This window comes from Humulus lupulus, chromosome 1, assembly GCF_963169125.1.
Source record: "Humulus lupulus chromosome 1, drHumLupu1.1, whole genome shotgun sequence".
NCBI classification, from domain to species: Eukaryota; Viridiplantae; Streptophyta; class Magnoliopsida; order Rosales; family Cannabaceae; genus Humulus; species Humulus lupulus.
In genome coordinates this window covers 186,723,008-186,795,096 of record NC_084793.1, presented here as the reverse complement: position 1 = coordinate 186,795,096, position 72,089 = coordinate 186,723,008, and the positions used below count along the sequence as shown (strand labels likewise).

At 41.4% G+C, this 72,089-nt stretch overlaps 2 protein-coding genes and 1 pseudogene across 3 annotated transcripts; 1 reads left to right on the top strand and 2 right to left on the bottom strand.

Annotated features, from left to right (window-relative positions):
• Window positions 1–16,438: 16,438 nt before the first annotated feature.
• LOC133801352 (uncharacterized) lies at window positions 16,439–19,218 on the bottom strand. 2 transcript variants are annotated; one of them, XR_009876847.1, is made up of 2 exons: window positions 17,250–19,218; window positions 16,439–16,969 (listed from the first exon to the last, which is right to left on the bottom strand). XR_009876847.1 is itself a non-coding variant. In XM_062239539.1 (2 exons), the coding sequence occupies exons 1-2, from the start codon at window positions 18,978–18,980 to the stop codon at window positions 16,745–16,747; spliced, it is 378 nt and encodes a 125-aa protein (XP_062095523.1). In that variant the 5' UTR covers window positions 18,981–19,218; the 3' UTR covers window positions 16,439–16,744. The 2 variants fall into 2 exon arrangements, 1 of the variants encoding a protein (XP_062095523.1); XM_062239539.1 differs by having other exon boundaries at window positions 18,828–19,218.
• Window positions 19,219–28,266: 9,048 nt separating this feature from the next.
• LOC133801345 (leucine-rich repeat receptor protein kinase HPCA1-like) lies at window positions 28,267–35,337 on the top strand. Its single transcript, XM_062239530.1, has 20 exons — window positions 28,267–28,400; window positions 28,491–28,622; window positions 29,038–29,158; window positions 29,233–29,304; window positions 29,602–29,676; window positions 29,776–29,847; window positions 30,012–30,173; window positions 30,282–30,356; window positions 30,726–30,797; window positions 30,909–30,980; window positions 31,088–31,156; window positions 31,299–31,373; window positions 31,484–31,555; window positions 31,717–31,851; window positions 32,014–32,492; window positions 32,599–32,751; window positions 32,839–32,975; window positions 33,227–33,446; window positions 34,101–34,336; window positions 34,559–35,337. Exons 2-20 carry the CDS (start codon window positions 28,541–28,543, stop codon window positions 35,015–35,017), a joined length of 2,838 nt encoding a protein of 945 aa, XP_062095514.1. The 5' UTR covers window positions 28,267–28,400; window positions 28,491–28,540; the 3' UTR covers window positions 35,018–35,337.
• A 188-nt stretch (window positions 35,338–35,525) lies between these two features.
• On the bottom strand, window positions 35,526–43,894 carry LOC133825491 (uncharacterized; annotated as a pseudogene).
• Window positions 43,895–72,089: the final 28,195 nt, after the last annotated feature.

Here is a 72,089-nt window from a genome sequence, read left to right as displayed (position 1 = left end):
GAGGCTTCCTTGGTCAACTTCAAGGAAGCCACTAAGCTTCAAGATGACCTGGTCATTAGCAGAAAGGAAACTGAGGTGCTGGAGGGGCGCATCAAGGAGCTCGAGGAGACTAATGCCAACAACTTGGAGAGGTATAAGGGAGCCACCTCTAACTGCTTCTACGCGTTTTGGAAGCACAACCACAAGGCAGACTTCAGCTATCTCTCTGAGTGCATGAGGCGAACTGAGATAAACCGATTCCTTGCTTGCTTGGAGGAAGAGGAGAGAGCGAAAATCCCAGCCTCCCCCGAAATTTCCTTGGCCATGGGCATTGATGGCATGGAAGAGGAAGTTGGGGCCTCTGTCGACCAGCAAACTCCTCAAGACCCTCCTGCTGCTTCATAATTTTACTTGTTTTTCTTTAATTTTAACTTATAGTTTAAGACACACGAACTACGGTTTGTGATGTCGAAACAATTTATATTTTTATTGCTGCACGGGCAGCTTTCCTTTTAATAGACAATTACATCCGAGCAGTAACTGATTGCGGTGTAAAGGATTTTTCTTTTGACATTATAATATTTTTATTATAACACCTGTTCGCATGATCGAACTTAGCATAACACTTTGGTTTGATTTAACAAAATTTAAACAAAACTTTGAAAAATACCCTAAGTACCGTAACATGCTTTCACTTATTTTGCTCATGTGTTTACATACCTATTGATATGCTTTGCTTACTAGATACCTTATATGCCCCCCAAGTGATTGAGGAGCTTTAGGTCCTTGGTCACTTGCCTTGACCAAGACCTGTTCGAACATTTCTGCTCGTAATAGAGATATATAAAAAATGATTATTATAGCAAAACAACACATGTAATGAGCAAATACTTGTAATAAATACAATAGTTAGCAAGATTGACTGGCTGCGCACATTCCCTTTTATTTCTCGTAATAAATGGACAATCGTGTCTGTACGAGTGATAAAAAATATGATCTTACACTTATAAGCGATTGGTCACAAGAATGACTAACCCTTGTTAATAAACTTGTAAAAAGTAAAATTAATACAAGCCAATTCTTTAAGAAGAATTTTTTATTGGTAGTACTTGCGCAGGTGTTCTCCATTCCAATAGCGAGGAATGAAATCTCCATTTAAGCGAGCAAGTTTATAAGTGCCTGGATGGAGGACTTCCTCGATTTGGTATGGTCCTTCCCAATTAGGCCTGAGTACTCCAGCAGCTTGATCGCGGGTGTTAAGGAAAACCCATCTAAGTACCAGATCTACCACATTAAATTTTCTTTCACGTACTTTAGAGTTGAAATACTGGGCGACCTTTTGCTGGTAAGCTGCTACTCGAAGTTGGGCTTGCTCGTGCCTTTCCTCGACCAAATCCAAAGATTCCATTAATAACTGGTTATTAGCGCCTTGATCGTATGTTATCCTTCGATGCGATGGCAGATCTAGTTCAACAGGTAACATAGCTTCATATCCATAGGCCAAGGAAAATGGAGTATGGTCCGTTGCTGTTCGATGGGATGTTCTATACAACCAGAGTACTTCAGGCAACTGCTCTGGCCATGCCCCTTTTGCTTCTTCAAGCCTCTTCTTCAGAGTATATTTTAGTGTTTTATTGACAGCCTCGACGTGTCCGTTTGCCTACGGATGAGCTACTGAAGAAAAGCTTTTGATAATTCCATGTCGTTCGCAAAAATCCGTGAACATATCACTATCAAACTGAGTGTTGTTGTCTGAGACAATTTTTCTTGGCAATCCATAGCAACACACTATGTTCTTGATCACAAAATCCAGCACTTTCTTGGTTGTTATGGTTGCAAGTGGCTCAGCTTCGGCCCACTTCATGAAGTAATCAACAGCCACCACAACATATTTGACGCTGCCCTTTCAAGTGGGCAAGGACCCGATTAAGTCTATTCCACAGACTGCAAATGGCCACGAACTTTGCATCTGCTTTAGCTCATTAAGGGCTGCTCACAGAATCTTGGAGAATCTCTGACACTTGTCGCATTATCGAAAAATTCCACCGAGTCTTCATTCATTGTTGGCCAAAAGTACCCTTGCCTTAGGATCTTTTTCGATAAACTCTGCCCCCTAGCGTGATCGCCGCAGAAACCTTCATGGACCTCTCGCATCAATTCTGTGGCCTTTTCCTTTGAGACAGACCTTAGGAGTGGCATTGAGTACCCTCTTCGGTATAGAATTCCATTGACCAAGATAAAACGAGCAGCCTGCCTCTGGAGGGTCCTTGCTTTGTTTCTGTCCGTCGGCAACACTCCATGCACCAAGTACTCAGTGAAAGGTGCCATCCATGTATCTGCTGCCTGAATTGCTAGAGAAGTTTCTTCTGTTTTGATGCTTGGTGTGAACAGCCGTTCAACAGGCACTATATTCAGTGTGCCTTGCTGGAGAGTATATCTTTCAAACTGTGCCAACAAATCCTTTGTTTTGTTCAAGTAAGCAACCATCTTCAGACCCCGGACTTGATATTCTCCAGTAATATGATTATCCACCAACTGGGAGTCACTATAGATTTCAAGTGACTTTATGTTCATGTCCTTGGCTAATCGTAAACCAGCGAGCAGTGCTTCATACTCGACTTCGTTGTTGGACGCTGTGAAGTCAAATCTGATTGCGTAGTGGAATCGATGTCCTTCAAGTGTTACCAAAATCCCTCTAGCTCCAGCGTGATGTTCATTAGAAGAACCGTCTGAAAACAACTTCCAAGAGGGAGTTTGGCTTTGAGGTTCAGGCTCTTCTGTCTGTTCACTGTCTGGAAGCCCAATGAGCTCTGCGACGAAGTCGGATAGAGCTTGCCCTTTTAATGCTACTCGTGGTAAGTAGAAAAGTTCAAACTGCCCAAGCTCAACTGGCCATTTCAATAATCGGCCAGCGGCTTCTGCAGAACTTGTCGTAGGGGCTGGTCGGTTAGTACTGTGATGGGGTGAGCTTGAAAGTACGGTCGTAGCTTTCTAGAGGCTAAAATCAAGCAGTAGGCCAATTTTTCAATGGGCGGATACCGCAATTCTGCCCCTATTAGCTTTTTGCTTACATAGTATACAATTTTTTGCACATTTTCCTCCTCTCTTACCAGAACCTCACTAGCAGCATATTCTGTGATCGCCAAGTAGATGAGCAAAGTTTCCTTTTCCACCAGCTTAGATAGAATCAGTGGCGGAGACATATGGGACTTTAAAGCCCAGAAATCCTGTTCGCACTCCTCTGTCCACTCAAATTTCATATTGCCTCTAAGTAGATTAAAAAATGGGATGCACTTGTCTGTAGATTTGGAGATAAATCTACTTAGAGCAGCGATTCTCCCGGTTAAAGTTGGACATCTTTTATCTTTGTTGGCGATTTCATATCGACCAGTGCCTTGATCTTTTCGGGATTAGCTTCAATATCTCGTGAGTTCACTATAAATCCCAAAAATCCCCCTGATCCAACTCCGAAGGAACACTTGAGAGGATTCAGCTTCATCTGATACTTGTTCAAGACGTTGAAGCACTCTTGCAGGTCCCCTATGTGTTCTTCTACCTTCTTCGAATTAACCAGCATGTCATCAACATATACTTCCATGTTTGTACCGATCAACTCTTTAAACATATGATTGACTAGTCGTTGGTAAGTCGCACCAGCGTTTTTCAAAACGAAGGGCATTACTTTGTAATAGTAAAGCCCTGTATTGGTCCAAAAGCTAGTGTGATCCTCATCAGGTGGGTGCATACTGATCTGATTGTACCCAGAGTATGCATCCATAAATGACGAGATCTCGTGCCCTGAAGTGGCATCGACCAGCTGATCGATCCTTGGGAATGGGAAACAATCTTTCGGGCAGGATTTAGTAAGGTCTGTGAAATCCACGCATGTTCTCCACTTTCCATTCGTCTTGGGTACTAGTACGGGATTAGAGACCCATGATGGATAAAACGCTACCCTGATGAATCTGTTCTCCTTCAGCTTCTCGAATTCTTCCTTTAAAGCTTTTGATCTATCTTAGTCGAGCAGCCTTCTTTTCTGTTGCACTGGTGGAAAGATTTTATCAATGTTCATGACATGGCTGATAACTGTTGGGTCAATTCCAACCATGTCTTTATGCGACCAGGCAAAGACTTCCTGGTTCTTCTTCAAAAATTCCACCAACTTTTGTTTTGTCGTTGTCTCTAAGTTTTTATCGACTTTCACAACCCTGGTCGGATCTGCTTCATCGAGTTGGACCTCTTCGAGGTCCTCGATTGGTCCTACTTCTTCATCAAAATCTCCAAAGCGAGGATCTGAATCCCTATCCTCACTTTGGGCAACACCCTATTTTGTGACGCATTCACCTGATTGGGCTTGTATTTCATTGGCCAATTGCAACTCTTTTCCAGTGTCTTCCCTCAATCCACCTCTCTTTGCCTTAGAAATTGAAGAATTATAGCATTCCCTCGCTTCTCGCTGGTTTCCCAGCACACATCCTACCCCTGCGTCAGTTGGGAATTTCATGGTGAGGTGCCAGACCGAGGTTACAGCTCGCAGGTCAACCAAAATATGCCTTCCAATTACAACATTGTATGTTGAAGGACAATCAACTACTATAAAAGTAGTGAGTAATGTCTTGTTCGCAGGCGCAGTTCCTGCTGTAACCAAAAGTCTAATCGACCCTGTAGGTGCATGCCCTTCACCAGAAAAACCATAAATGGTATGGTTGCATGGCTCCAGGTCCTTCACGGATAACTTCATCCTCTCTAGTGAAAATTTGTACAAGATATTTACTAAGCTCCCTGTATCAACTAACACCCTTTTGACCATCATGTTGGCTATCTGGACATCCACGACCAGAGGGTCCGAGTGAGGAAATCGGACGTGCTGAGCGTCAAGCTCAGAGAAAGTTATTAGATCCTCCTTTGTTCGAGCTTTTTTAGGTGCTCACTCCTCCACACTCAGCATCTCGATGTCTTGGTCGTGGCGTAAGGTTCGAGCATATCACTCCCTTGCCTCCCACTATCTCCTGCAAGGTGTGGGCCGCCATAGATGGTGAGCAACGTACCTACCACATGAGCTGGCTGTAAAGGTGGTGAGCGTTGGCGTACGGGCGCCTGCTCGTTGCCTCCTTGAGCCTCTCGCTGAGAATCTCCCATGGCTCGTACGTATCTCCTCAGGTGTCCTTGTTTGATAAGGAACTCAATCTCGTCTTTCAGCTGGTTACACTCATTAGTGTCATGACCATAGTCGTTGTGAAAACGACAAAATTTTGTTATATCTCTCTTTGAGATATCCTTCCTTATAGGCGCTGGTCGCTTATAAGGGACATTGGAGCTAGTTTCCTGGTAAACCTCTGCTCTGCTCTCGACAAGGGCCGTGTAGTTGGTGAACCTTGGCTCATACCTATTGCTTTTAGGGCGCTTATTTTCGAATGTTGATGGCTCATTGCTCGCCCGTTTTCCACCGTTTTTACCGTTCCTGTTGCCTTTGTCGTTGCCATTGGGTTTATCCGCCTCGTTGGCGGCTTTAGCGGGATCTTCTTTTGGTCCCTTTTCTTTCGCAGGCGACTTCCCCTTGTTGGCAATCGCATCCTCGAGCTTAATGTATCGATCTGCTCGATCAAGAAACTCCTGGGTACTTTTCACCCCATTCTTTCTTAAGCTGTTCCAGAGGGGAGAATGACATCTTACTCCAACAATAAGGGCCATCATTTTCCCTTCATCGCCAACAGTTTTAGCCCCAGCAGCTGCTCGCATGAAACGCTAGACATACTCCTTCAAGGATTTTCCCTCCTTCTGACGTATCTCAACTAGCTGGTTTGCTTCAGTCGGGTGAACACGACCAGCATAGAATTGCCCGTAGAATTCTTTCGCGAACATTTCCCATGATACTATACTAGCAGGAGGGAACATAAAGAACCACTCCTGAGCAGTGTCAGATAGGGTGGCCGGAAAGATCCTGCAGCGGGCATCATCCGACACCTTCTGGATGTCCATCTGTATCTCAAACTTGTTCACGTGAGATACTGGGTCCCCATACCCATAGAAGTTTGGCAGTACTGACATCTTGAATTTGTTGGGGGTTTCTACCACAGCTATTCTTTGTATGAATGGAGTGCCCCTTCTCTGATCATATTTGATGTGGGATGTCCGGCTTCCTACTAGCTGCTGGACAACCTGGTTTAATGCATTGATCTAGGCCTGTACGGCGTCTGGGATCGCTGGGGCGACTAGTGCCGGAGGAGCGTACTCATTGTTCCTTTCGCGCCTGTCGTTGAGCATGTCTCTTAGGTCATCATCTCTGCGCCTTTGCTCGCTAGCGCCCAAACGATCAAAGATGTTAGGTTGCCTAGGCTGCCCCCCAGCGTTTTGGCTCGCTAGCCTATTTTCTCTTGGTGGGGGATTCCTTTCTCTACCTCTTCCTTCATGACCTCGACCAGCATTCCTCCTACCAGAGTCAGCTTCATTATAGTCATTATATACAACTTCTATTTCTAGAAGTGTTTCCAGAAAGTGAATAAATCATGGTCAAAATGCGGCTTGAAGTCTCAGACTTGCGTTATAGAGCATGAACGACATGTGTTGAGCATCTTCAATGTAATATTTTCCACACATAATGTCTTGAAACTCCACAATCAACACGAAATCCATCTTATTTATCGTATTTAACATGTTTCTTCTCATTTCACTCCATATTATGTACTTGACAATTAAAACCCGAAACAAGAAGAAAACAAGCATAAGTCTGTGCTAAAAAATCCTAAATAACTAAAAACATAACATAAAACAATCTCTAAAACAAACCTAAAATGAACCTAACAAATTCTCCCAAACTTAACATTTACTCGCCCTCGAGTAAAGACTCACACTAAACTCACAAAACTCAAACACAGACTACACAAACTTATGAATCAATTCAACAACACTGAATTAGCCTCAATTTCAGAAAATCTCACACAAAAGTCCAAATTCCCGATTTGTAGAAACAATCCAGAATTTCAGTTAAACCACACCGACAACCTGATTCAATCCAAAAATGCCTATTCAACCATAACCACAAAAATTACTCAACAATTGAATCTATGTATGCATGCCAAAAACTCACCATCAATCCATCAAACCATTTATCCATATGCCTGCATTGTTCACTACTCTCCACTAATGTAGACAAAATATGCTCAAGAATCACTAGGACTTTAGGCTCATAACAATAGGCTTAGGCAATGGGTAGATATATGTCATTTAGGCTCCAAATTACCATAAGCATATGAACTTACAAACCAACAATTCACCTAAACAAAACCCCATATGAACCCAAGTAAAGGTTGAGAAACACTTATTTCACTTAATCATTTTTTTTCAAACTCAACTCCCCCAAACTTGTTTTTGTGAAAGCATAACAAGAGTGTAGCTTGGATTTTCAAACTTCTATTAGTTTGCTTTTTTTTTTTTCAATTCTCAACATTTTTACTCTTAATTACAATACACCAAATTACAAAACTAATCACATCCCATTACAATTCATTACTCAGTATTTATCCATATGCTCATAGTAATTTGGTAAAGGAATGAAAACTAACAAAATATCTATTTGGCTCACAATTGGTGTCAAACAACAAAGAGGATAATTTTAGGCTCAACAAGGGTAACAATGGAAAATTACTTTTGGGTTGGCTTGAAAGGCTCAAACGTTCCAAGAAATTGCCTAACTCACTTTCCTAAGCATATTTCATCTAGGATTTCGTCTCAAATGGTAAACAAGAAAGTTCTAGATTCATTCATTCATCAAACCACAAGCCAATTTTAACAATGCATATATTCAAATTCAAATTGCAAAGAATTTTTCAATCATGGCTTAACATTCGAATTTTTTTATGGATCGACAAAAAACTACCAATGCAGTCTAACCAAGCACACAGATTCAATTAATCAAAATTTCAAAAATTTGCACAACATTTTTTTACATATCATAGGCTAGCATTGGCAACTTGATTCACACAAACACAACACAACATTTAACTAAGATAAAACTCAAACAACAACAAACACAAACGAACAACACGACACAAACACACAAAATATCAAGACTCCTCCCCCAAACTTGATTGACGCATTGTCCCCAATGTGACATAAAAAAGAAAATGAGAGAAAACTTACCAACGGTCCAGCTAAACATCATCAAAATGGAGGTGACGAAGGCGGTGATTGGAAAGTTTAGTTTGTCCCAGGCACTGCAGCTCAAAATAAAGATTTTTTTTTCTTTTTTTGTCATATTTTTCATGTATTTCACGATTCAAAAATTACAAACTAAACTAAAAATTATTGAAAATAAAATCTAAGCCTAAGAACAAAAATTAAAAAAGAGTTTAAAAGAAAATAAAAATTACAAACTCATAAAAACTTGAATTAAAAATAACATTGGGTTGCCTCCCAAAAGCGCTTTATTTAACGTCTCCAGCTGGACGCTCACTTCCTTCATTAAACTTCAAGTCGGGTCAAGACCACCCCGCTCATCCTTTAGAGCCACAGTAGCATGAGTTTGCCCTTGCTTCTTGTGATTAGAAATTGGTTGTACTTTCCCCCGCTCATATAACATTCAAATTCTTTCACTAAAGTACTTTTTTAATCGGTTTCGCCCCTTCCTCGTTCTGGTTTTCACTATGGAGCTTGTCTTAGAGCCTTCCAACTTGCTCTCTCCTTGGTTCACCACTTCAACTCTACAACACATTGGAATTTCTATTGCTGCAAAAACTTTAAATATAACTTCCTCTTTTTGCACTCCCAGCTTTAATTCACATTTTTGTACATCAATTAATGCCCTACCAGCGCTAAGACTGGCCTTCCAAGTATTATTGGAATATTTTCATCTTCCTCAATATCTAAAATAATAAAGTCCGCAGGAAAGATGAATTTACCCACTTTTACCAATACATCCTCAATAACTCCATGAGGATGATTAACTGTCCTATCTGCCATCTGCAAAGACACTGTAGTTGGCCGAGCTTCTCCCAAATTCAGCTTCTAAAAGATTGATGGAGGCATCAAATTCACACTAGCCCCTAAATCACATAATGTCTTTGTTTCCACTAAACTCCCTATAGAACATGGGATATTGAAACTACCAGGATCTTTAAGCTTTGGAGGTAGTTTCTTCTGTAGTATTGTGCTGCACTCTTCAGTTAATGCAACTGTCTCATAATCCTCTAGCTTCTTTTTCTTTGACAAAATTTCCTTCATGAACTTCACATAGCTGGGCATCTGCTCTAATGCTTCTACAAACGGTATATTAATATGTAGCTTCTTGAACACCTCTAAAAACTTTGCAAACTACTTATCCAAATTATGCTTGCGAAGCCTTTGTGGATATGGAATTATAACATGGTGCTCAATACTTACAGGTGGCACCTCCTCTTCCTTCCTAAGGTCTTCAGTAACCTTTTCTTCATTAGACTTCTCTTTCTTTAGAAAATCTACAGTAACCTCCACTTGTGCTGGACTAGTGACATATTGATCCTCTATCTTCTTGCCCTTGTTTTCTACTGTAGGCCCCTCATACATAGTCTCACTCCTTAAGGATATTGCATTACACTGCTCTTTAGCATTAACTTCTGTAGTGCTAGGAAAATTTCCTTGAGCTCTATTCGACATTAAAGTAGCCAACTGCCCTATTTGAGTCTCCAAACTCCTTATGGACGCTCTGGTTTCAATAATGAATTGGTTAAGTACATCAGGTTGAGGTTTAGCTGGTTTCATTGGCATTTGTTGCGGTCTATTTTGTGGTTGATAATATCCAGGTGGAGGGTATTGTTGTGAATGTTGCTGTGGATATGGTGGTCTATTTTGGGCAGGTTGATATTGTGGCTGAGGTGGAGGATAAGGTTGTAAAGTATTTTGATTATTAGACAAGGAAAAATTAGGATGATTCTTCCAAGCTGGGGTGTAGGTCATGGAATTTGGATTATTGAGTTGTTTCGGGTAATTCCCTATAGCTTGTACTTCTTCCATGGGCATATTATTCATATCTAGAGCAGGGCATTGGTTGGGTAAATGGATCGTTCCACACAATTCACATAAGTTTTGAACTTGCATAGCTTGAGGTGAGATTGTAGTCTTTTGTAATTGCTTTGTCAAGGCTGCTACTTGAGCAAAAAGCATTGATATAGCGTCCAATTCCATCATTCCAGCCACCTTCTTTGGTTGTCCCCTGTCAGTTGTCCATTGGCAATTATTCATCACCATCTCCTCTAATAGCTCATACACCTCATTAGCACTCTTACTCATAAAGACACCTCCCGCCGCAGCATCTATAATTGTCCTAGTTGTTCCATTTAACCCATTGTAAAAATTATGCACCAACATCCACTTTTCTATTCCATGGTGTGGACACTTCCTTAACAACTCCTTAAAGCGCTCCCAAGAATCATACAGTGACTCTCCTTCCATATGATAAAAGTTATTAATCTCTCCCCTTAACTTGGCAGCCTTCGCTGGAGGAAAGAACTTGGCAAGGAAATTTTGAGCTAACTCCTCCCATGTAGTGATAGAATTCGCCTGTAAGGATATCAACCAACTCTTCGCCCTATCCCTTAGTGAAAATGGGAATAGCCTTAATCTTATAGCATCATCACTCACCCCATTCATCTTGAACGTGTCAAATAACTCCAGAAAATTAGCTATGTGAAAATTGGGGTCCTCCGTTGGCATACCTCCAAACTAGAAAGTTGATTGGACCATTTGAAGGATTGTTGGCTTAATCTCAAAATTGTTTTCTGCAATGGTTGGAGGTCTAATGCATGAATGCACTCCTGTAACAGTAGGAAGTACATAATCTCTCAAAGTTCTTGGTCCTTGCTCCCTTGGAACCTCTGCAGCCCCTTGAGCATTATTAGCACCATTTCCCAAATTGTCAGTCATGGTAAACTCCAATCTCCTCTTTGTTTTCCTGTTCTGTCTACACATTCTTTCAATTTCCAGATTGATTGGTATAGTCCCCTTGTGTCTATTGCTTCGCATATACCAACAAGTCCTGAAACACAATGGAACCTTGATCCAAATAAATATTAACAGAAATTAAATAAAATAAAATAACCAAATTAGAACAAATAACAATAACTGTGATATTGGCAATTAAGTCCCCGACAACGACGCTAAAAACTTGATCGTGAAAATCTATACACGCAAGTATACGTGGTCGAATAAAGTAATATATAATAAATAGAGTGTCGATCCCACGAGGACTGATTTCCAAATACCACTAATTGATTTTCAAATTCTATTTGGTGAATTAAAATTTAATTGAATAATTAAAAGTAAAAGGAATACTATAAACTATGAGCAAAAATTAAAGAACTGGAAACAAAACAATGAATCAACTAATTATAAAACAATAATAAAAAGCCTAGGAATTAATTTCATCAACTGTTCATTCTATTAATTTTAATAATCAATTCTAAATCTCTTCTTTCTATTCTAATAGTAGGTTAATATAATCGATTCCTATTCTTTTTCAAGATATAAGATCTCAATCTATATGCAGGTTTTCTACATTTCTGTGATAAACTTGAACATATAAAAGGCATTAAACATGGAAACATAATTACTACACAAGTCATACAGGTACTTTCGTCCAATATGCAACCTATGTCTATACAATGATAGCATATTCAATTCTCATCTTTCGAATTTTGAATCAAAACCATTAAATCAAGTAAATAGTGATCAAGTATTTACTAGCATTAAACAAACATCATATAGATTAGAATAGAAAAGAAGTATCAATAGAAAATTATAATAAAATTAAATAGAAATCCCAGTGACTATATTAATTCCTAGATAAAAGAAATTAGTTCATAAATAACATGATGGAAATAAACTGCAAATAATTGTTCATAAAATCAACCTAAAGAATTCAGATGAAAACAGGAAACTAATTACAACAGCCTCTTCTAATCTAGGGTTTTTAAAAACTGAGACTACTCTCCAAAATCGCAGAATAATGTTCCTTAAATAGTCTTCCAAGATTCCCAAGTGAATAGACCATTTTGCCCTACAAAAAGTGGTTTAAAATCTGCAAAACGCGTATACAGCACTGTAGCGCTGTGTTTTGAGCGCTGTAACGCTCAGAGCCAAAATGCCTAAAATTTTGTTCACTAGCGCTGTAGCGCCCTTTAAATAGCGCTGGGGCGCTGCCTTTCAGTTCTTGATAGCGCTGGGGCGCTATCTTTGTAGCACTGGGGCGCTACTTCCAGAATAGAACGGAAACTCGTTTCGAATAGCCAGCAGCGTCAGCTCATCGTATTTTGATCATAACTCTGAATTGAATGATTCAAAAAGCTATGGAAAGTTAAGAGAAATATATACAACTTCTATTTCTTGAAGTGTATCCAAAAAGTGAATAAATCATGGTCAAAATGCGGCTTGAAGTCTCAAACTTGCGTTATAGAGCATAAACGACGTGTGTTGAGCATCTTCAATGTAATATTTTCCACACATAATGTCTTGAAACTCCACAATCAACACGAAATCCATCTTATTTATCATATTTAACATGTTTCTTCTTATTTCACTCCATATTATGTACTTGACCATTAAAACCTGAAACAAGAAGAAAACAAGCATAAATCTGCGCTAAACAATCCTAAATAACTAAAAACATAACATAAAACAATCTCTAAAACAAACCTAAAATGAACCTAACAATCTCTACCTATGCTAAGGTGGTAGGGAGGGCCCTTGTTGTTGAGGCCACATGAAATGAGATATGCAGAGCTTAGGCAGTGATACATGGACCAGGCAGGGGCAAAGGCCCCAGTGATCAGAAAGGAAAATATATCAACATATTCGGTACCTCTGGACTAGAAAAGGGGTTCCAAAGTGCTCAAATGGGCCATCAGGGTGAGGGCGAGGAATGGAAACTCTACCCGGAATGCACTCGGTGCAGGAGGTGCTATCTGGGAGAATGCCGAGGAAAGGCATGTTTCTTATGTGGGATGGTTGGGCACCTCAAAAGGGACTGCCCAGGGCTAATGAAGGATGAACCAAAGGGAGCGAATAGCTCGACTCCAGCTCGAGTGTTTACTTTGACACAGTCAGAGTTAGAGGCTGAGGCTGGTCCCTCAGTAGTGACAGGTTAGCTTCCTAGTTATGATTCTTATATTACGCTGATTGGTTCTAGTGTCATGTCTTCTTTGTTTTGTTGCATTTAGTGAAAGTATTGAATTATTATGTGGATTATGTGGTTATGTTGTGATGAGAATTTGGAGCCCTACTGGTAACTCTTAAGAGATGGGTTATGTTATTGTGGGAAAATACTCATCAATTGACTTGATAGAGTTGGTTATGACCAACTTTGATATGACCTTGGATATGGATTTGGTTAGTCAAGTATGGGGCAATGAGAGATTGCAAGGAAAGATGGTAACCCTTGAGCCTGAGGGTGAGGATCCCTTTGTATTTGTTGGCACTGTTCATGGAGCCCATATACTTATGATATTTGTACTTAGAGCTAGAGACCTATTGCAGGATGGGTGCATAGGATTCTTAGCTAGGGTAGTGGATACCACTTAGGTCGTGCCAGTGGGACTAGGACAGACTAGATTAGTCTGTGAGTTTCTGGATGTGTTTCCAGAGGATCTATCAGGCTTACCTCTACACCGAGAGATAGAATGGTGATTATGTTGGTGCCAGGGACGGAACTAGCGTCTAGGGCACTGTATTGAACGGCTCTAACAAAGTTGTAGGGACTAAAGGTTCAGTTACAAGGTAAAGACAATATTCTCCAAGGTAGATCTTCGATCTGGTTATCACCAGCTGAGGATTAGGGATAAGGATTATGCAGAATACTACTTTTTGTATCAGATTTGAGCATTACGAGTTTTTAGTCATGTTATTTGGATTGACTAATGCTCCGACATCACTTATGGATTTGATGAACAGGGTGTTCAAAGATTATCTAAATCTGTTTGTGATCGTTTTTATCGACGATATTTTGGTATACTCTCAGTCAGAGATTGGTCAAGGCCAAGGAATGCCTCAGAGGTCAGGAGTTTCCTTAGATTGGTAGGGTATTACATGCATTTTGTGGAAGAGTTCTCAAGGATTTCTATCTTATTGACAGAGTTGACACGCAAATCAAAAGTTTGCATGGTCAGATAAATGTGAGACAACTTCCAAGAACAGAAGCGGTGATTAATGATAACTCTAGTTTTGAATCTTCCTGCAGATCAGAACGAGTTTATGGTTTATTGTGACGCCTTGAGAAAGGAGTTGGGTTGTGTTCTTATGTAGACAGAAAAAGGAAATTGCCTATGCATCATGTTGGTTGAAGGATATGAACAGAGCTAAAGTAGAGTTACTGGTGGGCCAGGTGGCCAACATTACTTATAAGTTTACTGTTTTAGAGAGGATCAAAGGGAAACAGTTGAGTGGCCCACAAATGAGAAAGATTAGAGAGGATGTTCTAGCTGGAATAACTAAGGACTATACAGTGTCAAGCATGATTTGATTTAGGTATGAGGATCAGATTTGGGTTCCGATAGACACTGAGATTAATTGGGAGATTCTGGATGAATCTCATATTACCCCTTATTCTCTACATTCAGGCACCATGAAGATGTACTAGGATCTGAAAGCTTTATATTGGTAGCCTGGGATACTATTGATTGACAGTGCAGCGAAAACATGGGATAATATTTCAATGCAATAATAACAATTATTAAAGCATGAGATCGAATCACTCTAAGAACCATATAAAGAATGAGATCTTTCTCATGTGACATGAATCTGAAAAAATGAAAATTACAAATACATTTTCTAGATGTAGAACACATAGATCAAATAGCATCTTAGCCTCCTAACCCATCATCCATACTATGACTCGCACAAAGAGAATGAGACAGGTGGATGTCTATGCTATTTGGTAGGATACACAATAACACACTTTTGAATCTCAACACATGAGAGAGTGTTCTTCTCACAAAGAGAACAAAGTTATCTATTTTTTCTCTCTTGGCAAATATATCGTGAAATTGAATCTGATGTCTCTCCTTAGTTTTTCTTGATTTATATTTTATTAATATAAAAATAGAAATAAGACCTAGCCCTAATCACATTGGGCCTATGCGTGGGCCACAATCTATTTGGACTGTGGTTGGCGCCAACTACAGGGGCTTTGGGCCCTGTGATATTTTATCTCTATAAAATGCTATTTGTTGGGCTTTTATCATATTATTTTATGTAGTATACAATTACACCACAAAATTAAATATGATTAAATTAATTTTCACTAAAAATTAATTTTACAAAATTATCAATATGATTTTATTTGTCATTAAATATTATTTCATAAATAATATCTTGAATATTATTTCACAAATAATATTATTTTGTGAGATTAAAAGTAATACTTTATTATTTTTAAGTAATTCCTTTTAATACCAAAATCTTACCACTGTGTTATCGAGTTAGTATGGAGACAGTATGAACCCATAGTTCTAAGCTCCAATAATTTAATTAATTTCACTAACTCTTAGTTCCATTAATTAATTTATTAACTATGAATTGTTCCACTATAAATTTATAGTTGAACTCTCAAAACTATAGTCTTATATTATTAGAAGCTATAACTATAATACCGTCCATTGATTTAGTCATTGCATGAGTTATGACCCTTTGCTAGTTGTTCATAATTAAAGCTAGGTCTTAATGTTTGTTAACTTCTTTAATTATGTCTTTATCAATTAGCTCTATTGATCCTCTAATAAACATTATTTTATAAATTTAATTATAGAATGAAATTTATGTTCTCTAATAGAAATTGAACATTCTATGTTCAAACTTCGAATCAACACTAAAAAGTACAACTAATCTACTTTCATTTAAGTAAGGAGCAGATTCCATATTTGTGAAGTATGTTCCCAGCCACTTGTAGTTCTATGACTCCAAGATATCAGTAATTCAGTAGTAGTAATATTGAACCTTACCAGATAAATCAAAAGTCATAAAAGCACAAATAGCATTTCATCGCTCACTTCAAGATTGATGTCAACTCTCAAACGATCATCGATTGATTAATGTTGAACTTCTATATTTTGACTGAGATTATCAGAAGTTCTTTTTTTTATTGTGTCTATATACGGTACCTCTATCTTTTTGTATCACTACACTTACCAGTCTATATAAATTGTTTTGTCTTAAACCTAAGATATGTACTCATAATCTTTATTAAATGTAGCTCCCACTTTATTTAGCGATTACGAACAATTTTTATATTATTATCTTGAATTAAATCATCTTGCATATATATCATTATATATATACTTAATTCAAAACCACATCAATAATATTAGATCTTCATGATAAATGACATGTATAATTAAATACAAATATGAGTGCAAAATATTAACTTTATTTAGTTAACAATAATCATTCAAACAGAAATATGCATTAAGAGCACAAATCCCAACATCATCAACATTCATAGAGCCTTTCTTGAGCATTTGAAGAAACAGAGTTGGAAAGCACGATCATTTGATCGAACAACAATCATTCTCTCAAAGACAGAGCAAATCTCACGAGAAAATTCACAGCGAAGAATGTGTCTGGTCATAGGTTCAAAAAGTGAGTTCATAAGCCAATTTATAAGGAATTGATCACAACGCATCCAATGTTCAAAAGCGGGATTAGGATTAGTCATATCTTCAAGAAGTTCTGGTGGACATGGAATGGTTCCAACGAGGATTCCATGCAGATTGTGTGCACGAGTGACTGGAAGAGCTAGAGATCTCTAGTAGGAGTAATTGGTTCGATCTAATCTCAGATTCAGAGGAGCGAGAGTGGCATTGAACGGCAGATTGTTTGCCGGAGCTGCAATCGGAGCTGCGATCGGAGGTTTCTGTGGTGGAGCAGATGTGGATCTAGGCACATTGGTTGGTGGATTGATGTGTGGATTCTCAGATGATTCAGCAGTGGAAGCATGCGATGCACTGGCTTCTGATGCCATGTTTGGATTCTAAGAAAGTTGAATGTAACAGAGAGAATAATGTTGAGCAAGAAAAACGGAGGAATGCAAGACTTGACAAAATGAGAAAAATGAGCTCAGCGACAGCTTGAGCTTAGCCTCTAATCATATATATATATATATATACACGACCCTTGAAACAAGAATTAATTACAATAAAATAACAGACTAATGCACTTTTATCCTAACTGTAGCTAACAGACTCTGAGCAGGGTCATTAACATATGTAATAAAATTACCACTAAAGAAAGACAAAAGAAGCAACACCGACCACTTGTAATGGGAAGTTTTTTCCTCAATGTATGAGATCATATAACTAGGATAATACTTATTGCTGCCGAGCTTAGTTGGTTCCCTCGTATCTTCTATGCAAAGTTCTGGATAATAGAAGTAATCATTTGAAGCATGAGTTGCAAACATTGCAAAAAATGCTAATTAGTTATCTTCATTTGTATCAAATAGCACCCATTGCCATATCACTAAACAGTTGAAATGTCAATAATAAACCAATGAGCCTCTCCCATAGCCTGAATAAGATATATCCCAACGTTTTAGACAACTTTTGATATGCCACTCTCAACTTTATTCAACAGTATGAGCATATACACTACACACCAAAGTGATCAATCATGAGTCATTATATGCATATAACCAATTAGCTGATGTGGCCTCATACTCTTGCAAGACAAGTAAAACAAGATCCCGTATTTAGATAAGTGAATGTGGTGAAGAAAGATAAACATCTTTCAATATGTTTTGATAAGAATCTTTGCTACACAAAGCAGTAAATACCAAACCAAAACAACAACGAAAATAGTGATAAAAAGTTAATTGAAAATATTTTACTCGAAAATTGAAGACCCACCTTTCCAAAAATATACTTAATATAACCTTCAATGCCAATCCTACAACCTTATCAAAGGAGTCATACATAGTATGTATATATAACTACATAAACGAAAGGCAGACTAAAGTTTAAGTCATAAACATTAGAAAGGCATTCCAAACACTTATAGCATGTATGCATCGAAATAAGGGTGCACCTTCCAAATATTATTTAAATGTATCAAAATTATATAATGCACATCAGTGAAGACATATCATATCTATACATATTTGTCAATAATGCTTCTCTGCTATTTATCAAAACGTCCCTCCTAAAATCAGTGATTGAAACTTTTCTGATACACTCAGAATTAGAAACCGGTCAATCACAATCATCAACTTGAGAAAACATTGAGAAGCAATTATATCCACACAAAACATTGATACCTGCTATCATTCCCACTATCCAATCTTACTTAAACACCAACCAATGATACTTCATACTTGTGTGCGTTCATCATACTGATTGTAATTATTATATATAAAATTGTGAAACATGGTCACTGGTCATATCATCAGTGGTCATAACAGAAGCATATAATCACAAACTAGTACTAACTATTAACCATTCAAAAATGTATTTGGTGTGGGAAAAGCCTACTATTTGTTCCCATAAGATCAGTGGGAAAGGTAGCAAAGAAGGACATAAGGTAATGAAGCTATACTAACGTATATATATAAAAAGTACATATATCTTATCATTTACTCTTGTTTGTAGTCATGGGAAACTTATAAACGAAGAATGTCGGAATGAACATTCTATTGATGCATAAGACCCTACAGAAAGTCAAACACAAAGGGATTCTTGTTGTTTCTCGTTATTAGTAGTTTTAAGGTCATATCATCAATTGTGTATGTGCTGTGCCTCAAATGAAAGTTTTTCAATCACTCAAACTCCATCAACAATTCTATATTTCATATTTGGTTGAGTAACCAACAAAATTAAAGAGAGAGAAAGGGAAACCTTATTGGCCAATTCTTGAGCAGATGCGAGAGAATTGGACCTTTGAGCTTGGACTGATGGTGATGCCCTGCCATTTTGAATCAAATTTGGTTGCCAGATATCGAGAGCTCCCTCCAATTCCACATCCCACATCCACAAACTGCTTCTTCTCATTCCTTAGAATCGATGCCAGCAAATCGGAGGGCCTTTTCGATCATGCGAATCTGGTATGAGTATGCGTTGCAAAAGAAGACGAAGAAGAACCAACCACCTCCATGGATATAGAAGAGCAGGACCTCAAGCAAAGAATTCTTTGAGGGTTTTTGGAATTTTTCTCGGCAGCTCCATCAACTTGCTTGGTGAGAAAAGGGCTCGACTCGTCAACGCCATTGTTGTTGGTATCGTTATCGTTGTTATTTGTTAAACAATAGAATATTTCATTTCCCTTTTACTGTTATCTCTTTGCTATTGGTAGATATTTTCTTTTTCATTGTTATATTGCCAAGTGGCTCTTTATTTCCTTTCACGTGTAATATATAAAGCTAGTACTGTGTACCATTACTTCTCAAAGAATACAATACACACTTTCTCTTATTCCTTCTGTCATGGTATCAGGCCTTCCTTATGGCATCCGAAGGCAGTACTAATTCCACCCCACTTATGGAGGACGAAAATACCCAAAACCCCCCTCCAAACCCTAGTATCATAAACCCTGAAACTATTTCTCCTGCCGCCGCCCCTACCGTTCCCCACTCTTCTTTCTCATCTACCCACCCTTCTCTTCCAAATTTCACTCAAACAATTTCAGTCAAGCTTGATGATTCAAACTATCTTGTATGGAGAATGCAAATGCAGAACATTATTATTGCCAATGGCCTTGAAGGATACATTGACAGTTCGGTCCTCTGCCCCTCACAGTTTCTCGGCCCCGACTCCTCCTCCCCGAACCCCAACTTTCAAGCATGGCATCGGTGTAACAGGTTGCTCATGAGCTGGTTGTACGCCTCTCTCTCTGATTCCTTGCTTGGGCAAATCGTTAGCTTCACGACGGCAGCTGAGATATGGGTCTCCCTCGAACGTACGTACACAGCTGCCTCTTTTGCCCACAGCTCCAATTTTCGCACTGCTCTGCAATCCTTACGGAAAGATGGTCTTACTGCTTCAGCTTATTTGCAAAAGCTGAAATCCTTGTGCAATACTCTTGCCTCTGTTGGTGAACCGATTTCATCTCAAGACCATCTCTCCTACCTTCTCAATGGTTTAGGCCCTGAGTACAATGCCTTTGTTATACCCATCCTTGCTCGGCCGATTCCCCCTACTATAGAAGAAGTTCATGCTCTTCTCCTCAGTTATGAGGCTCGACTTGAACGTCAAACAGCTGCTGCTTCCATTAGCTCCCTTCAAGCCAACTTTGCCAAACTTCCCTTTCCCAAACCGAGACCACCATCACCCACTTCCTCAAACCACTCTCGACCACCACCAACTTCATCTCATCCCACCTCTTTCTCATCTTCACACCGACCTCCCTCTCGTCCATCTATGCCCTGGATTCAACCCAATTCCCGTCCACAAACTCGCCCACCCAAATGCCAAATATGCTTCAAGATTGGTCACACCGCCATAACTTGCTACCATCGCGCCAATCTCAATTTCCAACCCAATTCTCCCAGGCCCTTCAATGCTTACCTTACCCAACAAAGACCCTCCTCACCCACCCCACCCTTACTACCCACTCCCCCATCCACCAACTCCTTCTCTGATTCGGCGTGGTATATGGATTCGGGTGCCTCTCACCACTTCACTCCCGACCTTAACTTACTGGAATCAGCAGCTCCTTACACGGGTATTGATCAAATTACTATGGGCAACGGTAAGTCGGCTAGTATCTCTCATGTGGGCTCTGCATATCTTCCCTCATCCCTCTCTTCTTCTCTTAAACTTTGTCGTTTATATTATTCACCCTCACTGTCCAAAAATCTGCTTAGTGTTTCTCAGCTTTGTACGGATAATAATGCATATGTTGAATTTCACCCCACTCATTTTCTTGTGAAACACCAGGTCAATCATCAAATTCTTCTCACAGGTCTTCTTGATCAAGGCATCTACCGAGTCCACTCCTCCACCAAGTCACCTCCCTGGGCCTCTCCCCTTTTACTTTACTCCTCAAAGTCGTCCATTGATCTGTGGCATTCAAGGCTGGGTCACCCTAGTTTAGATGTTATCTCTCATGTTTCTTCTCAATGTAATTTTCATTTTCCACGAAGAGAGTCTCTCTCATTTTGTCAATCTTGTTAATTAGGAAAATCTCATAGGCTGAGTTTTCCTAACTCTGTATCTCAGGCTTCAAAGCCTTTTGAACTAATACATTCCGATATTTGGGGTCCAGCCCCGGTTTCTTCTATTACTGGCGTTAAATATTTTCTGTTGTTCATTGATGATTTCACGCGATTTACCTGGTTTTATTTACTTACTAATAGAGATGAAGCTTTTTCCACATTTCTCACATTTCAAAACTTAGTCTCCACGCAATTTCACTCCACTATTCAAACTGTCCGCACAGATTGGGGCGGTGAATACCGACCTCTGTCCCGTTTCTTCACTAATCATGGAATCAAACACGAAATTTCTTGTCCTCACACCCCTCAACAAAATGGTCGTGTAGAACGCAAAAATTGTCACATAGTTGAAACCGGCCTCACCATGCTTGCTCATGCTCACTTACCCCTCTCATATTGGCCGTATGCCTTTTCCACCGCCACCTACTTAATCAATAGACTTCCTACTCGAGTTCTCCAATACCACAGTCCATATCAACTTCTTTATCAAAAATCTCCTAACTACTCTCTTCTTAGAGTCTTTGGCTGTCAATGTTTCCCTTTTCTTCGCCCCTATAATCACCACAAACTTGAGTTTCGCTCTCATTCGTGCACCTTTCTTGGTTATAGTAGCAAACATAAAGGATACTTGTGTCTCCATCCCATTTCTGGTCGTATATTCATCACTCGTCATGTCATTTTCAATGAGTCCAATTTCCCTTTCTCCTCACTCTCGGCCTCCCATCCTCCTCCTCAACAAGCACACTCTCTTGTCCCTTGTCTACCTTTTTCTCCATCTCCCCACAGCCATGTCCAACCTCCTCTTCCCACCACTAATTTCTCGGCTCCATCATCCCATCAGCCCCACTCCCCCACTCCCGTCCCCTCTCCCAACTCCCCAACACCCGCCCCACTCAGCCCTATTTCCCGTCCTCCTCAACTTCATCTTCTCCTTCCTCGTCCACTGCCCCCTCACCTATTTCCCCACATAATACTCCTATTATGGTTGATATGAATGGTCCACATACGCTTCCCGTTGCCCTTACTAATTTGCATCCTATGATTACTAGAGCTAAATCGGGCATCCATAAGCCCCGTTTATTTTTTAGTGTGGCTGCAGGGACTCCCGTTGAACCATCCAGTTTTCGTGAAGCTAGTACTGACCCTCGCTGGAATGAAGCCATGAGAGCCGAGATCAATGCCTTAAGATCGCAAAATACTTGGGTTCTTGTTCCTCCCCCTGCTGGTGCGCGTATTGTTGGGTGCAAATAGGTCTATCGCATCAAACTTTGTGCTGATGGTTCTGTGGACAGGTACAAAGCACGCCTTGTCGCGAAAGGGTTCCACCAAACGCAAGGAATAGACTACCATGAAACGTTCAGTCCAGTCATTAAGCCGAACTCCATTCGGCTTGTTCTATCCCTTGCTGTCTCATTTAATTGGTCCATCAAGCAACTTGACATTCAGAATGCCTTCCTCCATGGTGATTTGACCGAAACAGTATACATGAAACAACCCCAGGGATTCGTGGATTCCTCTCATCCTCACCACGTTTGTCAGCTGTCTAAGTCTCTTTATGGGTTGAAACAGTCCCCGCGGGCTTGGTTTCTTAAATTGAGCACTGCTCTCCTTGATTGGGGTTTTGCTGCTTCACAAGCTGATGCTTCGCTTTTTATTTACAGAAAGCAAGATGTTGTGGTTGTACTGCTTATATACGTTGATGATATTATCCTCACAGGTTCAAGTGATGCCGTCCTTGCCGGTCTCTTAACATTTCTGGGCATGATAACTCTAGGAATTAGAGTTATTTTACCATATTTTATATGCTAATTGTTGCTTAGTTCTTGAGTTTTTAATTAACTTATTAAGTTTTTATGTAATTTTTAATTTATTAGTCTTACTGTAGTTTTCTAGATTTTTATATGTTTTTATAGATATTTTATTATAATATGTTGTAATTTAATTATTTAAAATTTGTGTTGTTAGATTATAAGTATAAAAAAATGTTATTTTATTGATCTTAGTTTCTAAAGTAGATTAAATTTCAATTAGTATTTTCATGGACTTAATTTGAGTTATTTTACAATTGAAAATATTTAATTCTAATTTAATATTTACTTATTTTGTAATAAATTGTTGCATTTTAATGCTCTTGAAAAGAGAAGAAAAAATGTTAGTTTTGAAGAGAAAAGGAAATAAAAGTGATATTTTTGTAGAAAGTAACAAGAAAATATTTTCTTTACAGGCCCATGCTAGAGCCCAGGCCCACGGTCAGCTTCAGCTCCAAACCAGCTTTCGGGCCTCTGCCCCATTCAGGCCCAATCTGGGCCCGTTCCCTTCCTGCCCAGCTGCCAGCCCAAGCGCCTGGCCCAATTTGTCCCTCACGCCTGGCAAGCCTCCCAGCCATGCAGCCAACGCCAGCTGTCCATTGCATCCAAGCCACTGCCCTCTTCAGCCAAAGCAACCCCACACCCAACCAGCCTCCCTGCAGCAGCCACTTGCCAGCCCAAACCTATGCCACCAACATTTTGAGCCCATAAAAATGTCAATTTGTACTCTTGTCCCCTATATTCAAAAATGCCACTTTTTACCCATTTTCTATACACTTTTTACCCCAAAATCATCATCACTCCTACAATTTACCCCTATTTACCATATTATTATTAATTTAATCAATTTACTTAATTTAAATTGATTATTTTAATAATCTCATTTTGGCTATAAATAAGGGTTTTGAAGACCATTTTGGGGTGCTTAATGTTTTGGTTACCATCTTTTTCTCTCATTTTCTCTCTACCATTCTCTCTTCCATTTGGGTTTTTCAAGAGCATTTTGCAAGTATGTATGTCATTTATTTTGTAATTTCTACTCTAGTTATGTGCTTCTAATCTTTTTTATAATATTATTAAGATCATGATGAAGCAACTTGTAACTAGGTAATATTTATGTTGTATGTTGATTTCCCTTGTAATACAACAAAGTTTATGGATTTTTCTTCTATTTCTTTCATCTTAAATATCTTGTATTTTAGATTGTTAGAACATATTTACACTTTGTTCTTCATTAGTGCATAAACATAATATTCTTTGTGTAAGATGTGTCATTAAATTGTACACATCCATGCTTAGAACAAAAATATTATGTTTTGCCTTATAAATAATGTTCATTGATTTATTTGTTATTTCATTAGATTGATTTACACTAAATGCTTTGAAATTATAATTTTGAAAAGTGAAGAAAAATCATATCTTTTTATAAGAAATTTGTGTTTAAAATTATAAATATTTTTGGAAAAGGATAGTTTAAATTATTTTAACTATCACTAAAACTTGGGAATCAATATACTAATAAATATTATTAAACTTACATTTTGTGGATTCTAGTATCTTAATAATCTTTTCTTTTAACACTTATTGTCAAATCATTATTGGTTCATTTTCATTCTCTTAAATAGCTTTATTTGTCAATCTTTTATTTTATGTTCATAATATTAAAACTCATCAATCTTTGGAACTAGGTTAGAATTTATTACTTTTGATTTAAAATAGTTTCATTTTCGATTTTAGACAACTCCTTTGGGTTCGACATCCTTGCTTACACGATCACTATTCTATATGGACGATTCGTGCGCTTGCGATATATATAATTTTTAAACATACCCGTTTTGGGTCCATCAGGGCACCAAGTTCGCAGTAAAGGATCTTGGGCCTCTCCATTTTTTCCTTGGCATTCAAGTTTCTCGGTCCCGCTCAGGTCTTCACTTGTCACAATCCAAATATATTCGAGACCTCCTCACCAAGACCCAACTTCTGGACTCCAAACCTGTGGCTACACCAATGGCGTTACAATCACTGTCCTTGTACGACGGTGAGTTACTCTCGGACCCTACATCTTTCCGTAGCTTGGTTGGCGCACTGCAGTATTGCACTATGACTCGACCCGATATTTCTTTCGCTGTGAACAAGCTCTGTCAGTTTCTCCATGCTCCAACAAGTGTACACTACCAAGCAGCCAAACGGGTACTTCGGTACCTCAAAGGCACCCCTCATCTCGGTATACTTCTTCAACCCGATCACTCTCATGACCTTCACTGTTTTACGGATGCCGATTGGGCTTCTTGCCCAGATGATCGCAGGAGCACTAGCGCCTACTGTGTGTTCCTCAGTCTCAATCTCATTTCTTGGTCATCCGCCAAACAAAAAGTGGTCTCCCGTTCCAGCACCGAGTCCGAGTACCGTGCCTTAGCTAATGGAGCTTCCGAAATATTTTGGCTTCAATCATTAATGGCTGAGCTTGGTTTTCCTCTACGAGCTCCACCGACTCTTCATTGTGACAATATGAGCATGTTGACCCAAACTCTTAAGTCTCCTTGTTTTGATGATTAACAAATATTTGATTATTATTTGTTACTAATGATTTGTTGATTTTGTAGCAAAAACTAAAGTGAATTAGCACTTCAAAGTCAAAATTATGACCAAGGGCAAAATGGTCATTTTACCAAGTTTTCCGGAAACGACCCGAATTGGACTTCAAGACTCAAGAAACTCAAGATAAAGGTTTAACTTCATTTCTTAGTCTTGTAAAGTGATTGCAAGTATACTTTAAGTCATAAGTATAGAATTTGGCTCACTCATGCACTAAAAAATGGTGATTTTTTAAAATGAGAAATAATTATCCTAAATTCACTTTTAAGAAAATACATCCCGATACGGTCGTAACGCAATTGGAATTTTTGAAATCGGATAAACGAGCTAAAAGTTATAAAGAATTGAAAAATGGGAAAATAGGCTTAAAACTGATTTTGCTCTCTGTTTGCCATCCGGAATTCCGGATGGGCAACCGGAATTCCGGTTGCTTCCAACCGGAATTCCGGTTCCCTCATCCGGACTTCCGGTTCGCGGCAGACAGCTTCGCAAATTAATCCCTAACGGCTATAAACGGCTAGTTTTTTCCCAAACTCTATATAAACTCGTCTTTTACTTCAAATTGGTTGTTGGCTGAGCATTTATTACATATACCAAACCAAATCCATTGATTTCAAAGAGCTTTCAAAGTTTACTCATCCAAACACATATTCACACACTTGAGCCAAAATTTGTATTTATTTCTTCTAAGTGTGCTTGCTAATCACTCTAGGTTTCTCATTGTATTATCATACTTCTAGAGTGATTTTTGCTTGTAATATCAAACACATTCCCATATTGAGATTGAGGTGAGGTTGGCACCGGTTTTGTAAACAACCCGGTTAGAGTGAGATTGGCACTTCAACAATCCGAAAAAGAGGTTGATAGTCCTTGGTGGTGGAAAACTATTGTAAGAGGTTTGGAAATACCTTGGTGAAAAATTCCCGGTTGTAAGGGTTAGTCAAGCCCGCTAACTTGGCTCGATAGTTGAACTCAAAGCTAGGTCCTTAGCTTTGAAGACCAAGGACGTAGGTGGCTTAGTTCTACCGAACCTTGTAAAATTCGAGAGTTTGCGATTTCTTAACCTTCAACTCTTTACATTACAAGTTTAATTATTTGCTATATCTATTTGATTGCCATATTATTTGCTTTTGCTTGATAAATTTGATTTATTGCATAATTTGGCATATTAAGTTTTAAATTTCTGAAATTAGTTTAAATTTCCAATTCACCCCCCCTCTTGGAAACATATCTTGGGTTAACAGAGCACTCTGCACTTAGCATCCAATCCGGTCTTCCACTCTCGCACCAAACACGTTGAAATCGACTATCACTTCGTTCGGGAACGTGTCAAACGTGGTCATCTCCAGCTCTGTTTCACTCCGTCCGATGACCAAGTGGCCGATTGTCTCACCAAACCTCTACTCACTTCACGGTTTCAAGAGTTGAGAACCAAACTCATAGTTCTTCCAAGTACCGTGTGTTTGCGGGGGGTGTTAAACAATAGAATATTTCATTTCCCTTTTACTGTTATCTCTTTGCTATTGGTAAATATTTTCTCTTTCATTGTTGTATTGCCAAGTGGCTCTTTATTTCCTTTCACGTGTAATATATAAAGCTAGTACAGTGTACCATTACTTCTCAAGGAATACAATACACACTTTCTCTGATTCCTTCTGTCATTATTGTTGGTCGCCATGATCGAAGAAATGCAAGAAAAAGTTCTCCAAAATTGAAATGTTTAAAACAAAATTAGAAAAAATTTGAAAGTGAAAAATTGTTGTTTTCAAAATTTTATAAATTTTAATTAAAATTAAAAAAAATAAAAAGTGAAAGCGACTTACCGAACACGTTTTCACCATTTGTTTCCAAAATTTTAATTATTTAATAAAAAACTGTTTATTTACAGGTTACCAAATGTGCCCATTATATAAATTTGGGCTGTTGTAAAAATTAAACATAAAAATAGAAATATTATTTTATTTTTGTTTTTTTATTTTTAAAAAATAAAAATATGTAAATAAAAACATTTCTGGTAATTATTTTTGTTTTCAAAAATAAAAAATAATAAATGCGTTAGGTAATTTTTATTTTTATTTTTTGTTTAACAATATAATAAGTTGATTTGGAGAAAAAAAAATTTAAAACTTTTTAAAAAAAATTTGAAAATAGAAAAATTTTATTTTTAAAATTTAATAAATTTTAATTAAAATTTAAAAAAATAATAAATAAAAATAAAGTTACCAAACATATTTTATATTTAATTGTCAAATTTTTTATTAATTAAATAAAAAACTGTTGTTTCAAGTGTTTCCAAAATTATGTTCTTTTCTTGTCTCTCTTTGTGTATTCTGTAGATGGATAAAAAGCTGTATGTTACCTTGTTTTGCATTGGTAGCTTTCTGAGTATAACAAGAAATGGCAAAAGACCCATTTGTGTTTGTCTGTTGGGAAACCTTCAAAATGCCTTTTTAGGTAGTATATGTTTCATGTGAGTGGGTATATACTCTATCTCTCCCCATAAATATATATATATAGATATATAATTATCATAATGGTGGAGCAAAATCCTAGTAAGAAGAAACAAAAATGACATCTTGGGAACAAAATAGTTTATGAATAAGAAACACCTTCTAAGCAACTTAAAAGTTATCTCTGCCGTCTATGTTTTTCTTTTGGAAGTTTCTACCAGCTCAGGCTTTACCTTGATCAACAACAATAAAAGAAAAAAAAATGAAAAAAGTAGTCCTTTTATTTTTCAAGTTATTTTCTCAAAGTTTGATCTTTTGATACATGGTGGTTGTTTACATGAGTTAACAAGTTCTGCTCAAGTCTTTTGATGCTTAACTAGCTTTGTTTCAAACTTTCATACACAGGTTTGAGTCTTGGTTTCCTTAAAGTTTTCATTTTACTTGCTTGCTCTATTGATAAAAACATCAGTTGAGGATATCTTTGTTTGATGTTAGGCTGTTGCCAAAATTGTGAGGAGTTTCTAAAGCCTCGTCTGTTTTGGACAATGGTTCAAAGAGCTCTGGTGTTTGTGCTGCTTGCTTTGAACCAGTTGTTACATGTAGCAGGAGACACAGACCCTGAAGACTGTAAGTTCTATTCAAATTCAAATATGCATATGAAATACACAGTTTTTTTTTTCATGTAAATTCACTCTATTGTTTTGTATGTATATGTATTACAGACCTGTGGTTTTATTATTCAGCTTTCTTTGCACCTCAAGCTTGTTGGCAACTTGGTGCTTGCACAAATAGTTTCAGTCATGATAAATTTAAAACATTATTCTCTAATCTCTGTATGCTTAATGCTTGAAGAATATTGACTTATTTATTGTGTCTCATGTAGTGGTAATCCGAAATATGATTTCTCAAATCTTATTGAATTAAAAGACAAATTAATCAGTCTTTTCAATATCCTGAACATCTTTTCTGTATTATTATGGAAGGAAATGGTTGTTTTAGTGGTAAATCATATATCTATTTCATAATCATTATCTCTGTACAGACAATGCATTGCTGTCTCTCATGAGAAGTTGGGAGAATTTATCAATGAATTGGGGGGGTCAAGATCCTTGTGGAGAAAATTGGCAAGGAGTTTGGTGTTCTGGCTCACGTGTAACCAAGATGTAAGTTTTGGTATGAATGAAAAGATGTTTGCAATAAATTCTTTGACATTAACAAGATTTTCTTTTGATTTTAGAATACTACCAAGTATGAACCTGGTGGGTACTCTATCTGACAATATCGAGCAACTATCTGAGCTTCGGTCTCTGTAGGTGTTCTGTTTTCAGTCTTTTCTACTTTTAGAGCTCTCAAATGATTGGTAACATTCTTTTTGCTGAATAAAAATAAAATGGTTAATCATTGGTAATGAAACAATTATGCATCACACTAACACGTTTTTATGAATAATTACGAGCCATGCATCTCCTGAAGCATTTCAGTGGGATTTATTATTGGATTGATAGTGCTGAACTTTTTTTTTCAACTTCCAAGATGTTGAGTTTTTACCTTGTTGTATTTGATTGGTTTCTTTGGGAACATTCCTGACTGGTGTTTCTTTGCAAAGGGATCTTTCTTATAACAAGGACCTGGGAGGAATGCTACTGCCATCAATTGGGAATCTAAAAAAATTAGAAACCTTGTAAGAAATTGAATTCAAAACTTGAAACTCAACGTGGGTTGTTTAAAATAAATAAATAAAAGTCATATCTAATTCCTGGACTTCTTACTTTCATAGCAGAGCTCTGATTGATTGCAATTTTTATGGTCCTATTCCAGACTCAATAGGAAATCTACAGCAGCTAACTTTTCTGTAAGGATTTTCACATTGGATTACTTCTAATGTGGTACTGCTTTGAACAATTGCATCCTATTCCTTTGCAATGGCTATATTTCATTTCCTGATTTTGTGATATTTGTTCTATGAAATTCTGAAGTTTCAGCACCTGAAAAAGTTATTGTTGCTTTTGGTTGTAGAGCTTTGAATTCTAATAAGTTCAGTGGATGGATTCCAAACTCAATTGGTTACCTTTCTAACCTTCGTTGGCTAGATCTATCGGAGAACCAGCTCGAAGGATCCATCCCAGTCTCTAATGGAACTACACCTGGTCTTGATAAGCTTGTTGGTGCGAAGCATTTGTATGTGACCTGTTTTTATTTATTTATTGTTAAAATTTTAAGCTTTATAAGTTTTTGCTTACATGGATTTGTGCTGTTTCAAAATCATTGACCATTGACCATGTACAGTCATCTTGGGAACAACAAACTCTCCGGTGGTATTCCCAGTCAGCTTTTCAACTCAAATATGACTCTGCAACATGTGTAAGTCCTTGTATTGCTTTTAATTATTTTTTAACATCCCTACTTCTTTTGATAAAAGTTGTGCGGATTGATTTTCTTACCATATGTGGTAAATAAAATTAGCAAGTGAATTAAATTGCATATTAAATTGTATTATCATAATTCATTGTTACTCTGTTTTCCCCTTTTGATTAATTTATACCTCTAGATTACATAGTTAGGGGTCTAGCTCTTTGAATTGTATATTTGTTGATCTCAGTGATATATTTTACGGATTCCATTGTTAAAAGCAGTGCATGTAATCAAAGAAGCAAAATAATATAAAACAGAATAGCATTGAGTGATCATTGCCAATCTAAGCATTCCGACATTTTTCTTGCCACTTGCCAGGCTTCTGGACAGCAACAAACTAACGGGTGCAATTCCTGAAACTATTGGACTTGTCCAAACTTTGGTGGTGGTGTGAGTATCTACTTGCATTCTCAAGACTTAGTAATTTCAAAATAGATGTTACCTGGTTTCAAGTTTCTGTGGACTTGATTTCGAGTTACTTATGTCCTACTTTGCCAACAGGCGCCTGGATAGAAACATATTACTAGGAGCAGTGCCTTCCAACATCACCAATCTTATAAATGTCACTGACCTGTAAGGAGACCGAACAAATAATCCAACTATGCTTTAGCTTGTTTTAGGAGTAATACTGTTTTTCATGAGAATGCCACTCTAAAGATTTCAGTTGTTGGCTTCTTCAGGCTGTTGTCCAACAATAAACTGTCCGGTTCTGTGCCCAACCTCAGCAGCATGAAATTCCTTACTTATGTGTAAGTACTAAATAATTTAATTAGTCACAGCTAGTACCAGGCCAAGCCGACAATTTGATAGGAGTAATTCCCAAAGAAATGCAATCTGTCACACCCGATCCTAATGAATACACTTTTTTCTTTAATGTTGAAATAATATCAGGGATATGAGCAATAATAGTTTTGATACATCGGCTTTTCCTGAATGGTTATTATCATTACAGTCTTTGACAACAATGTAAGTTCTCTCTCGCTCTCTCTGTGTGTGCAAAACCCGGATTCAATTTTTGAGATTCCTGAAGAAGTTACAGCCTTGGTAGACATTGTATCTGATGATATTCTTGACAGAATAATGGAAGGCACACAACTTCAAGGGCCAGTTCCTGTTTCTCTGTTTAGCCTCCCCAATTTAGAGACTGTGTGAGTTCTCTCCTTAAATCTTAAGATCCCAATTTAGAGAAAGAATGTTGTGATTTTTGAATAAAACAAACTGTGTTTTCTTAAATTTCTGGGGCCAGTGCAAGGACCATAGTGTATATTATTGTATATAAGGTAATTTACCTGACTTGTGGTGGTGACAGGGTACTACGAGAAAACCAGCTTAACGGAGCATTGAATCTGGGAGCCAGGTATAGTAGCCAGCTGAAGCTAGTAGATATGCAGAATAATCAAATTAGTGAGGCACCAAGAGTCATAGAAGGCAACATTACTTTGATGTAGGCCACATTCCTTAAATATTTTAGCTACTTCTAGGAAATTATGGAATTGTGGAACTAACTATATAAAACATCAACATTAGATGAATTCTTTTATTGTTCTAGGCTTGTGGTTAATATTGTATTATTAGCTCATCTGATATTTTATATATTTTTCTACAGACTCACGAATAACCCAGTTTGCCCAGAAACGGGAGAGGCAGACAATTACTGTCTGGTCCCTGATCCTGATACCTCTTATTCAGTGCCACCTGTTAAATGTAAACCAATTCTCTGCAGTTCAGGCCAAGTTTCCAGCCCTCGTTGCAGTTGTGCTTATCCGTACAGGGGAACATTTATCTTTAGAAGTATTTCCTTCTCAGACTTAAGCAATTCAAGCTATCTAATGGCCCTTGAGGAGGGACTCATAAGTACTTTCGAGTCCAATAAAATGCCAGTGGGTACAGTCTCTGTAAGCGATCCCACAATGGATTCATTGGCATATCTTAACGTGACCACAGAAATCTTCCCTTCAGGCGAAGATCGTTTCAATCGAACAGGAATTACTGGTATTGCATTTTTGCTTAGCAACCAGATTTTTAAAGCTCCACAGATGTATGGACCCTATGCTTTTATTGGTGATAACTATGACAACTATGCAGGTACTACTAAAAGATACAAGTTTCCAATTGAACTAAACATATGATAAAATTTTGAATTCAATGCTTGCACCTTGACTCTCTTTCTCTCTGTGCTTTTACCATGAAGTATCTCTTGAACAAAGCAAGTCATCAAGCAGAGGCATTATTACTGGGGCAGCAGTTGCTGGCTTCATCCTTTTGTTATGTTTGGTCCTTGCTGGATTTTATGCTTTCCGTCAAAAGAAAAGAGCAAATAGAGCTATTGGAAATAACCCTTTTGGTAAGATCAGCGTATGCTTTGATTTCAGCAGCTTATAGTAAAAGAGATGGAGCATCATAAGTTAATTATATTGTTACACAAACGCAGCACAATGGGATACAGACAAGGCCCGGGGTGATGTTCCTCAGCTGAAAGGGGCAAAATGGTTCTCGTTCGAAGAGCTTAAGAAATATACCAACAACTTCTCAGAAGTGAATGAGATTGGATCCGGGGGTTACGGAAAGGTTCATTAACTGTCTCTTAATATTTATTAATTAGTTTAAATTTGATCCAATTTATACTAGCCAGTCTGCCAGTTTTGGAGCAGCAGCCAATTGTCCTGAACTTTACATCCCTGCTATCTAAACAAAGTAAAATCACTTTACGTCTTGGCCTCTTCTTTTCTCCCTCTTTATTCGTTGTAAACAAACTAATTTATTTGTTGTTCCTTGTAATAAATATATCCTCAAAAGTTTAATATACCGGCATGTTACAGGTATATAGGGGAAGTCTTCAAATGGGTAAATTGATTGCAATTAAAAGAGCTCAAAAAGAATCTGTGCAGGGTGGACCAGAATTTAGAACTGAGATTGAACTTTTATCAAGGGTACATCACAAGAACCTTGTCAGCCTAGTGGGTTTTTGTTTTGATCAAGGTGAACAACTGCTGGTATATGAGTTTGTACCAAATGGTACTCTGAGGGATGCTCTATCAGGTACATAACTCGGTCACTCACATTCTCCACGAGTATGAGTTCTGTTTCGGCTTTGAGCTTTAGATAACAGAATTGTTTATTAATGATGTGGAGTTGTTCACTTTTCTAGGATTCTTGGCTTTTATCTTTTGGCCAGTAATTTGTTAATCTACATTACCTTCCGTACCTGCAAAACGAGTAAACAATGTTCATAACCTCATGAAAGTAATAAGAATCAAGCTGAAAAAACTGTTACATCTGAGACAATGACACATCATCAAAAGTATAGGAGTTTGTTATTTTTATATGAGCATGCAAATGATTTTTTTTAACTTATGTTGATATTTTTTCCAACATAATATTTCTCTTCTCGGTATTCTGTCCTTCCTAACACTCTCTGCCATTGGCTGCATTTCCTGACTGGGTTCAAATTCAAATTTATATATACTGCACCAGGTTTATATAAGTACAATACAAATCCCAGTAAAAAAAAGAATCATAAAAACACCGTCTCCAGGGTAGTCAACAGCTTTCCCAATTTAACCCTCTCCCTTCTGAACACCAGCCATCCTGGCATAATGTTTATCCTTGAATACCATTTAATTTTCCTTTATTTCCCATGAATGTAAAAGTCTCTCTCTCTCTTTCTCTCCTAACATTTATAGTGCTGTGCAGGAAAGTCAGGAATCAGGTTAGACTGGATAAAGAGACTTGAAATATCCCTGGGTGCAGCAAGAGGCATTGCCTATCTTCATGAGTTTGCAAATCCTCCCATAATACATAGGGACATTAAATCAACCAATATTTTACTGGACAAGCACTTAACAGCTAAAGTTGCTGATTTTGGTCTCTCCAAAATTATGGGTGACTGCGAAAAGAGTCACGTCAGTACTCAAGTTAAAGGGACTGTGGTCAGTTTGATACTCTCTTGTTCTAAAATTCAAATTAAATAACAAAATGTGGTCAATGTAACAGTAATAATGAAAATCATTTGATTTGCATTTATTTTTTTCAATTCTGTTGACCAGTGTATAATTTTTTTTCATGGGAGCGGATTGAAGTGCTATGCCAACACGTATCCACATTTGGCATTGAGAATTGATCATTATATATATTGTTTTGAATTGGTGTAGGGCTATTTGGATCCTGACTATTACATGACCCAACAATTGACTGAGAAGAGTGATGTTTATAGCTTTGGAGTAGTCATGTTAGAAATAATGACAGGAAGAAGACCAATAGAGAAAGGGAAATACATCGTCAGAGAGGTTCGAATGCCTATGGATAAGACTAAAGATTTATATAACCTTCATGAAATTCTAGACCAAGCTATTGCTGACTTTGGAATAGCACTGAAAGGTTTGGAAAAGTTTGTGGACTTGGCATTGAGGTGCGTTGAAGATTCAGGAGCTGAAAGGCCTACAATGGGAGAGGTAGTGAAAGAGATAGAGAACATTATGCAGCTTGCTGGTGTGAACCCTAGAACTGAATCAACAGCAACATCAGAAACTTATGAAGATGCTAGTATGAGGCATCATCCTTACAATCCGGAGTTCTTTCCATATAGTGCTGACTTTCCACATCCAAGGTAGTAGCCTCGGCGAGTATAACTGCAGCCAAGGAATGTTAAACTGGTATCAATTGACTGGTTGAGTGTAGCAGCTACTTTGGATAGAACTGCGCTTTTCTTCTACTTCTCACGGCCTGTATTATATTATGGAACCAAAATATGTAATGGAGTCTTAAAGAAAAGTTTTTAAGTCTTTTGGTGTTATTAGAAAAAAGATTTCTAGAGAAGCACCGTGTGAGAAAGCTTGACAGTATTTATTTCATCTTGTATAATGACGAACAAAAACAGATAGGCCATAACAGTAGTCATTACATCAAATATATGGCCATGTTCCATGGTGTCTCTCTTTTGAATCTTCTTTCCTTTCTTTAGGAACTTCAGCTTGTTTCTCGGTGTCTAACATTCTAGATCTGTCTATCGCATTGCATGCTAAATAACACCAAAACCAATAAAAATTGAGAGCTTCAAGACATAATCATATGTATGTTGTCTCTATCGAGCAAAATGTTGTCTTTAGAAAACTAATAAACTTAGCTCATTGGTTTCTCCAAGAGGGCTGAGAAGTACCACCCATTCTTATCCATTCTGCGGTCAACATTCCATCTCAACTTATTAAACCCGACACGGTGGGATGTAAGTTCCGTTCAGCAGTGACGGAGCCAGAAATTTTTTTCAGAGAGGGCATGAATTAAGTGAAGTTGGCGATAACTTTTAAGATATAAAATTTGATCAATTTTAAGCAATTATTTTTTATTTTTTATTTTTTATTCAGAATAAATAAATATTTTAACTAATAACTAAGACATGAGAATATTAGCTCCCATTAGAGAGTCGGAGACACAAGTTGGAACCTATTCTTTCTATTGTTTTTTGGATAATTTTACTTTAATAAAAATTCAACAAATCGCTACACTAATTCAATAAGCTATATATAACACGAATAAGTTGGAATTATTTTTGTATGCTTTATTGCTCTAAAGTCGAGTACTACTTCTAATGATGATTTAATATTAATAATAATACTTTTGTAGGAAAGAAAAATTGCAGAATTAGTGCTATACGTTGGCCTTTCAAAAGCTTTAGTATTTGGGTGTAGTTCACGTGATACTCTTGTATACATGTATTCATTGTAGTAGAGAAATCAGACTTGTTATATGTTCAACACACCTCATATGTCTCATTTTAGTAGAAGATCTATTATATATACTTTATTTATTTTTTTTTTTTTAAAATCAGTGTAGGCTTGAGCCTACTCTAAGCCAAGAGTGGCTCCGTCACTGCCGTTCAGCTGGTGCAGATGAAATGATCAAGCCAGAAAAGCCCCCCGTGCCGTGTAGATGTCGTAGAATATGAACACTAACATGAAGTCTGGAATCCAGCTACTCAGAACATGCATGGAATGCACAATATCCAGTGTGTTTTAAAAGAAAGGAAACCTATGAGACACACTGACATGGATCAGATTCAGGCCTCTTGAAGCAATGAAGCTGTTGAAAGGGGCATCAAAGTTCATTGAACTGGTGATGATAGTCACATCTCTTTCTCTCATTCTAGCTGCAAATGTACCGCTTCCACCTCCTATATCAAGGCCTATCCGGATTGTCCCTGGTGGTTTTATTCCCAGAACTTGATCAACTCCATAACCTAGTTCTCCATTGTCATGGGAGTGTTTTGTAAAAATGACCTAAATAGAAACTTTTATTAGGAAAATAGCTTTTCAAAAACTTTTATAAGCAAAATCGCCTTTCATTTTAATTAACAAAAAATCTTAATTAAAACTCATTTAACTAACATTAATGTATATTTTTTTGGCTGAATTAGATTGAAAATAAAAAGGAAACCCTAGGAAAGAGACATCGTCATGCACTCTTGAACGTGAGTGGTCTGATTCTCCTTTCTTCATTTATTGTAAATATTAGTACTTTACTTGAATCTCAGTTTTTACAATTGGGTATTCATTATTTCAAGTTATATAACTATATTTAGCATAAATATACATTTTTCTGCTTAAAAAAAATGAAATTCTAGTATAAAAATAGGTTCAACTCGAGGTTGAAGACGACCTGACAATATGCAACCCACGTGGGTCTCACAGAGTCTCTTAGTGCAATTTTCAATAGTGACCAAATTGCACTAAGCAACCATGTGAGACTCATGGGTCGCATAGTACAATTTTCAGTAGTGACCAAATTGCACTAAGCGACCCTATGCGACCCATATGGGTCTCACAGGGTCTCTTAGTGCAATTTTCAACAGTGACCAAATTGCACTAAGCGACCCTATGCGACCCATATGGGTCTCACAGAATCTCTTTTTGCAATTTTCAGCAGTGACCAAATTGCACTAAGCGACCCTATTTGATTCATAGGGTTGCATGGGGTCTCTTAGGGTCATTTTGTATGTTTTAAAATGAACTTGTATGGCTTTAAAGTAATTATAAGCTAATTGATATGTTATTTTTATTTTATACTTGTTAATTTAAATATTTAACTTTATGACAGATATGGATTATGCCTTTATTTGCATGGACTATAATGGTGAGTTGAAGATTGTAGATAAACACATTTGGGAACAGTTTGGTACTGGTTGCAACAAGGGATTTTTGGTTGATAGAAGTATAAAGTTTCATCAGTTAGTGGATAAAGTCTACAAAAACATAGGTGTTGATCGAAATTTGTATGAAATTTAAATTACTCATAAGTTAGTTAGTGAAACATTTAGTAAGATGGCACCAAGTCAGGTTTGTAATGATTCTGATGTTGAGGATCTTATGATATTCTACAAAGATAAAGACGCGATTCCTCTATATGTGCGTAAAAAAGAATAAAGATAAAGGAAAGACAAATCTTGTTAGTGATGGTGATGGTGATGGATTTGTTGGTGATGATGATGAGTTTGTTTGTGATGATAATGATTTTGATAGTGGAAGCTTTTATGATAACTATTTTGGTTGTCATATAATCGAACAAGTTTCAAATGAAGATATAGTGCAGAACAATGGAGACATCATTGGTTCCAATCCAACACCAAATGATATAGTACATGAGGGAGGTGACAATGTACTTGAGGAATGTGATACATTAGTTGAAGAAAATAACAATGTAGCTGAGGGAGGTGACAATGTAGTCGACAGCGGTCAGATCATCCCTTATCGAAATTTTGATATTGGAGAATTTACCAGAGAAGCAAGTCAAAATAGTGGGAGACATGATGGATTTGATTTAAATGTGGGTCGACACTTTGCAAGTAAGGATGAATTGAGTTATTATCTTAGTATCATCGCCATTAATGGGAGATTTGAAATGAGAACAATAAGATCAAACAAGTCATTGAAGGAAGTTCGTTGTATTAGTGAAAATTGCTTATGGCGAGTGCGTGCTACAAAGATGAAAGATTCAGAATTCTTTGTCATTCGACAATACCATGGTCTTCACACTTGCTCATTGATGAACCGAAATGCCAATCATAGACAAGCATCCAGCCGTGTTATTGGTGCTCGTGTACAGGGACACTTTAAGAACAGTAAGGATCCACTCAACCCTAGAAGCCTCGCGGGATTCATGCGTGAGGAAATGAAAGTTCAAGTCAGTTATTGGAAGGATTGAAAGGAAAACAATGGGCTCAAAATTTGATCAGAGGAACAGCAAAAGAAAAATTTTCCTTGCTCCCTTCGTATTGTCATATTTTGAAGTAGGTAAATCCAGGCACAGTTACCCACATTGAACTTGATTCAGAAAATACGTTCAAGTACTTTTTTATGGCTTTGGGAGTGGCTATGAGAGGGTTCACCTACATGAGGAAAGTAATTGGTATAGATGCAACTTGGATCAAAACTAAACATAAGGATGTGTTATTAGTAGCAACTACACAAGATAGTGAATATCATACTTACCCCATTGCATGGGGTTTGGTTGATAGTGAGAATAACGCTTCTTGGACATGGTTCTTAGAGAAGTTGAAGGAGTTGATACCTGATAAGCTCAGACTTGTGTTTTATTTCTGATAGACATCAAAGTACCGAACATGCAGTGTGTCATGTTTATGTTATGGCTTTTCATGGGGCATGCTATTGGCACGTAAAGCAGAATATAAAACATCGTTTCAAAAGCGCTGCTTCGACTAAATTGTACAAGAAAGCTGCAATTGCATACCGTATCGAAGAGTTTAATAAACATTTTGACCATATTCGCAAAATATATCCACGTGTTGCTAAGTATCTTGAGAATGATGTCAAGTTCAAAAAGTGGTCGAGAGCACATTTTGGTGGTAATCAGTATGAAGTTATGACCACTAACACAGTTGAGACTGTGAATAATTTGATGCGAAAGGCAAGAGAGTATCCAATTATTGCCATGATCGATTTGATCATAAGCACCATGGGACAGTGGTTCCTTACTCGTCGTCGAGAAGCATATGCTATGATAACTCCATTGACACCGAAGAGAGAGGAAACCCTAAGAAAAAGATGGGATGAAGTTGGTTCATTGATAGCACTCCAATTAAATGAGAATGAGTACAATGTAATGTGCGAAGAATTCGATGCAATAGTGAATTTGATATTGAGAAGCTTCCATGTATTCATGCCATAGAAGCAGCAGGAAAGTCCCAACCTCAAAATACTGGGGAACTTATATATTCGTTGTGTTCAAAATTCTACACTTCAGAATATTGGTTGTTAGCATATGCTGAAACTATATATCCTGTTCCTCCAAACTCACAGTGGACTAACATTCCTGAAGATGTTACTGCAATAAAAGTGATAGCACCACCTGAAGACATGACTAAAGGGCGACCAAAAATCAACTGCATACCTTCCCAAGGTGAAGTTTCTAAGAGACAATATAATTGTGGGGCATGTGGGCAATCAGGACATAATGCACAGAAGTGTCCAACTCGTCATGCACCATCAGATATTAGAAGCACAACTAATATGTGATTTATTATTATATAGTTTTGTAAACACTATGTTCACAGTTTCTTCTATTAATCTATGTAAACTCTGTTGAGATTTATCTTTCTTTTAATCTATATAATCCAATGCGGCCCTTAGGGTCTCTTAGTGCATTTTGAAGGTCTTTTATATTAGTGGTAAATGCTTCAATGCGACCCTTTGGGTCTCTTAGTGCAATTTTTGGGTCTCTTAGTGCAATTTTAAGGTCTCTTATAAATTAGGTTTAAATGCTTCAATGCGACCCTTAGGTAGTGCAATTTTAGGGTCTCTTATAAATTAGGTGTAAATGCTTCAATGCGACCCTTAGGGTCTCTTAGTGAAATTTGAGGGTCTCTTAGTGCAATTTTAAGGTCTCTTTATAAATTAGGTGTAAATGCTTCAATGCGACCCTCAGGGTCTCTTAGTGCAATTTTAGGGTCTCTTATAAATTAGGTGTAAATGCTTCAATGCGACCCTTAGGGTCTCTTAGTGCAATTTTAGGGTCTCTTAGTGCAATTTTAAGGTCTCTTATAAATTAGGTGTAAATGCTTCAATGCGACCCTTAGGGTCTCTTAGTGCAATTTTAGGGTCTCTTAGTGCAACTTTTGGGTGCAATTTTAAGGTCTCTTATAAATTAGGTGTAAATGCTTCAATGTGACCCTTAGGGTCTCTTAGTGCAATTTTAGGGTCACTTATAAATTAGGTGTAAATGCTTCAATGCGACCCTTAGGGTCTCTTAGTGTAATTTTAGGGTCTCTAAGTGCATTTGTAAGGTCTCTTATAAATTAGGTGTAAATGCTTCAATGCGACCCTTAGAGTCTCTTAGTGCAAAGGTCGCTTAGTGTATTTTAACATCTAAGAAGAAAATTGAACTAAGTGACCTTAAGCGACCCTCTGAGTCGCAAATGTCGCTTATTGTATTTTAACATCAAGAACAAAATTAAACTGGGTGACCCTAAGAGACCCAGAGGGTCGTAAAGGTCGCTTAGTGTATTTAACAACTAAGAGTAAAATTTAACTAAGAGACTTACATGGTCGCTTAGGGTCGCTTATGGTCGCTTAGTGTATTTTAACATAAAGAATAAAATTGAACTAAGCGACCCAAAGCGACCATAAGCGACCTTGAGGGTCGCTTAGTTCAAATTTAGTCTTTATGTTAAAATACACTAAGCGACCATAAGCGACCCTGAGGGTCGCTTAGTTCAATTTTATTCTTTATGTTAAAATACACTAAGCGACCCTAAAAGACCCTTAATTGCACTAGGCCACTCTATGAGTTACATATGGTCTTTTAGTGTAATTTTCAACTCAATATTCATATAATTTTTAGAACAGTGATGAACTCTAACAATGAAAATAAACTTAAAATTATAGAATTTTCGCTTTTTTAAAATTGTACATCAATTTACTCAAAATCAAAATTATTCTAATCCATTAAACTCACAATCTTAATCATTCTAATTCATTAAACTATAATCATAATCTTACTTGTTCATTTGATGACAATTGACAAAATGTGGTTGATTCCTCCATTGTTGCTTCCATTATATTTTCTTCAAAATAAAGAGCATAAGAGAGTAAGGGAATGAGTGAAAGTGAAACTATTGTGGAAATAAGTAAAAGAAAATAAATACCAGCCAAAATCTTGTCGCCGTTGAGGGTGGTCGGAGCTCGTTGCCGGCAAACTTTTCACGGTAGAATGAAGTTGCTGTCTTCAATGGAGAAGAAGAGAGAGAGGTATGTGAAAGAGAAGGGAGGAAGATGATGGACTATTGCCTAGGGTTTTGTTATATGTATTAAGCTTATTTTGTTTACAAATCTTGCCACATCATCAGATTTAAAAAAAAATGTAATAACTATAAAAATTAATTAAAATAAAAAAGCCATTTTGCAAATATCAATATCTGATAAAGCCATTTTGGCAAATTCCTCTTGTCATGGAGCCAGCGGCTCTTCTCCCTACCCTGCAAATCAAAACAGTCTTGGCAGTCATAAACCCTTGATGTGTTCTTCTGCTCAATGAGGCACCCTTAACTCTTGCAAGTGTAAGGATCCCAAATGATGCTGCTATCCTACGGGGTTGACCAGAGGCTATCTGGAAATGGGGTCAACTCCTTGTAACCAGCAGGGTACTTGGGATGGCATTTTCGTCGTGGAAGTGGCTCACACCCCTTAAGCATGAGTCTTTAAGCAAAAACATCATCCATAGGGTACTCCCCTCCAACGTCATATGTCAAGTACTGTGTTAGCTCCTCTTGCAGCCTTAGGCAGCTGCTCCAACTGCAGGGTAGATGTCATCCAATCCGGTGGTAGACAATTTCCCAAGCAGGAGCTTGTGTGGCCTAATAGCTATAGCATAAGCTCATTGTTTCCATTCTGATTCATGAACTCCCATATTTCATCAGTACTTGAAGCCTCATTATTTCTAGCCAACTCAATAAGCAGTGCCTGAACAAGTAAGTTAGTGGAGTTAAGTTTCTCGTTGAGCTCAACAACCATGGACTGACTGGTCGTCACGAGTTGTTCTATTGTGGAATTGAGGTCTTGGGAGAGTGTAAAGTTTAATATAATCGTATATCTGTTCTTTATTCAATCAAAAAGAAAGATATATATACAAAAGGAAATACAATAACTGACCAAAAACTGTTGCATAATTCACGGCAACAGTTTAGGGAATACTTAATAGAATTAATAAGAATAAACCACACATATATTAACGTATTCACACACATAATAATAACGTATAACGTATCACCCCCCTCAAGTTGGAGCATGCAAGTCTAAAATGCCCAACTTGTCTAGAAGAAAATCAAATTGCTTCTTTCCCAAAGCCTTGGTAAAAATATCCGCCAATTGGACTGTTGTCGGCACATAAGTTGGAGCAATGACACCCTCTTGGATAGCATCTCGTATGAAATGATAATCAACCTCAATGTGTTTTGTGCGTTCATGAAATACTGGATTTTGTATATGCAAGGCAGACTAACTGTCACAGAAAAGAGGAATCGCCTTGGGATGATGAACTCCCAAACTTATAAGTAGACCTTTCAACTATTTCAATTCACAAGTAATAGAAGCCATAGAATGATATTCAGCCTCTATAGAAGACCGAGCGACAGTATGTTGCTTCTTAGTTTTCCATGAAATTGGTGAATGCACCAAAAAAACAAACCAACCAGTTAGAGACTGCCTAGTAAGAGGACAAGCAGCCCAATCCGAGTCACACCAACCTGTCAAAGACAACTCACTGTCTGAACGCAATAAAATGCCTTGACCCAGCGATTTCTTTAAGTAGCGAACAACCCGTAAAGCAGCATCCCAGTGTTCCTATCTCGGTTCCTGCATGAATTGCGATAAAACATGAACTGAGTAGGCTAAGTCAGGGCGAGTAACCACCAAATAGATAAGACGTCCAAGAAAATGTCGATAAGGCTCAGGATCTGTAAGAAAAGACCCCGTGGCACGCGCCAGCTGATGATTTTGTTCAATTGGGAAAGAAACTGGCTTCGATCCCAATAAGCCTGCTTTCGAGATGATATCAAGAGCATATTTTCTTTGACATAAGAACAACCCTGAAGAACTTCTAGCCACCTCAAGACCAAGAAAATATTTAAGCACACCAAGGTCCTTCTTATGAAAACATTTACTCAAATAGGCTTTAAAGGCGGTAAGCGCAGCGAAATCATTACCAGATATTATCAAATCATCAACATAGACTAGGACATTAATCTGTACATCCCTTTTAGTGTAAGTAAAGAGGGAATAATCAGAGTAGGATTGAAGAAAACCATACCCCTTCAAAGCTGTCACAAGCTTTGCAAACCAACATCGGGGTGCCTGTCTCAGACCATACAGAGATTTACGCAACAAACAAACCAAATCAGAATCAGTAGCGCCAAAACCTGGAGGGAGCTTCATATACACCTCCTCATCTAAATCGCCGTGAAGGAAGGCATTGTGAACATCCATTTGATGTAACTCCTAATTCTTTGACACTGCAACAGCCAATAAAGCACGAACAGTCACCATTTTCGCAACTGGGGCAAATGTCTCATTGTAATCAATTCCTTCAACTTGATGATTACCAAAAACAACTAATCTGGCCTTTAACCTCTCAACACTACCATCATAATTGTATTTAATTTTGTACACCCATTTACTTCCTAGAGCTTTCTTTCCAGGAGGTAATCTTTCCATAGTCCAAGTGCCATTATCTTCTAAAGCATGAATCTCTTTTTGCATAGCAGTACACCATCCGATATCTTGTGCAGCCTCCTTATAAGACTGTGGCTCAACTCCTGCAGTAATAGCTGCAAGAAAATTTTGGTGTTTCACAGTAAATTGGTCACAACTAACATAGTGTGCTATAGGAAAAGACGTACCCGAGGGAGTGTGATATTGTGGATTAGGTGTAGCGAGAGATGGACTTTTCTTGATCACTGTATGGGTCACATAGTCTCACAATTTTACCGAAGGCACCTTTTCTCTGAACCCGCGGCCCAAATTTTCCCTTTGCGAGTCGTCGGGAGTATTACCCACCCCCTCGACACTCGTGGATGAAGCGGCTGTAGGCGGCATATCCTGAGCATTTTGACTAGACATTGAAGTCGAGGGTTGCATCATAGCTTGACTAGGCGTGTCATTAATTGTTGGCAAGACTAGTGGAGGAGCCACAATGGTGTCCTCGTGCATCGTTCTAGGATCCTCCCTATCATCAAGAAACTCTTCAAAGACCTCTTCATTATAAGTAACAGTATTATCAAGGGTAGGAGTTATGACTTCAATATTCAAATAGGGAAAAACATTCTCATAGAACTTCACATCCCTCGACACAAAGAACTCCTTTTTCTCAAGATCAAATAAATTCCATCCCTTCTTACCAAACGGATAACCCACAAAAACACATTTACGAGTTCGACTAGCAAATTTGTCACCTTTAGCTCGTTGATTATGGGCATAAGCTAAACACCCAACAATTCGCAATTCACGAAAAGAAGGCGCACAACCAAATAACATTTCATATGGATTTTTGTTGAAGAGAACACTAGACGGAGTTCGATGTATGAGGTGGGCAGCGGCCAAAACACATTCTCCCCAAAAGTAGATTGGAAAGCCTCCTTGAAATCTCAATGCAGGAGCGACATTCAAAATATGTTTATGTTTCCTTTCAACTCTTCCATTTTGTTGAGGAGTACCCACACAAGAAGTTTGAAATAAAATTCCATTGGCCACAAAATAATCCTTCATGCAATTAAACTCTGTTCCATTGTCACTACGTACAAGTTTCAACTTTTGAGAAAATTGACGTTCAATCATGGCAATAAAGGACATAAACATCGTAAAAACTTCTCTTTTATCAATTAATAAATAAACCCACACATCACGCGAATAATCATCTACTAAAGTTAAAAAATAACGGGCACCACAAGAAGAAGTTTCATCATACGGACCCCACAAATCACAATCCACAAACTCAAAAATTCGAGTTGATTTATTTGCACTTAAAGGAAAACTATCTCTAGAATGTTTAGCACGATGACAAACTTCACATCCTTTTGTCAAAGAACCCTTAGAATTATTTAAAAAAGGAAGCAACTTCACTATTTTCTCGGAAGGATGACCCATTCGACTATGCCATAGTTCTAAAGACTTCAAACTATCAACCTAAACCGCTTGCACCTTTAATCCCTGTCGTAGGTAGTAAAGTCCATCTCATCATTCACCCGTGCCAATCACCTCCCTCGAAAGTAGGTCCTGTATAACACATACATTAGAATGAAATTGGACAAAACAATTTAGATCATCATTTAGCTGTGAAACCGAAATTAAATTGCATGTTAATTGAGGTACAAAGAGAACATGTTGGAGTATGATTTTGTCTGTTATTTGCACGACACCCTCCTTAGTAGCAACCACCGATTGACCATCGGGAAGACCCACGAGACAAGGCGAAACAACTTTAATATCTAATAAACAAGATTCGTCACCAGTAACATGATGGGAACATCCTGTATCTATTATCCAGGCATCCAGTCCCAACTTACCATGCAGTCGGTGAGAAGAGGGAGATGGGGTTCCAAATGCAGTGGTTAACGTTGCCCACTGTTCGGCAGTAAAGCCCGGTAGGGGTTGCGCAATAGGAGCAATGGTCGAATCCGCAAAAGGTGAACCATGAGTATTGAATGGGTTGGTGGCGTTAGCACGCACTCCGTTACGGCCACGACCAGCCGAGAGCTTTGTTGAGGGAACATTTGGTTTGCCCTTATTATTGCCATATTTTTCCAAGTACCAATCGGGAGTACCATGGAGATCAAAACATGTAGCGATGTCATGACCCGATTGTGGCAGTGAGAACATATCAAGGCCGCCCTCTTTGCCTTGTCCATATGCTGTTTCGATTTATTGTCCATGCGCACCGCAAAACCAACCACATCGGGCTTCTCTTTGGTGATACGCGTTATCCCTCGAACCCGCTCATCTTGAGCAATTTGTTGGAATGCTCGATTCAGTGAAGGTAGAGGATCTTGCGACAAAAGAGTCGATCGCAATTGGGCATAATACTCAGAACACAAGCCAAGAAAAAATTGGTGCAGCCTATCATTTGCGCGTCGTGTTTCATGTTGCTTACCAACCTGACAAGTACATTTACCACATTGGCAAGAAATCAAAGGCTCATGTTTATCTAGCTCATCCCATAAAACATTCAACTTACTAAAATAAACTGAAACAGGCATAGTTTTACTCTGCTCACACCGATTAATATCTCCTTTTACTTAATGAATACGCAGACCATTCACGACGGAAAATCGTTCATGCAAGTCGTCCCATAAGCTTTTGGCATTATCATAATTTGATAGCATAGAACGTACCTCAACATCAATGGTATTCGTGAGCCATGATACAAGCATGCAGTGGATGGTGACCCAATCATCTTGCGTACAAGGAGGGACGATTTCAGTGATGGTCCTGTCAAGAAAGCCGAATTTGCGGCAAGAGTAAAGAGCTACAAGGATAGCATGAGACCAATCATCAAAGTTGTCAAGCTTCAGACGTATGGGAGTAATGAAATCACCTGGCCGATCTTGCGAGCCGAGATAGAATGGTGAACTGGGATCATGTTTCGCCGGAGATGGAGATGGAGATGGAACCGGTAGTGTGGGCGTGACTTTGTCAGCCATGATTCAAAATATATATATATATATATATAAGTATATATATTATAATGTAACCAGGCTTTGATACCATGTAAAGTTTAATATAATCGTATATCTGTTCTTTATTCAATCAAAAAGAAAGATATATATACAAAAGGAAATACAATAACTGACCAAAAACTGTTGCATAATTCACGGCAATAGTTTAGGGAATACTTAATAGAATTAATAAGAATAAACCACACATATTATAATGTATTCACACACATAATAATAACGTATAACGTATCAGAGAGTGGGAGTGAAGAGAGTTGGTTGGTGTAGCGAGAAATGGAGTTCACATGGAGAGAAGGCCCTGCAACAATGTAAGGGTGAGAAGATGAGTGAAAACGACAACAATAAGCATATGAAGGTTGTGCTTTCTACTGCTGGTCTAAGTTTGGTTTGACTACTTTCTTGGGTAGAAATCTTCCTCTGAAACTCCCATCTTTTCGCTCTTATTACTAATCAGTAGACTTTGGTTTTCTCTGTATAGCAAGAAAGAGTGAACAACGAAAGAAAGCTAAAGTAAACACTAAACACAGCATAGAATCGACATGTAGAGGCACATATATTATTATATGTGAAGCCATGAATGTATGTACCAATAGATATAGAAGTCAACTTCCAATCCACTACTTGGGCATGTGAAATATGTATAATAAATTAAATTTTACAAAAAAAAAAAAAAAATCCTTTTTATGTTCTCTGAAATATTATTTAAATATGTGTTTTGAAATTATTTCAAATCACTCAAAAGTCATAAAATAAAAAATAAATATTAAACGAAGATTACCATAATCATAAAAAAAAATGGGGTTTTTCTTCTTAAATGCACTTTTTTTTACGGTTCCTAATTTTTTTTTAAAAAGAAAAATACAATTTCAAGTTTTCAAAAATATAATTTTCAAAATTTCATAATTACAAAAACACGGTGTCAAAAAATACAACTAAAAGAAACAAAAAACCAACTAGAAAACAAATTATTGCATCAAACCAAAATAAACTATAAAATATATACACTGGAACAATTAAACATCAACCCAAAATAACTGTTGACAACGTTTTTCGTCTGCTAAAATCAAATAAGAACGATTAATCACTTATAAACAATAAAGGAAGAAAAGAAAGAACATATATTTTTTACGTGGTTCAGTAGATAAATCGACCTACGTCCATGAGTCACGATTAAGAACATACACTACAAGAATTTTGAGTAAATATTACGGTAAGATATTACACATTTTTTAAAGTGTTATTATTGAATTAGCTATAAAGAAACAGAGAGAAATTTTGGTGCCGAAATAATTAGTAATGGCGCCTTTACTTTTTATTTTTTTTCTTATTTTACACAACACTCTCATTCTCTCTAATCTGAAAGCACAAGGATAAAAAAAAAACTCTCTTGCTGAATATGGGTTCTCTCTAACGCCTAAATCCCTTCATTCTCACCATCTGGCTTCTCTCACCATCTGTCTAATCTGTTACCAGAAAAAAGAGCTCAGCAAAACCCAAAAAACAAGAGAACCAGAGAGTGCTCAAACCACACGATCTTTCACGATACAACCACCCACCCTCTTTCTTCTCCCAACCTCACTCTGGTAATGATGGCCTACAAATTTTGATTCACAATATATATATTAGGGTTTCTTTTATCTTCTATCTAAATCACATTTCTTTTACACGACCTGCAATTTTGATTCATAGTATCGAAGTTCTCCTAACTCCACTCCTTTGTCCATCTCGTCGTCATCCTCACTAGGTTTGTGGCACCCTTTATCTTGGAGGTAATCTTGCTCGGCTTTGGTGTGCATCTCATTGTCATCCTCACTAGGTTCCGTGGTGATCTTTACTCCTACCTCACCAATCTCCAAGGTCACAATAAGGTACTCTACTATTGCCATTTCTTTCTTTCTTTCCTAACTTATATTTTGAATTTCCTATTTCATCGGGCCGACTTGCATTATTGTTCTTTCATGTTTGGCCAAGAATTCGAGTGTTACTCGTTAAGATTCATTCCAAAAAATATATAAATATAACAATAAGGGTCATAAAATAAAGACTATATAATCTAATGCAACCACGTTTTCCCTATCTGGTTTATAGATGATCTGATATTGATTTTGGTTTTGTTTCAGGTTGATTTTTCTGGTTTTGTTTTTGTTTGTTACTCTGTTTGATGTTATATTTCCTCTTCCTATCAAGGGTTTGATTGTTTGATGTTTGTTTTTTTTTACTTAAGAGTGATTGGGATAATTTGATTATTTTCACCATATGCTCCGACACTAAATAAATGCTATTTTTTTAGTTATTTTCTTTCACATATAAATTTCTGATTATTGTGAACTGTTATGTTTATCAGCATATGCTATCATAGCCTCCTTGCTCGACTGTGAACCCGCACAAAATCACTCCACGGGTGGGTTCAGTATTTTGGTTTTCCAAACCCACAAAACCCCAAAAGCACGGAAGCATCGCCTACCTCTCCCAGCCCTCGCTCGCCTATTGTCACTGCGGTGTCGCTTCGAAGCATAGAGTTTGCTCGCCGTCGATGTTTCCTACCTAAAGTAAAGAATGTATGTTTCTGGGTTTTCTTTACTTAGCAAATATGGAGTTTATTGAACTCGCCAAAAAAATGGATTGCCCGCCCCCACATTGCTACTGTGCTTTGCAAGGAAAGCTTTAAATTTTATTTCTTTTTTTCAATTTTTATGTTTCGAATGCAAAGCTTTAAATCTTTGAAAGCAATTTCACAGAGCTTTGAGTACAAATTTGTGCGTATGAAATAGATGACTAAATCCACGCTATTTATAGATCCGGTTTACAGAATATTCTTCCCTTAATTTTAGGGAAGTTATAAAATATCACATTTGAATTTAAAATACAAAATAATATATTAAAATACAATCAAATGTATTAATTAAGTAAATATCCCTTAAAAATAGGGTTATTTACTGTAACGCCCTGGATAGCCAAGAACATTGCACTGTGTAATTTAAATAGTGCTGGACTTGCTAATCAAGTCATTTGGATATAAATGTATAACTAAGGATATTTAATGGATCAGGGTTTAAATATTTTGATCGTAGGTGTAACGACCCAAAATTTCTAATAAGGCTTAGGGCATTGATTAGTGTGTCGAGAGGACATAATTGATTTATATGTATGTTTAATTGGTTAAATACATGATTACGTGACATGCATGATTAACATGATTATTTGAATATGTGATATGCATGTTTACGAGTATTAGATATGCATGTGGGCCCTTTATAGCTTATAAGAGCATATTTGTAAGTTTGGCTCGTTGAGGGCATAAATGTGATTAAATGTGATAAATGATTGAGACCACATTATTATGTAGATATATTTGCAGTGTATGGATTGAGACGGTCCTAGTGAGCGCATTAGTGAAACAGTCACAGTGGGGTTTAATACCCGACTCGGGGGAGAGCCTAGGGGTATTTTAGGGAATTTAGAGAATGTTTTGGGATTTATTAAGTATTGAATAAGTGTTTGGTAATTAATTAGACATGACATGATTAATTGGTAAGTATTAAGAACACTTGAGGTATTAGCGGAAATTGGAGAAAGACCATTTTACCGTTGGAGCAATGAAGGGGGGTGTTTACCGAGATTTTCAGAAACTATACTAATGAATATTAGCTAAGAATAATGATATGGAATGTAGAGGATTAACACAGAATTTTTATGTGGTTGGGGCATTAATAAGCCTTAGTCCACGAGTCAGTTGTATTAGAGCTTGGAAAGTCTTTTACAATGGAGTTTCTCTCTATTTTTTGACAGAGTAACTGTATACAAGTCGAAGAGAGATCCTTTTTTCAGTGCTCTATCGCCTGTATTTATAGGCTCATAGGAACACTGGATCTGGGCCGGGTATGACCCGGGCCCATCAAAGATGTGGATACTCTCGACTTCTCTGGTGGAAGCCCAATATAAAAGATAAAACATACATAGGTTCAAGACTAATTAAGGCCCAATAGGGCGGCCCAAGGACTATACTTCGCCCGACAAAACAGTGCTTTTAGTCTGGGCACTTCGAGTTACGAGGCAGATTCAGGGGACAAAACCAGTCAGAGTACTTGGCAGTGCAGATCTGAAACAGCGGCGTGCAATCCCGAGGTGGCCTTTTCCGCAGGTGAAGTGGGGACAACCCCCACGCGTCGTGGGGCGGCTTCAGGGTCACTGATACTTTTCCTTGCCAAGCCGGGAGGACCTGATCTGGGTTCGTTTACCTTTGTCCCTCTTTGTTTACCACAGGCCCGGACCATTTACGCATACTTCAAATGTAATCCGACATTAGTACGTCTCCCGGATGACTGTCCTGGATCACCATCCCGGACACCATCCGGGTTACTTAGGGCCGTGGCCCTTGGTTACTCCTGTACCAAGCTGGCTTGGGCCGGGCCCACATCCGAACGCCCAGATCATGGGCCTGGACCATCGTCCCGGGCCCACGACAGGAAATGGGGATAACATTTACCCCCCAAGCCTTTGCCTGGAGCCGCCAGGTGGAGGTTTGCCTTGCTCCCGGACCATCCATGGTTGACTTCTCAGTTCCTGCTTGGAATCGTGGGTACGTGACAAAGGGCAGTGATGCTGGCCGTATGCTGGGCCCAGACCGTTTACCAGTGGCCAGGTACGTTTACCTAAGCCCCGCTTAGTGGCAGGGGCACACGTGTCGCCAGGCGACTGCTGCATGGATGGGTCTCGACCTCGAAAGGTCACCTAGCCACCTCAAGGGTCGCTAGGCCTAGGCTAGTGCATCAGCGCAGATCCGTTGGATCAGAGGCCAGGATTTGGGCCTTTATAAATACCCCACAGACACTCATTTGACATTTTTTTACACGCTCGAGCCATTTCAAGAACTGACAAGCTTTGCCTAAGCTTTGCATGTCCGATATCGCCGACGACATCCACCATCGTCTGCTAACTCTACGTCGTCATCTGTTTTCGGCAGTCCCAGCATCTGCCCATCCGCTTGAGAGCACGTCCTGGGTCTGCCCTATCGATGAGTTGCTGAACCGGCTTCACCATTTCAAGAACGAAGTTTTGCCGTCCTTACCGTCGAACAACCACCATCTTCTACGGCCAACAACTCACAGTAAGTTCTTCCGACCTTCTTGATGAATATATGAACTTAGGCTGTTCTTTTAATTCTTATGCTTAGGGTGCTAGAATATGATTATACTTAGGAGTTGTTAGGAAGGCCGCCTGGTTCGGGTTGCTCTGGGTCCGGATGCTTCCCGGACAGATGGTGGAGCCTTAGTAGCCCTTTTTTTCCATTCCCGATCTGGGTATCGTGGTTCCTTGGTGATCTCGGACCCGATCCGGAGGGGACTCCAAGTGTCCTTAGAAGACCCCCCATACCTTAACCGATTTTCTTGGGTTTAGGTACTGACTGCTTGGCTTTCTTTCTTTGTTCTCAGATCACCAACTATGGCAACGGGCGTCACCCTCCACTCTGAGGAAGAAGTCAACAGGGCCCCCGTCGTCATCTCCGGGTCCCAGACACCCAAGGGCAAAAGGTGGGAAATGGACGTGGTGCCCAACCTGTTCCGGAACTACCGGATGATGTACGTCTTGGAGAAGCGCCTGGGCATAGAGTCCACTCCCAGAATCTTTCACAACCGCATGGCCAGGATCGAGGAGCGGGCGCACACATCCGTAGAAAGGTTCGGAGCCTGGAGCGCCATCCACATCAGCGCGGGAGCCACACTCCCGCTCCACGATTATTTCGTGCGATTCCTGACGTATGTGGGAATCGCGCCGTTCCAGCTCCTGCCATAAGCGTACCAGCTACTCGTGGGATGGCAAGTGTTCTGCATCGCGCAGGAGATCGCGAAGCCGACCCCTGCAGAAATCTTGTATTTCTACAAGATGGAGCCGCAGGTCAACGCCAAGGACAAGACCTTGGACGACTTCTACAGACTGACGCCGCGAGGAAGCTACCCCGCTCCCACCAGCTCCTGGAAGCATCCCCCGGACGTCCATCATTACTGGTTTATGATGTTCGGGTTCCTCGTGGAGAAGAACCCCACGATGCTACTGGACTTCCAGCGAGTGGGTAAGTGCTCCCCAGAACCTTGTCCCCTTTTTGTTTTATTTTTTCTTTATTTTATTTGTTTCTCATCATATTCCTCCAGGTGGTAGGACCTTTCGCTCAAACTCCCCTCACCCCGTTCATCATGGAACGGAGGAAGTTCTACTCCGGGCTGAGCGCAAAGGACCTAGACGTAGGTGGCTACGTTAATATGGACAACCTCTGACTGGTCGGGATGCTCGTAGCCACCCAAACCATTGTCATCCCGAACCTTCGGGGCATCCAGTGCGAGAAGAGCGTCACCATCCGGGAATAGCTGGCCTTGGACCACATTGTAGAAGTGGAGAAGGTGGCGCGGGCTGACGTAACCAAGCGAAAGAAGGACCAGGCCCAGACGGAGGCGGCCTCTTCGAAGGAGCCGGAGGAGCTATTTGAGGACACCCTGCCGAACACGGGGACTCCCGGGGCTAGCGTATCGGGGCGAGGTAACTCCTCTTTAATCTTGACTTATGCTCCCCAAGTCGGGGACTTAGCTAGGGATAGGCTAGTACTCCGAGGCCCCGCGTTCGGGGCTGACGGGGAGACAAGACCTTCGTCTCTCATCCCCATAGGCTCAGAGGTTTTTATGTTCTTATTCAGGTTCCTTCAGTACGAGAATTTCCTGAACCTAGACGACATGGGGGATCGAGTCCATTCCTTCGCTTTAGAGGAGTTGAGTCGCACCCGGGGCTATGATGAGGGTTCGTCTTGGGTCATTATTAGTTTTGATGTTGATTCCTTTGTTTTTCCATACTAATTCTTTTTTCTGTGCTTTTGCAGGAAACTGCGGCATGTCTACTCCTGCCAGCGAAATGAGGTAGCTCCTCAAGGACAGGGCGGCTAGGAAAGCTGCCAGGAAGGCAAACGAGGCAACAAGTCCGGAGCCCAGCCTCAACAAGGAAGTGACCGGGACGGAACTTCGTCCCGGCGGGGGAGCCCTTGCCGTGGTCCCCATCCAGGCCATTGACCTGGCTGCAATCTCCAGCTCCGCCCGACACTCGGTGATAGACTTGGAGACGGGTGCAGCGGCTAGCCAAAGCTCTGGGAAAAGAGGCCTGGATACTGGCGCTGAGGAGGCAAGCACCGGGAAGAGGCCCCGGATGAGGTGGGCCGGCTCGGCCGACGAGTCGTACGGCGAGAGTCGGGTCGCCGCAAAAGAGATTCCTGCACCGCCGGTCCTCCCCATACGTCCTGCACTACTCGAGGAAGGGGAGGCCGTTGTGCGGGATGAGCAGTCCCGGCTGATCAACCGGACTAGGGAGAATGGTCGGGGTTGGAGGGACGACACATACAAGGCCCTGACGATCCGCCGTCAGGTAGAATTCGTAGAGTGTCCGACGGCATTCAGCGCCCCTCAGCCAATCGTGGATCGACCATTCGCCGAGTTAGGCTTCCGCCCTAAGCTTGGGCAGGACAAGGCCCCCCTGGTGGCAGACCTGTTGGACCAGGTGGGGAACACCATGTCCAACCTCTAACTCAAACGGTACGCCACCATAGCCAATCCGGACGTGCTGTTTATCTCTCAGGCACTCCACCACTAGGCCATCACGGTAAGTTTTACTTGTCTTTCTTCCCCCTTCTTTCTTGTTAATAAGGATTTCTCCTAACTTTTTTTTTCTCCAAGTTGATCTGCTATCCCATCGGAGTGCTGATCTGGTGGCCGAGCTAGCCATGGAGATGGAGACGACCAAGCTGGAGCTAGAGGCGGCCGTGAACCAGAGGGAGGCCGCCAAGGAAGCCCTTGCCAGGGAGACGGCCCAAGCTCGGGCGGACCGTGACGAGTTCGACCGCGTCAAGGCCGGACTGGAAGAGGCTTTGTCCCAAAAAGGAGAAGAGGCCGACGAGAGGGTAACACTCCTGGAGGCGGCCGTGGCTCAGTCGGTCCAAGAGAAGGAGGAGATCCAGGCCTTGACGGCACGGGTCGGCAAACTGGACAATTCTCTCCGTGAGGAGAAGGCGGCGCACGAAGAATCCCACCGCGAGAATGAGGAGGCGGAAGGTATGCTGGAGGTCACCTTTGATGAGGCCATTTACATGGCTTGGCGCAAGGACAAGAGTATGAACCTCCTGGTCTTCCCCGATTCGGAATTGAAGTGGGTCGAATTCGAGGCCAAGGAGAAGGAAGACCCGGAGCTCCTGGTGGATGAAGCCTAGGCTCGGATCCTCGCCTTGTCTCCTCTATCTCTTTTTTCTTTGTAATTTTGTAACTTTTTCGGACGCGTACGCGTTCAAAACACTTTATGTTGCTTTCTCCAGTTTTTATATATATATATATTTTTGTTATTCCGAGTAGAAATTTCATTTTATTGCCGTGCCTGATTATTCTGAGGGTTTGGTCCCGGTTCCAACGGCCTGGACTAGACCAACTTTAGCTTATCGAGTTTTCATACCTAATCGCCAAGTTTCTAATTCCAGTTCCAATGGCCAGGGCCAACGTGGCAGATTTTATTTTTGGAACCTTGTTCTCCCTTTACCAATTGTAGGCCACGGCTTTGCCTTGGGGCATACCGGATGCTTCTCTCTCCCGGACATCGCTCGTCCGGAGTGGGACCAGCCTTGGGCTCGGTCCTTTTAACTTATACTCCCGGACATCGCTCGTCCGGAGTGGGACCAGCCTTGGGCTTGATCCTTTTAACTTATACTCCCGGACATCGTTCGTTCGGGGCGGGACCAACCTTGGGCTGGGTCCTCTTTAATTTATACCCCCGGACATCGCTCGTCCGAGGTGGGCCGACCTTAAGCTCGGTCCTTTTAACTTTATACCCCCGGACATCGTTCGTCCAGGGTGGGACCAGCCTTGGCCTGGGTCCTCTTTAATTTATACCCTCGGACATCGCTCGTCCGGGGTGGATCGGCCTTAAGCTTGGTCCTTTTAACTTTATACCCCTGGACATCATTCGTCCGGGGCAGGACCAGCCTTGGGCTTGGTCCTCTTTAATTTATATCCCCGGACATCGTTCGTCCGGGGCAGGACCAGCCTTGGGCTTGGTCCTCTTTAATTTATACCCCCGGACATCGTTCGTCCGGGGTGGGACCGGCCTTAGGCTCGGTCCTTTTAACTTTATACCCCCGGACATCGTTCATCTGGGGCGGGACCAGCCTTGGGCTTGGTCCTCTATAATTTATACCCCCGGACATCGTTCGTCCGGGGTGGGACCGACCTTAGGCTCGGTCCTTTTAACTTTATACCCCTGGACATCGCTCGTCCGGGGTGGCACTGGCCTTGGGCTTGGTCCTCTTTAATTTATACCCCTGGACATCATTCGTCCGGTGTGGGACCGGCCTTAGGCTCGGTCCTTTTAACTTTATACCCCCGGACATCGTTCATCCGGGGTGGGACCAGCCTTGGGCTTGGTCCTTTTTAATTTATACCCCTGGACATCGTTCGTCCGGGGTGGGACCGGCCTTAGGCTCGGTCCTTTTAACTTTATACCCCCGGACATCGCTTGTCCGGGGTAGGACCGGCCTTGGGCTCGGTCCTCTTTAATTTATACCCTCGGACATCGTTCGTCCGGGGTGGGACCGGCCTTAGGCTCGGTCCTTTTAACTATATACCCCCAGACATCGTTCGTCCGGGGCGGGACCAGCCTTGGGCTTGGTCCTCTTTAATTTATAACCCCAGACATCGTTCGTCCGGGGTGGGACCGGCCTTAGGCTCGGTCCTTTTAACTTTATACCCCCGGATATCGTTCGTCCGGGGTGGGATCGGCCTTAGGCTCGGTCCCACGGGGTTTGTCTGACCCAAACATCGTTGGTCCGAGTCGGGACTAGCCTGAGCTTGCGCCCCACCGGGTATTTGCTTACACCCGGGATACCCCCCGCAAGTGAACGGAGACTAGTCTGGGGTCACTTGAGATAGATTCTCATTGTTCGAAAATATTTCTTTATGACGTTTTGTACACGCCATTTTTATTATTCAAAGGGGGTCGCCCTGAGGCGTAGATTGTTTACAATGAAAATACTAAATTGGAACACGCTCTCCTGACTACTGATAGTATTTACGGAGATGTTCCGCATTCCAGGCTCGCGGAACTTCCGAGCCATTGAGCCGCTTTAAGCAGTATGTCCCGAGGCAGACGTCATGTTGGATCTCATACGGCCCCTCCCAATTCGGGCCCAGAACCCCCACTCCCGAATCTTGAGTAGCAAGGAAGACTCGTCGCAAGACTAAGTCGCCGGTTCTGAACTTTCGGCTTTTGAATTTTGAGTTGAAATGCCATGCTATCTTGCCTTGGTACATCTTCAGCTGCACCTACGATTCTTCCTGGATCTCCTCGATGAGATCTAGCGATTCTTGGAGTAGGGCGTGGTTCTGGGCTGGGTCATACGTGTCTCTTCGATGAGACGGGATGGTCATTTCGATGGGGATGATGGCTTCGCATCCATAGACCATGGAGTAAGGAGTGTGGCCGATTGATGTCCTCTCAGTCGTCCGGTAAGCCCACAGTACGCGGGGCAGCTCCTCGGCCCATTTGCTCTTGCAGGCCTAGAGCTTTTTCTTCAGCGTCCCTTTTAGGATTTTGTTCACAGCTTCTGCTTGCCCGTTTGCTTGGGGCCTGGCGACCGCGGAGAAGCTCTTGACGATACCATGTCTCTCGCAAAAATCCGTGAAGTGGGCGCTGTCGAATTGCTTCCCGTTGTCAGATTCAATTTTTTAAGGGAGGCCGTACCGACACACTATGTTGTTGATGACGATATCCAATGCCTTCTTGGAAGTAATTGTGTTCATGGGCTTCGCCTCAACCTACTTGGTGTAGTAGTCTATGGCGACGATGGCATACTTTACTCCTCCTTTCCCAGTCGGGAGTGATCCTACCAAATCGATCCCCCACACCGCAAAGGGCCAGGGGCTAGTCATCAAGGTTATTTCTGTCAGGGGGGCCCGCGGAACTTTTGCGTACCTCTGGCACTGTTCACACTTGCGGACGTAATCGATACAATCTTTCTTCATGGTCGGCCAGAAGTATCCTTGGCGCATGATATTTTTGGATAGACTGGGCCCGGCTGTATGATCTCCGCAAAAGCCTTCGTGCACTTCATGCATGATGGTGCTTAGCTCTGTCCTGGACACACACCTGAGGTAAGGCATGGACAACCCCCGACGATAGAGTTTTCCGTCCATCATGACATATTGGTGGACTTGGTACTGAAGCTTCCTGGCTGCGGCCCTGTCGGCTGGTACCTCCCCAGCTGTCAGATAGCGGATAAGCGGTCCCATCCAAGATGTGGAGTGATTGACGGTGTGGACTGTGGGGGCCCTGATGCTTGGGACGGGGAGATTGTTGACAGGGACTACCCCGGCCAGTTTTGCTTCGGCGTCGGTGGCCAGCTTTTCTAGTGTGTCCGCGAAGACATTTTTCTCTCTGGGGATCTGGCGGATGGAGTGCTTTGTGAACGCCTGCAACATCTCTCTTGTCTGGGTCACATAAGCCGCCATTCTCTCTCCTTTAGTTTGATACTCCCCCGAGATCTGCCTGACAACCAACTGGGAATCGCGGTAGATTTCCAGGTTCGCGGCTCCCACTTCCCGGGCCAAACGTAGCCCGACTAAGACAACTTCATGCTTAGCTTCATTGTTCGATGCCTTGAAATGGAAACGAAGGGCATTCTGTAGCTGGTGTCCCTGTGGTGACACCAAGGTGATCCCGGCCCCGGCCCCGTTCTCATTCGAGGCCCCGTCCATGAAGACCTTCCATATGGGCGCTATGGGGACCTCGGGACCATTGTCTTCCTAAGATATCCCGGAGCACTCGACGATGAAATCGGCCAGGGCTTGCCCCTTGATGGACACTCTAGGGATGTAGGATATATCGAACTGGCTCAGTTCCATGGCCCACTTTAGGAGTCTTCCCGATGACTCGGGCTTCTGTAACACTTGCCGCAGGGGGTGGTTGGTCAGGACCTTTATGGCGTGGGCCTGGAAATAAGGCCGGAGCTTCCGGGATGCCATCAGCAGGCAAAAGGTCAGCTTCTCTATTAATGGATACCGAGATTCAGCGTCCAACAATCGCTTACTTACGTAGAACACCGGAAGTTGTGTCCTTTCCTCCTCCCGTACCATAGCGGCGCTGATTGCGTGTTTGGTCACTGCCAGATAGAGGTACAGAGGTTCCCCGTCCACCGGTTTCGCTAGGATCGGAGCCTGGGCCAGGTGCTCTTTCAGTTTCTGAAAGGCTTCATCGCACTCGACTGACCATTCGAAATGCTGGCTTCCCTGAAGGACGTTAAAGAACGGGTTGCACTTATCCCTGGCCTTGGAGACGAAATGGCTTAAGGCGGCTATTCGCCCAGTCAGGCTCTGCACGTCCTTGTGCTTCCGGGGAGAAGGCATATCAATCAGTGCCTTGATCTTATCCGAATTGGCTTCTATTCCTCGAAAGCTCACTATGAAGCCCAGGAACTTCCCGGAGGCCACACCAAAAGTGCACTTCTTAGGATTCAGCTTTATCCCGTACTTCCGAATGGCTGGGAAAGCTTCAGCCATGTCGTCCGAGTGCTTCCCGGGCGTCTTGGACTTGACCAGCATATCATCGATATAGACTTCCATGTTTCGACCTAGATGGGCCCGGAACATTCGATTGACGAGCCTTTGGTAGGTTGCCCCGGCGTTTTTCAGTCCGAAGGGCATGACGATGTAGCAGTATATCCCCTTGTCGGTTTGAAAACTGGTGTGCTCCTGATCTGCCACATGCATAGAGATCTGATTGTAGCCAGAATATGCATCCATGAAGCTCAAGAACTCGTACCCGGACGTAGCATCCACCATTTGGTCGATCTTGGGCAGCGGGAAACAATCTTTCGGACAGGCTTTGTTGAGATCCGTGAAGTCGATGCACGTCCTCCATGTCCCGTTTGGTTTCGGCACCAGGACGGGATTGGCCAGCCACACGGGGTACACAGTCTCGCGTATGAAGTTGATTGAAGACAACTTCTCAACTTCCAGCTTAAGGGCCTCAGCCCTTTCCGTCCCCAAAGGCCTGCGCATCTGGCGGACCGGGGTCGCATTTGGGTCAATACTCAAGGCGTGGCAGATGATGTTGCGGTCGATCCCCATCATGTTTGAGTGAGACCAGGCAAGGATATCCTGGTTCTCCTTAACTTGGGCGATGATGGTGGCCCGAACATCCGCCGACAGATTTTTCCCGACTTGGATGACCCGGGTCGGATCGGTGTCGCTGATGCACACCTCCTCTATCTCGTCCATTGGCTCTAGGGCGCGGTCGTCCCCTATCCTCGGGTCCAGGTCATCTTCTTTCTGGATCACCCTCTCAGCAGGTGGGGGAGGAATCGGGTCGATGAAGTCCACAACGGGCTCGTCCCGGACCATATATATTGGCTGGGCTGACACGTGATAGCACTTCCGGGCGCTCTTCTGATCTCCCCGGACAGTCCCCACCCCTCTGTTGTCGCAAGGGAATTTCATGCAAAGATGACGTATAGAGGTGATGGCCCCGAATTTTACTAGTGCGGGCCGGCCAAAAATGACGTTGTAAGCGGTGGGGCAGTCCACCACTACAAAGGTGAAGAACTTGAACGATTGCTGCAACTCACTTCCCAACATAACGGGCAACTGGATCTTCCCCATGGGGAGTAGAGCGTCTCCGTTGAAGCCATAAATCTAGGTTGGGCACGATGCCAGATCCGCTTCGGTCAAGCCAATGGCGGTGAAGGCGGGCTTGAACAAAAGGTTGACGGAGCTCCCGTCATCCACCAACACGCGGGACACCAACTTGTTGGCGATTTGCGCATCTATGACCAGCGGGTCATGGTGTGGGAAGTGGACATTGCAGGCGTCGTCCTCTGTGAAGGTGATGGGGAGGTTCATCAACTTCGGGCGCTGAGCCGGGGCCTAGACAAAGGCGCAGACCTCCTGATCATGGTCCAGTTCACTCAGGTAGCGCTTTTGGTCATTCCTGGACGATTTTCCCAGGTGAGGTCCACCTGAGATGGTGGCCACATGCCCATCCACTCGAGGGGGTGCGGTCCCGGATGGGTAAGGCATTCTTGGGCCGGGAGCTTGCGCGACGGGGGACCCCTGAGGGGCCTGTGCCGTCGGTCCCTGCACATACCCTCCTTGAGGTGGGTATGCCCTGGGCGCTCCCAGGACCGTGGGCTGTCCAGGGCCTGCTGACAGGCCCGGGACTCCCACGGGCATCCTGACCCACTGGTGGAGATGCCCCAGCTTGATGAGATTTTCGATCTCGTCCTTGAGCTGCCGAAATTCTTCGGTAGTGTGGCCTACATCCTTATGATAGGCGCACCTCTTGCTGGTATCCCTCAGATTCCTTCCCCCCTTGAACATGGGGCTAGGCTTCCGGTAGTGAACCGCCTTTTCTGTGGCCAGGTAGATGTTCTCCCTGGTGTCCTCCAGATTGGTGTATTCGGAGTATTGGGGCTCGTAGCCCCTTTTTCCCTTCTTGACTGGCTCGGGCCGGTTCTGGCCTTTGCCAGATCGCTTCCCCTAAGAGGGGTTCACGCTCGCTTCTGTCACTCCCGCCTACGACTGCTGGGCCCCGACGGGGGCGGCGCTGTGACCTGCCGGTGCAGCCCCATATCCGGAGAAGTGGGTGGATTGGGCCGGGGCATATCCCGAAGCGGCAGGAACGTACACCGTAGGGGTGTAGGTGACTCCAGGCGTAACGGCCGGTCCCGGGGCGATCGGGGGCGCGACATAGGACTGTACCGGGAACTGTACCCCGTACCCCGGGAACGATTGGGCGTTGGGCTGTGGTGCCAGAGGCCACCCGAAAGCCTGGATCTGGGCCTCTTCCCAATTGATAAACCCTTGGGTCCTCCTGATGAACTCTTCCAGGGTAGCCGCCTTGTTATGCTGCATGTCGTCCCAGAGAGGGGACCCCGCTCGGATTCCGGACTGCAATGCTACTAGGCGCTGTCCGTTGTCCACCTTTGTCTTGGAGGCTTCTTCAGTGAAGCGCTGGATGTAGGCCCTTAATGTCTCCGTGGGGAGCTATTTGATATTTGCGAGGGTGCTGATCTGCATGTCCATCCTCATGGCGACCACGAACTGCTTGCGAAACGCTGACTGCAAACCGGACCAGGATTGGATGGATCCTGGCTTAAGTCTTTTCCACCACTCTTCGGCGGGACCACCTAGAGTGATCGAGAAACAGAGGCATTTGCTGTCGTCACCGACGTGGGCCACTGTCATGAGCCGGTTGTATCGGGACAAATGGTCCCTGGGGTCGGTGTTTCCAGTATAGGCGGTGAGGCTTGGCATCTTAAACCCCTTGAGGAGTATAGCGTCCAGGATGTGCCTCACGCAGGGCTCTTTATCCTCTTTATCGGAGTCGGTATCCGCTCCTTCCCGTCTGCGGACCAAACGGTCCGTGACCTTTTTCAGAGCGGCCAGCTGCTCCATTAGCTACCTGGCCGTGCCGTCCTCCAGGGGATTCTTTTGTTCCTCCTTTCGTTGATGTTGTTCCTAAGGTCGCCACCTCAGGGGAGAATTTTTTCCTTACAGGCCCGCTCCTTCCGAGCGTTCAGTCCGTCGCGTAGGTCTATCCGGGACGTGTCATCCCTTGAACTAAGGGCATGACGCTCCTCACTGCATGGCCGCTCCCGACGGTTTTTTTTTACCGAGGTTCTTGGGTGCAAAGACCTTTCCCGTTCGTCTCGCCCTGGGGCGTGCCGGGGCTGTGCGTTCCGCGGCCGCATCCCCTGTGGATCGATCGGGTGGCCTCGTCCTGGGACGGGGTGCACCTTCTCTTTCCTATGGAGCGGCCAGGACCGGGTCCCGACTTTCATGACGGGGGTGCTCCTCTCCTGGGTCTTTCCACCGGCCTTCGTTTTCTCCCTGTCTGGGTTTCTTGGGACTGGCTCAGGAAAGTGCTCTAGGGGAGGGGCCGACCTTGCTTCTTCGGGGAACCCAGCTCGGGTTTGCGGAGTGGGCTATTGCGCTCCCGGAAGTGGGCCAGCTGTGGGATTGGTTGCCGGACCCTGCGCGGCTATGAATGCCTAGCCTCCTAGTCTAGGACTTGCTGCCTCAGTCTAGTCACCTCAAGGTCCTGCTGGTTGGGCTCTCCTTCGAGGATCTCGGGATCCACTGCTTCATCGTGGTACTCCCCCTCATTTTCCTCTTCATAATACTCCTCCTCGTACTTTGTCCCACCCTCATAGTCTTGTGACTCGTCATGGTGAGATGTTTGAGGAGGTGCGTTCTCGGGCAGATTCTGAGGAAGATGCTAGGAAGGCAACGGATCTTCATTACCCTGCCCTGGATTACTAGGGTCGAAAGTTATGTGTCGTGTGTTCACCATTGTAGTAAAGGTTTGGTGTTAGCACTAGCTTTCTTCGGCTCTCAATGAAAGCACCAAAATGTTTACCGAGATTTTCAGAAACTATACTAATGAATATTATCTAAGAATAATGATATGGAATGTAGAGGATTAACACAGGATTTTTACATGGTTGGGGCGTTAATAAGCCTTAGTCCACGAGTCAGTTGTATTAGAGCTTGGAAAGTCTTTTACAATGGAGTTTCTCTCTATTTTTTGACAGAGTAACTGTATACAAGTCGAAGAGAGATCCTTTTTTCAGTGCTCTATCACCTGTATTTATAGGCTCATAGGAACACTAGATCTGGGCCGGGTATGACTCGGGCCCATCAAAGAAGTGGATACTCTTGGCTTCTCTGGTGGAAGCCCAATATTAAAGATAAAACATACATAGGTTCAAGACTAATTAAGGCCCAATAGGGCGGCCCAAGGACTATACTTCGCCCGACAAAACAGTGCTTTTAGTCTGGGCACTTTGAGTTACGAGGTAGATTCAGGGGACAAAACCAGTCAGGGTACTTGGCAGTGCAGATCTGAAACAGCGGCGTGCAATCCCGATGTTTCCTTTTCCGCAGGTGAAAAGTGGGGACAACCCCCACGCATCGTGGGGCAGCTTCAGGGTCATGGATACTTTTCCTTGCGAAGCTGGGAGGACCTGATCCGAGTTCGTTTACCTTTGTCCCTCTTCGTTTACCACATGCCTGGACCGTTTACGCATACTTCAAATGTAATCCGACATTAGTACGTCTCTCGGATGACTGTCCTGGATCACCATCCTGGACGGGTCCAGAATCATACTTAGGGCCGTGGCCCTTGGTTACTCCGGTACCAAGCGAGCTTGGGTCGGGCCCACATCCGAACGCCCAGATCATGGGCCTGGACCATCGTCCCGGGCCCACGACAGGAAATGGGGATAACAGGGGGGTTGAGTTTTAGAGGGCATTTTAGTCTTTTGAGGTTAGATATATCCTTAGACAATTTGGAGCTTACCAAAAAACACTAAGATTTATCAAATTTCTAAGTCTCTCTCCCTCATACACGTATCCTTACTCTCTCCCTCATACACGTAACCTTACTCTCTCCCTCTCACTCTTGAAGAACTTTGAGGAATTGAGGCTTTGAAACTAGGGGAATTAGATAGGAATTTTAGAAGAAATTAAGTGTATCTAACCAGAAGGGTGATGGAGAGTTAAGCTGTAATTGAGGTAAGGTTTCAGACTTTTGAATATGAAGGTTCATCTTGTCCTTGTGCTAGGAATTTAGGATGTTAAGATTGGAAATTGGACTGGGTTTTTGGGTAATGAATTGTTGTTGAATTGGGTGGTAGATTTAGTAATATTGTTGTGGTTTTGTGTTTAAATTGGGTGATTGAAAGTCCTAAATTCGTAGCTTAGCTTGGTTTTGGTTGGGAGGTTTTGCTGAGTTTGAATTTTGGGAAAATTAGCTGGAGAAAGTGTGATGAAAACCCAGGAATTCTGGGCACGAGGGGGCGCGCTGCGATCCAGCTCATGGGCGCCGCGACCCGCATGCCCAGATTGCCTGGGTTCACTCTCTGTTTTGAGGGCGTGCCGTGACCCTAAGGGGGCAAGTTGCGACCTGCCTTCCCCCTGAAGCTTGAGGATTTAGCCTGTGACTTGGGGGCGCGTCGCGACCCTTAGGGGCAGGTCGCAGCCTGCCTAGGGGATTTTGCCTTAGGTTGGTTTCTAAGGTTGGTTAGGCTCGGGGTTTCGAACCTTAGTGCTCAGGACGATTTGTACTACCCGGTTTAGTAGAAATCAAGATCTTGGAGGCTAGATTTTGTCTCCTAAGTATTTATTTAGATTAGAAATTGATGATTACCCATTATCCCTTGTGACTAGGTTTATCACTAAGGCTCAAGACTGTGGATCGTGCTCCAGACCATTCTGTATCCTCTGGTCAGAATTCAAGGTAAGAAAACTGCACCACTGCGTGGTTGTGAACAGGACTGAGATTCCCAATTATTGATTTCTTGTACTATGTGCTGTTTCTGGTATTCTTGTTGGGCCTTGGCTCATGGGTGCTACGTGGTGGAGGTAAAGGCCAAGGGAAGCTGGACCAACCATGAGTTGGAGAGCTCTGGGGACGAAGTGTACATAGTCAGCTGCTCGACCGCCACAACCAAGGGAAAGTACAGGGACAAAGGCCTAAAACTTGTATTTTTCCATTATAGTGGCTGTTGTTTGTATTTAAACTATTGTAACTATCACTTGTACCATGTGTTTGGGATCCCATATCTTAAACACCCATTTTAATGAAAATTAACTGTTTATGTTCAAAATCTTTTAACCCTAATCTGATGGTTGACCATAGGATCACGTTTTTACTCAAATGACTTGATTAGTAAGTCTTGTACTATTTCAACTACACAATGTAATGGTCTTGGTTATCCAGGGTGTTACAACTTGGTATCAAAGCGGTCTAGGTTTAAGGGTTCCTGAAGACTGGCTGGGCATGTACACTCGCTGCTAAAGACAAGCTTAACTCAGGGTTTAATAATTGTATATATGTGATTACATGTTTAACAGCTCAAATGAAATATAAATGTTTTAATCTGTGTGATTAATAGGGAGCATGAGAAACTGATAGGGCCTGGCTCTTGACTGTTGTGTGACAATAATGAGGCGTGCTTATTAGCATTGCTGGTGTATGTGAATGAATATTTGAATGCTTGTTTGTATTTTGATTGCATGATGTTAGTTGAGTTTCAATGGTGGACTATGGAAAGATTGTTAACCTGTCATCATTGCCTGATCGCCGAGTCATTGATTGCAGATAAACTAGGATAGCTATGCATCCAAGGCAATCTATAAGACTAGACATCACAAGGTCCGAGGCTAGAGATGATGATCAGGGCCAGAACCCTTCGCCAGATCCCGAGAATTGGTAGCAGATACTTAAAGACATGCAAGCCTAATTACAGAGTCAGGAAGAGCAGATCCGTCTTCTGAGACAGCAGGCTCCGTCGAGGAGTGCTGCACCTATTGTGCCACCTGCTCGGGCACCAGTTATACAGACACCTGAGGTTGGGAACATGTGGGAGCCACTATATGAGCGATTCAGAAAGAAAACATCCTCCAACTTTTGAGGGAGGACCAGATCCACTGAAGGTTGAACAGTGGATGAGTATGATCACGTCTATCCTGGATTTCATGAGGGTGGAAGGTAATGAAAGGGTGGCCTGTGCCTCCAATATGTTTAGAGAGGACGCCCGTATCTGCTGGGAGGTGGCATGACAGACCAGGGATATTTCTACTTTGAGTTGGGATGGGTTCAGAGATCTATTCAACCAGAAGTATTACAATGTTTCCATCAGTGCCGCGAAGGTAAATGAATTCACAGGGCTACTACAGGGCAGCATGACAGTTACAGAGTATGCCCTGAAGTTTGATAGGCTGGCAAAGTTTTCATCAAACTTGGTGCCTACAGATACGACCAGACAGGGCAGGTTTGTTTAAGGGCTCAATGCTATGATAGCCCGGGATGTAAGGATAACCTCGATAGCTGGACAGACGACTTATGCCCATCCTGTTGAGAAGGCTATTATCGTTGAAGAGGTAGAAAACAAGATTTGGAGGGAGAATGCTGAGAGACGGGATATTCGCAGGGCAGTGCCTTCATCCACAGGATTTGGTAGGGGCGGAGGCCCCAGTGATTTGAAGATGAAGACCCCTGCCACTTTGACCATTGCTGGTCTTGATAGGAGGGGTCGGGGTGTTCAGGGTGGTCGCTAGGGAGGCAGTGCGACATGGAGGAGTTACCCAGAATGCATGAGGTGCAGGAAGTGCCATCTGGGTGAATGTTGGGAAAAGGATTGCTATATGTGGGAGGTGGTGGGACACCTCAAGAAAGACTGCCCAACAGCGAAGAAGGAGGAACTAGGGAAGGTGGACAGCTTGACTCCAGCTTGAGTGTTCACCTTGACGCAGGCGGAGGCCGAGGCTAGTCCCTCGGTAGTGACAGGTCAGCTTTCTAGCGCTGGCTCCTCTTATACTGTATTGATTGACTCTGGTGCTACACATTCGTTTGTTTATAGTAAAGTGATTGATAGATTGTGAAGACCTAGTGAGTATTATACTACGGGGTTTGGGACTATACTGCCTACAAGGGAACTGGTAGTTTTTAGGAGACGGATTAGAGTAGTGCCACTGATGGTAGATAGTAGGGAATTATTAGTAGATTTGATTGAGTTGGGTATGGATGATTTCGATATGATCTTGGGGATGGATTGGCTGGTTAGATATGGGGCTACTATAGATTGTAGGAAGAAGATGGTGACTTTTGAGCTTGAGGGAGAGGATCCCTTTGTTTTTGTGGGTGTTGTGCATGGACCTTGCACACCCATGATATCAACATTGAGGGCTGAGGACCTATTACAGGGAGGTTGTATAGGTTTTCTAGCTAGTGTGGTGGATACCACCATGGATATGCAAGCAGGGCCGGGAGAGACCAGATTAGTATGTGAATTCTTGGATGTGTTTCCTGAGGATTTACCAGGGTTGTCGCCACATAAGGAGATTCAGTTTGTCATTGAGTTAGCGCCGGGAACAGAGCCAGTGTCGAGGGCACCATATAGGATGGCTCCGGTGGAACTTAAAGAGTTGAAGATACAGTTACAAGAACTTCTTGATTTGAGATTTATCAGACCTAGCTTCTCGCCATGGGGTGCTTCGATTTTGTTTGTGAAGAAGAAGGACAAGACTCTAAGGATGTGTATAGACTACAGGGAATTGAACAAGTTGACCATCAAGAACAAATACCCCTTACCAATGATCGATGACCTATTCAATCAGTTGTAGGGAAAGATGGTATTCTCAAAGATTGATCTTCGATCTGGTTATCACCAGCTGAGGATCAAGGATGAGGATATACTGAAGATGACCTTCAGAATGAGGTATAGGAATTATGAGTTCTTGGTCATGTCATTTGGTTTGACCAATGCCCCAGCAACATTCATGGATTTGATGAACATGGTGTTTAAGGACTTCTTGGATCAGTTTGTGATTGTCTTCATCGATGACATCTTAGTTTACTCAAGTTCAGAGGCAGAGCTTGAACAACATCTCTGACAGGTCTTGCAGAGATTGAGAGAGCATCGATTGTATGCCAAGTTTAAGAAGTATGAGTTTTGACTACCAGAAGTAACATTCCTTGGACATATTTTTTGTGAAGATAGGATTAAGGTGGATCCAGCTAAGAAAGAGGCAGGAGAGATTGGCCAAGGCCAAGGAAAAGGAATGCTTCTGAGGTTAGGAGCTTCCTTGGATTAGCAAGTTATTACAGACGGTTTGTGGAATGATTCTCGAAGATTGCTGCATCGATGACATAATTGACACAAAAGAATTTTAAGTTCACCTGGTCAGACAAGTGTGAGAATAGCTTCTAGGAATTGAAGCGACGATTGATTATTGCTCCGGTATTAAGTCTTCCTTCGGATTGATTTTAGTATGTCACATTTATTTTTATCTATTATAATACTTTTGCAATACTGTTATACTTATGAGTTGCAAAAGGGGATTTTTGGTGTAGTGTGTGATGCATTGAGGTTGGGATTGGGATATGTGTTGATGCAAAATGAGAAGGTTATTGCTTATGCGTCACGACAGCTGAAGGAGTATGAGCAGCGGTACCCTACCCATGACCTAGAGTTGGCAGCAGTGGTATTTGCATTGAAAGTTTGGTGATACTACCTGTATGGGAAAAAGTGCAAGATATACACCGATCATAAGAGTTTGAAGTACTTCTTCACCCAGAAGGACCTGAATATGAGGCAGAGGCATTTGCTAGAGTTGGTAAAGGACTATGATTGTGTTATCCTTTACCACCCAGGGAAAACCAATATAGTGGCGGGTTCGTTGAGCTGGAGGGGCCCGTGAAAGTTGTTTAGCTCAGCACATATATCGAGAAAGTTGGCAGAGGAGATGACTACAACGAGGATAGAGTTGGTTGTGGGAATGGTGGCCAATATTACTTTGCAATCTAGAGGGAATGTCCTAGTTAGGATAGCTAAGGATTATTCTATTTCAGAGACAAGGTTACTACGGTATAAGGGTCGAATTTGTATCCCGACAGATATGGGTATTAGGCGAGAGATATTAGATGAATCCCATACTATGCCGTACTCACTCCATCCAGGCACCACAAAGATGTATCAGGATCTACAAACGTTATATTGGTGGCCTGGGATGAAGAAGGATGTAGTAGTGTATGTGGCCAAGTGTTTGACCTGTCAGCTGGTGAAGGCTGAGCATCAACGACCAGTGGGGTTGCTACAGCATTTGGGTATTCCCAAGTTGAAATGGGAGGACATTAACATGGATTTTTTGGGAGGTTTACCCAAGACAGTGGGATTACATGACTCAGTGTGGGTCATAGTAGACAGATACACCAAGTCAGCTCACTTTCTGCCAGTGAAGATGACCTATACTGTGGATCAGTATGTGGAGATGTACGTGAGGGAGATTGTACGTCTTCATGGTTTCCCAAGTCTATAGTTTCGGATCGGGATCCTATATTTACCTCCAAGTTTTGGGGTAGTTTGCAAAAGGCTATGGGGACTCAACTAAAGTTCATTACGACCTTTCATCTTCAGACGGATGGATAGTCTGAGAGGACGATTCATGTATTGGAGGACATGCTCAGGGCGTGTGTGATAGACTTTGAGGGGTCTTGGAGTAAGTATCTCTCGTTGATTGGGTTTTCATACAACAATAGTTATCAATCAACGATTGGGGTAGCTCCGTATGAGATGTTATATGGAAGAAGATGTAGATCACCCATTCATTGGGATAAGATGGGTGAGAGGAAGTATTTGGGGCTGGAGATGGTTCATAAGACTAAGGAGGCTATCAAGAAGATCCGAGCTTGAATGCTCACTTCCTAGAGAAGATAGAAAAGCTAAGGTGATCCTAAGCGTAGGGACATGGAGTTCCAGTTAGGGGACCACGTGTTTCTGTGAGTCTCACCACTGCGATGGGTGAGAAGGTTTGGGAAAAAGGGCAAGCTGAGCCCCAGATTCATAAGACCATTTGAGATCCTGGAAAGGATCGAGCAGGTGGCCTATAGATTGGATTTGCCACCGTCGATGTCAGAAGTTCATGACGTATTCCATATTTCTATGCTTCGGAAGTACGTCTCAGATACGACTCATGTGTTGAAGTATGAGGACTTGGAGTTGTAGACAGATTTGTCTTATGTGGAGCGACCGGTTCAGGTCTTAGACAGGAAAGACAATGTTCTATGGAACAAGATGATTCCTCTAGTCAAAGTATTGTGGAGGAATAGCAGGGTCGAGGAAGCGACCTGTGAGCTTGAGTCATCGATGCAGGATTAGCATCCTGAATTATTTAGGTAAATTTCGAGGACGAAATTCTCAGTACGAGGGGATAGTTGTAATGACCCAAAATTTCTAATAAGGCTTAGGGCCTTGATTATTGTGTCGAGAGGGCATAATTGGTTTTTATGTATGTTTAATTGGTTAAATGCATGATTACGTGGCACACATGATTAACATGATTATATGAATATGTGATATGCATGTTTACGAGTATTAGATATGCATGTGGGCCCTTTATAGCTTATAATGGCATATTTGTAATTTTGGCCTGTTAAGGGCATAAATGTGATTAAATGTGATCAATGATTGAGACCACATTATTATGTGCATATATTTGCAGTATATGGCTCGAGACGATCCTAGTGAGCAGATTAGCGAAACAGTCACAGTGGGGTTTAATATCCGACTCGGGGGAGAGCATAGGGGTATTTTTGGGAATTTAGAGAATATTTTGGGATTTATTAAGTATTGAATAAGTGTTTGGTAATTAATTAGACATGACGGGAATAATTGGTAAGTATTAGGAACACTTGAGATATTAGCGGAAATTGGAGAATGACCATTTTACCCTTGGAGCAATGAAAGGGGGGATGAGTTTAGAGGGCATTTTAGTCTTTTGAGGTTAGATATATCCTTAGACATTTTGGAGCTTACCAGAAAAACTAAGATTTGTCAAATTTCTAAGTCTCTCTCCCTCATACACGTATTCTTACTCTCCCCCTCTCACTCTTGAAGAACTTTGAGGAATTGAGGCTTTGAAACCAGGGGAATTACCTGGGAATTTTGGAAGAAATTAAGTTGGATCTAACCAGAAGGGTTCTGGAGAGTTAAGTTGTAATTGAGGTAAGATTTCAGACTTTTGAATATGAAGGTTCATCTTGTTCTTGTGCTAGGAATTTAGGATGTTAAGATTGGAAATTGGACTGGGCTTTTGGGTAATGAATTGTTGTTGAATTGGGGTGGTAGCTTCAGTAATATTGCTGTGGTTTTGTGTTTAAATTGGGTGATTAAAAGTCCTAAATTTGTAGCTTAGCTTGGTTTTGGTTGGGAGGTTTTGCTGAGTTTGAATTTTGGGAAAATTGGCTGGAGAAAGTGTGATGAAAACCTAGGAATTCTGGGCACGAGGGGGCGCGCTGCGATCCAGCTCATGGGTGCCGCGGCCTGCATGCCTAGACCATCTGGGTGTGCTCTCTATTTTGAGGACGTGTCGCAACCCTAA

Coding starts and splice junctions, on each gene's coding strand:
- LOC133801352 (XM_062239539.1), bottom strand. CDS start 18,980: ATGAGAAGAAGCAGTTTGTGGATGTGGGATGTGGAATTGGAGGGAGCT. Junction 16,970..18,827: donor CTCAAGAATTGGCCAATAAG/GTTTCCCTTTCT, acceptor CAACTTTCTTAG/AATCCAAACATGGCATCAGA.
- LOC133801345 (XM_062239530.1), top strand. CDS start 28,541: ATGGTTCAAAGAGCTCTGGTGTTTGTGCTGCTTGCTTTGAACCAGTTG. Junction 30,174..30,281: donor CTTGTTGGTGCGAAGCATTT/GTATGTGACCTG, acceptor GACCATGTACAG/TCATCTTGGGAACAACAAAC. Junction 30,981..31,087: donor CTTATAAATGTCACTGACCT/GTAAGGAGACCG, acceptor TGGCTTCTTCAG/GCTGTTGTCCAACAATAAAC.